At 47.3% G+C, this 69,371-nt stretch overlaps 8 protein-coding genes and 1 pseudogene across 9 annotated transcripts; 5 read left to right on the forward strand and 4 right to left on the reverse strand.

Moving 5' to 3' along the window:
* Nucleotides 1-10,129: 10,129 nt before the first annotated feature.
* Nucleotides 10,130-14,176, forward strand: LOC125511623 (calcineurin B-like protein 1). Its single transcript, XM_048677049.1, has 8 exons — nucleotides 10,130-10,603; nucleotides 10,744-10,826; nucleotides 12,284-12,340; nucleotides 12,450-12,558; nucleotides 12,639-12,691; nucleotides 12,894-12,974; nucleotides 13,092-13,204; nucleotides 13,836-14,176. Exons 1-8 carry the CDS (start codon nucleotides 10,519-10,521, stop codon nucleotides 13,897-13,899), a joined length of 645 nt encoding a protein of 214 aa, XP_048533006.1. The 5' UTR covers nucleotides 10,130-10,518; the 3' UTR covers nucleotides 13,900-14,176.
* Nucleotides 14,177-14,578: 402 nt separating this feature from the next.
* Nucleotides 14,579-16,929, forward strand: LOC125511622 (putative casein kinase II subunit beta-4). Its single transcript, XM_048677048.1, has 5 exons — nucleotides 14,579-14,812; nucleotides 14,914-15,138; nucleotides 15,261-15,370; nucleotides 15,518-15,683; nucleotides 16,380-16,929. The coding sequence occupies exons 1-5, from the start codon at nucleotides 14,683-14,685 to the stop codon at nucleotides 16,511-16,513; spliced, it is 765 nt and encodes a 254-aa protein (XP_048533005.1). The 5' UTR covers nucleotides 14,579-14,682; the 3' UTR covers nucleotides 16,514-16,929.
* Nucleotides 16,930-17,984: 1,055 nt separating this feature from the next.
* On the forward strand, nucleotides 17,985-18,993 carry LOC125511624 (probable pterin-4-alpha-carbinolamine dehydratase, chloroplastic). The gene is made up of 2 exons (XM_048677050.1): nucleotides 17,985-18,619; nucleotides 18,736-18,993. The coding sequence occupies exons 1-2, from the start codon at nucleotides 18,082-18,084 to the stop codon at nucleotides 18,828-18,830; spliced, it is 633 nt and encodes a 210-aa protein (XP_048533007.1). The 5' UTR covers nucleotides 17,985-18,081; the 3' UTR covers nucleotides 18,831-18,993.
* Nucleotides 18,994-19,121: 128 nt separating this feature from the next.
* Nucleotides 19,122-19,722, reverse strand: LOC125507636 (pectinesterase inhibitor 12-like). The gene has a single exon (XM_048672158.1). It carries the CDS (start codon nucleotides 19,674-19,676, stop codon nucleotides 19,122-19,124), a length of 555 nt encoding a protein of 184 aa, XP_048528115.1. The 5' UTR covers nucleotides 19,677-19,722.
* A 154-nt stretch (nucleotides 19,723-19,876) lies between these two features.
* LOC125511625 (phosphatidylinositol N-acetylglucosaminyltransferase subunit P-like) lies at nucleotides 19,877-20,764 on the reverse strand. The gene is made up of 2 exons (XM_048677051.1): nucleotides 20,344-20,764; nucleotides 19,877-20,222 (listed from the first exon to the last, which is right to left on the reverse strand). Exons 1-2 carry the CDS (start codon nucleotides 20,747-20,749, stop codon nucleotides 20,068-20,070), a joined length of 561 nt encoding a protein of 186 aa, XP_048533008.1. The 5' UTR covers nucleotides 20,750-20,764; the 3' UTR covers nucleotides 19,877-20,067.
* Nucleotides 20,765-20,856: 92 nt separating this feature from the next.
* On the forward strand, nucleotides 20,857-24,182 carry LOC125511620. Of its 2 annotated transcripts, none has more exons than XM_048677045.1 (9): nucleotides 20,857-21,139; nucleotides 21,272-21,399; nucleotides 21,495-21,566; nucleotides 21,642-21,787; nucleotides 21,885-21,999; nucleotides 22,071-22,151; nucleotides 23,053-23,190; nucleotides 23,498-23,585; nucleotides 23,785-24,182. In XM_048677045.1, exons 1-9 carry the CDS (start codon nucleotides 20,857-20,859, stop codon nucleotides 23,961-23,963), a joined length of 1,230 nt encoding a protein of 409 aa, XP_048533002.1. In that variant the 3' UTR covers nucleotides 23,964-24,182. The 2 variants fall into 2 exon arrangements, with proteins under 2 accessions (XP_048533002.1, XP_048533004.1); XM_048677047.1 differs by having other exon boundaries at nucleotides 21,690-21,787.
* On the reverse strand, nucleotides 24,074-25,410 carry LOC125511619 (ribose-phosphate pyrophosphokinase 1-like). The gene has a single exon (XM_048677044.1). The coding sequence runs from the start codon at nucleotides 25,350-25,352 to the stop codon at nucleotides 24,174-24,176; it is 1,179 nt and encodes a 392-aa protein (XP_048533001.1). The 5' UTR covers nucleotides 25,353-25,410; the 3' UTR covers nucleotides 24,074-24,173.
* A 2,439-nt stretch (nucleotides 25,411-27,849) lies between these two features.
* LOC125511618 (protein NRT1/ PTR FAMILY 7.3-like) lies at nucleotides 27,850-30,545 on the reverse strand. Its single transcript, XM_048677043.1, has 5 exons — nucleotides 30,479-30,545; nucleotides 30,181-30,358; nucleotides 29,595-29,812; nucleotides 28,928-29,493; nucleotides 27,850-28,821 (listed from the first exon to the last, which is right to left on the reverse strand). The coding sequence occupies exons 1-5, from the start codon at nucleotides 30,482-30,484 to the stop codon at nucleotides 27,996-27,998; spliced, it is 1,794 nt and encodes a 597-aa protein (XP_048533000.1). The 5' UTR covers nucleotides 30,485-30,545; the 3' UTR covers nucleotides 27,850-27,995.
* A 15,680-nt stretch (nucleotides 30,546-46,225) lies between these two features.
* Nucleotides 46,226-49,573, forward strand: LOC125511621 (annotated as a pseudogene).
* The last annotated feature ends 19,798 nt before the right edge of the window (nucleotides 49,574-69,371 follow it).

Below are 69,371 nucleotides of genomic sequence, written 5' to 3' on the forward strand. Positions count from 1 at the left end.
CCCTTGCCGCTAGTGCTGGGGTGTTCGGGGATAAACCTGAGGGCTCTTTTTCCCATGTTTGGGTCCTTCGAGGGAGGCGCTCAGCCCAACGAACAAGGCAATCAGACTATAATGCGTGAACACTCTCACTTAGCCATAGAATTCTGTAATTTTAAATTTCGGCGAAGCCCCTGGTATTCGGAAGACCGAGTTCGGGGCGCTATCCACGCTTTGGCCAGATAGAGCCGGCTCCTCGCCCTAAGCGGCATAAGTCTTTAAGGAATCAAAAAGACCTCTCGAACAGCGACCAGCTCTCGCCTCATCATGACAGTTAGTTTTAGCTTTCTCCACTGAGGTGCTTGACCCAGCTCAACCGGGGCACAATCGCAGTGGTTCTCCTAGTGCTACCTTAGCCGATATAGCGGAACGTAAGGCACCAAAACATAGGAGCCGGGCAAACCCAACTATTGACCCAAGACATGATTCGGAGCCGATGCATATAATGCTATAAGTTCGGGGTGCCGCACTTGTTAAAGTGTTCGGACTTCTCACACCATGTTGAGGGGTAAAGAAGCCCCTGGCGTATTTTGGCCGTACCAACGTGTACGGGTGCAACATGTCGTTAAGGAACATATATAAATATAAAAAAGGAGAGTAATGCAAAAATAGACAAAAGCTATGCATTGTTCATTAAAGAGGGCTGCGATCAAAGCAGAACGATACAATTAATGCGATAAGCAAAAGGTTGGACTATGTGACATGTCCGTTCCAGTGGTAAGCTGTGGAATAGTATGCGAAACAGGTATATTGCTCGTGATAGAGACCACCTGGGAGTTCCATAATGCGGCGTGGCTTGTCTGCTTCCCTGGTTCTTGCATCGTTTGTGCGGCAATTGAACTGCCGAACAGGCCTTCCGAAGAGTGGAGTCCTGAAAGTAAGAGAAAATTAAAAAATCGGCAGCCCCTGGTATGGTTGAAGCCGTGTTTTGGGCGTGCCGTGATGGTGCCCCTCCCCCTGTGCCCATGGTATCTCTAGAGCGTAGTTATGTACGTGAAGTACTGGCGTCGCCTTTTTGCGAGGGTTGGGGTTGGGGCCGCATTGCTGCGCCTGCTCGGATCATGCCAGGCGGTCTTGTTGTAGGTTACTCCAGGCGCGCTTGACGGTGTCCGGTCGTTTAGCGGCCGGACTGGAGAACTGCCTGGAGAGGCTGCTTTGAACTTCCGCCGCAAGGGCCGCCGTGTGCTCCTCCGTTCGGAGGGAGCGTTCGGTGTTTCCATTGACCGTAATTACTCCTCGACGGCCTGGCATCTTGAGCTTAAGGTATGCGTAATGCGGTACCGCATTGAACTTAGCGAATGCGGTTCGCCCGAGTAGTGCGTGATAGCCACTGCGAAACGGGACTATGTCGAAGATTAACTCCTCGCTTCGGAAATTAACCGGAGATCCAAAGACCACTTCAAGTGTGACTGAGCCTGTACAGTTGGCCTCTACACCTGGTATTACGCCTTTAAAGGTCATTTTGGTGGGCTTAATCCTCGAGGGATCTATGCCCATTTTCCGCACTGTATCCTGGTAAAGCAGGTTCAGGCTGTTGCCGCCATCCATAAGGACTCTAGTGAGATGAAATCCGTCAATAATTGGGTCTAGAACCAATGCGGCGAATCCGCCATGACGGGTGCTAGTGGGGTGGTCCCTTCGATCAAAGGTGATCGGGCAGGAGGACCATGGGTTGAACTTTGGGGCGACTGGCTCTATCGCGTACACGTCCCTTAACGCGCGCTTCCGCTCCCTCTTGGGGATGTGGGTTGCGTATATCATGTTCATCGTCCGCACTTGTGGGGGAAAGCCCTTCTGTCCACTGTTGTTCGGCGGCCGGGGCTCCTCGTTGTCATCGCTATGCAGCCCCTTGTCTTTGTTTTCGGCGTTTAACTTGCCTGCCTGCTTGAACACCCAACAATCCCTGTTGGTGTGATTGGCCGGCTTTTCGGGGGTGCCATGTATCTGGCATAAGCGGTCGAGTATTCGGTCCAAACTGGATGGGCCCCTAGGATTCCTTTTGAATGGCTTTTTCCGCTGACCGGATTTAGAGCATCTGAATCCGGCATTAACTGCCGTATCATCTGCATTGTCGCCGTTAATGCGGCGCTTCTGTTTGTTGCGACGCGACCTGCCACTACTGTCCCTGGTGTCCGAATTACCAGGGTTCTTGGTTATATTGTTGCTACGAGCAAGCCAGCTGTCTTCTCCCGCGCAAAAGCGGGTCATGAGTGTCGTGAATGCTGCCATAGATTTCGGCTTTTCCTGTCCAAGGTGCCGGGCCAGCCACTCGTCACGGATATTGTGCTTGAAGGCTGCTAGGGCCTCAGTGTCCGGACAGTTGACTATTTGATTTTTCTTTATTAGGAACCGTGTCCAGAATTGCCTGGCCGATTCATCTGGCTGCTGAATTACGTGACTTAGGTCATCGGCGTCTGGGGGTCGCACATAAGTGCCCTGGAAATTGTCGAGGAATGCGGCTTCCAGGTCCTCCCAACAGCTGATTGATCCTGTTGGGAAGCTGTTAAGCCAATGCCGAGCTGGTCCTTTAAGCTTGAGTGGGAGGTATTTGATGGCGTGGAAATTATCGCCGCAGGCCATGTGGATATGAAGGAGATAATCCTCGATCCATACCACAGGATCTGTTGTGCCATCATATGATTCGATGTTTACGGGTTTGAAACCCTCGGGGATTTGATGATCCATTATTTCGTCTGTAAAGCAGAGTGGGTGTGCGGCGCCTCTGTACTGGGCTATATCATGACGTAGCTCCAATGAGCTTTGTCTACTGTGTTCGGCCCTGCCGAATTTGTGGCTGGCGTGACGGTTGCCGTCTCGAGCCGTGGGGCGCCCACGCGATCCGTAGATCGATCTTGTTTGCCTTGCCTTGTCCTCCAACATATCTCATAAGTCCGGCGCATAGTCCCGTGCCTTGGTACGGGGTGCGGCTTGAGTGGAGGGCCGAGAGGCCTCTCTGTCGCGGCCACGAGGTGGCCGGTCGGCCGCATCAAGTGCTTCCTTCTCTAATTGGGGTAGCAACCTGCGCTTTGGGTAGCTCTTGGAGGGGCGTTCGAGTTTATGCTCTTCGGTCGCAAGGACTTCAGTCCATCTGTCAACTAGCAAATCTTGATCAGCTCTAAGCTGTTGCTGTTTTTTCTTGAGGCTTCTTGTCGTGGCCATAAGCCTGCTTTGAAAACGCTCTTGCTCGACGGGATCCTCTGGCACGATGAATTCGTCGTCGTCGAGGCTTGCCTCGTCTTCGGAGGGAGGCATATAATTATCGTCCTCGACCTCTCTGTCTACCGCTCTCTCATGAGGGCTGGTTTCTCCATCCTCCTGTGCTAAATCTTGCTGGTGGGGGTTTTCTTCGGCGCTTTCCAGAGTATTATTATCTCCCGTGCTGGAATCACCGTGTTTGTTTTGGCGGGATTTTGAGCGGCGCCGCTGACGCCGGCGCTTAGGCTGTTTCTTGGAGGGGTCATCCTCCGCTGTTCCATCGCCATCTCCTTCTTTTGGGGTGTCCACCATGTATATGTCATATGATGAGGTGGCTTTCCAGGGCCTGATAGGCGCTGGTTCTTCATCATCTCCTTCATCGGCGTCCATACCTTCGATGTCTTCGGAGTTGAAGTCGAGCATGTCGGTTAAGTCATCGACAGCGGCTACAAAGTGGGTGGTGGGTGGGCTTTGAATTTCTTCATCGTCCGAATCCCAACCTTGCTGGCCGTAGTCCGGCCAGGGCTCTCGTGATAAAGAGAGAGACTTCAGTGTCTTCAGAATATCGCCAAAAGGCAAGTGCTGAAAGATGTCCGCGGCAGTGAACTCCATGATCGGCGCCCAATCGGATTCGATCGGCAGGGGCGCGGAGGGTTCGGAGCCCGGAGAGGAGTCCGGCTCCTTGGAGTCACGAGTCTTGCAGAGTACGGGGCTGGTGTTCGGCTCAATCGCCGTTGAGATCGCAGCCCCCGAGGTGGCGTCCAACCGCCCATCCTCGATCGGCGCAGTTGGCTCCGAATTAAGGGTCGAAGATGATGCGGGTGCGGCCTCCTGGGCACTATTCGACGGCAGAGCTAGATCATGCTCGTTGGGGCAGTGCGGCGCGCTCGGCAGCGGCTCGAATCTGTCGAAGATCAAGTCCCCACGGATGTCGGCCGTGTAGTTTAAACTTTCAAATCTGACCTGACGGCCAGGGGCGTAGCTTTCGATCTGCTCTAGACGGCCAAGTGAATTGGGCCGCAGTGCGAAGCCGCCGAAGACGAAGATCTGTCCGGGGAGGAAGGTCTCACCCTGGACTGCATCGCTATTGATGATCGTAGGAGCTATCGAGCCTGACGGCGACGACACAGAGGAACTCTCAATGAAAGCACCAATGTCGGTGTCAAAACCGGCGGATCTCGGGTAGGGGGTCCCGAACTGTGCATCTAGGCCGGATGGTAACAGGAGGCAAGGGACACGAAGTTTTACCCAGGTTCGGGCCCTCTCGATGGAGGTAAAACCCTATGTCCTGCTTGATTAATATTGATGATATGGGTAGTACAAGAGTAGATCTACCACGAGATCGGAGAGGCTAAACCCTAGAAGCTAGCCTATGGTATGATTGTTGATGTGTATCTTGTCCTACGGACTAAAACCCTCCGGTTTATATAGACACTGGATAGGGTTAGGGTTACATAGAGTCGGTTACAATGGTAGGAGATCTAAATATTCGTATCGCCAAGCTTGCCTTCCATGCCAAGGAAAGTCCCTTTCGGACACGGGACGAAGTCTTCAATCTTGTATCTTCATAGTCCAGGAGTCCGGCTGAAGGTATAGTCCGGCCATCCGGACACCCCCTAATCCAGGACTCCCTCAATCACCATGATCTTGCGTGTGCGTAGGATTTTTTTTTGAAATTACTGTGTTCCCCAACATTAAAAGAGGGAGAAGCGAAAGCGTTACAATATTTCTCTTGTGGACAGAGATATCGACCGTTGAGATAGAGGGTAGGTACAACAATTAATAGGCCTACACAGAGTGGGCGTCAAAAGAGGGAGAAGCGGAAGTGTTACAACATTTCTCTTGTGGACAGAGATATCAACCATTAAAAGAGAGGGTTACAAGAATTTGCAGGCGGACACGGAGAGGTGGCGTCAAAAGAGGCGGAAGCAGGGGCATTACCACATTTCTCTTGTGGATAGAGATATCAACCATTCAAAGAGAGTGTTACAATAATGCATAGGCAGACAAAGAGAGTGGGCGTTAAAAGAGGGAGAAGCGGAAGCGTTACAACATTTCTCTTGTGGACAGATATATTGGCCGTTAAAAGAGAGGGTTCCAATAATTTCCTGGTGGACACAGAGAGTTGGCGTTAGAAGAGGGGGAAGTGGAAGCATTACAACATTTCGCCTGTGGACGCAAAGATCGAATGGTAAAAGAGAGTGTTGTAACAATCCACAAGCGGACATAAAGAGCGTGCATAAAAGACGGGGAAGCAGAAGGGTCACAAAAATTTGCACGTATACACGGAGAGCAATCCCTTGCAGCCTTATACAGAATCAAAAGAGAGACTTGGGAATGACATGCAACCGTCGCCTTTTCCACATTTGCAAATCCGTGAAGCCACCCACCCACGCCCTTCTCGGCTACCGGGTTTCTATCGAAGGGGCCAACATACCAACATAGAGGGAGGGAATACAACAAATCTGCCTTTGAAGATCCAACGGAGCGACCATTTGTTTTGATTACGCTACCAATAGGTTTCAAGGGGAAAAGGAGGGTACAAACAAAAATAGATCTTGCCAACCATAGTTGTATTGATCATAGCTGGTAAATTCAAAATAATTTCTTCAACTACGATGTAGCATTGGTACATGCCAGGGTGGCTCTCCAGGTTCGGCATTGCGTTGAAGCAACACCACTGATTTGGCTAGAGAACACTTCCCTATCAAGAAACCGAATGAACTCCACCTAAATCATATATTTGGCAGATCTTGCAAAAAATCAAAATCTAAATGGGTAACCATTAACTATAACATTGGTGTATTTGTAGTAGTTAATGGTCACATTGTGTGAACTATGGTACTTATGAAAAATACCTTTAAGCCAATTTTCAATACAAACTCGGATGGTTAATTAGGTGCTTCATACATTATGTTAAGCTATTTCATATGTAATGACATAACTAGTAGATCCTGCTTGTGAAGAACTCAAATCTCAATGATCGATCATTTAATTATTAATAAAATTTCATTTTCGGACCATGAATAAGCAATACAAAATCTAAAACAGAAGCAGCACAACTCCGTTTACTGGTGACATAACTAAGATCAACAATGTTATTTGAACCATGACATTGGTCATAAAATTGTGCATTAATTGAGAAGACGCCGCTAAAATGTGTACACAGGGATTGCTCATCTAACATGAAGATATAAGTTAAAGGAGATAAATATGGGAATGAGAGGCACAGTACATTCTCAAGTAATGAATGGACACAAGACATACCCCCTTATTTTTCAGTATTACTGGTTTGGTACCCGAATCTCAGAGATTCCTTGTTGCAAGCCCTCCTTAATTCTCCCCCCTCCACATCGGATGCTAATTAACGCGAGGGACGCACATACGTGGAGATGCACACCGTTTGTTGTTCTCGGTAATCTTAATACCGCAGTTGATTGGGCTTGCAGGACAAAGCCCTTGTAGAGATGGCAATGGGTCGGGTTTGGATCGGGTTGAACAATCTCAAATCCATATCCATGTCCATGAAGACAATCTTTGCCCGCCAATGAAAAAATCCATGGGTGAAAAATTGTGTTCATGTCCAAATCCGATGGATATCCATACCCATTTGATATCCATTGGTCCTCTCGAGACATATAAATAAGACATAACACAATATTAACATAAACTCTTCCATTCTTCACCTCGTGGTAGGCTAGGCTTCACTTATGATAAATCAACATCTACTAACAACCTAATATCATTTAGTATTTTTCTAACAGATGAGAATGACGAGTCATTTAAGAAGGAGGTAAAAATAAGGGAAGGGGTGTGAGTATGTTACAGAGGGGATTGAATGTCAACTAAAAAAGTTACAATGGGGATTGTGTAATTTCTTATGCATGTTTTAGATAAAAAAAGTGTAAAATTGTTGTGGGACATATGACCGTGGGGCAGGGATAGCGGATTTTCCCCCATTAAGTCATACTATCGGGTCAGGTTTGGGTATATCCATGGGTACAAGATTATATCCATGCCCTATCCACGAACAATTGGGTCGGGTTTGGGCGCCGCCCATGGACACAAAAGCATATCCAAACCCTATCTATTCGGGTCGGATATCCATGAATATCCATGTCCATGGATAAAATTGCCATCCTTAAGCCCTTGTGTAGGTGCATGGGAGGGAGGGATCATATCGTGGGGGATTTAAAGAAGAGTGGGAAACAGAGAGGGTACGCAGACACGGAGAGTGAATGCTATAAGAGGGATGGGGAGGGGAACGGAGCAATTCACACCAAGACATGAAGAGTGAGTGGTAATAGGTGGGGAGCGAGAGGGTTACACCAATGCATAGGCGGACACAGAGAGCTTGCATTAAAAGAGGGGGAAGCGGAAGCGGAAGCGTTACAACATTCCACCTTCGGGAGGGTTACAAATGGGCGGCCTTTGCCCTTTTCCAAACTTGTGAATCCGCGAAATCACCCCGCTGCGTGCCGCCTCCGGTATCGGTTGAAGAAAGATCCGTGTACACGGCGGGAGGAAGTAGAATGGATCCGCTTCCAAAAATCCATTTCACGGTTGAAAAAAGAAAGGGCACAAACAAAATTACTACAAACAAAGGAGTATTAGTATAGATAGATGTTGCCAGCCCTAGCTGCATTGATCATAGCTGGTAAATTCAAAATAATTTCTTGAGTTATGATGTAGCATTGATAGATGCCAGGGTGGCTCTCCAGGTTCGGCATTGCTTTGAAGCAACACCACTAATTTGGCTAGAGCACACTTTCTTGTCAAGAAACCGAATGAAATCCACCTTAAATCATATATTTGGCAGATCTTGCAAAAAATCAAAATCTAAATGGGTAACCATTAATATAACATTGGTGTATTTGCAGTAGTTAATGGTCACATTGTGTGAACTATGGTACTTATGAAAAATACCTTTAAGCTGATTTTCAATAAAAATTCGGATGGTTAATTAGGCGCTTCATACATTATGTCAAGCTATTTCATATGTAATGACATAACTAGTAGATCCTGCTTGTGAAGAACTCAAATCTCAATGATCGATCATTTAATTATTAATACAATTTCACTTCCGGACCTCGAATAAGCAATACAAAATCTAAAACAGAAGCAGCACAAATCCGTTTACTAGTGACATAACGGAGATCAACAATGTTATTTGAACCATGACATTGGTCACAAAATTGTGCATTAATTGGGAAGATGCTTAAATGTGTACACGGGGATTTCTATTCATCTAACATGAAGATATAAGTTAAAGGAGATAAATATGGGAATGTGAGGCACAATGCATTCTCAAGTAATGAATGGACACAATACATTCTCAAGTAATGAATGGACACAAGACATATCCCCTTCGTTTTCAGTATTACTGGGTTGGTACCCAAATCTCAGAGATTCCTTGTTGCAAGCCCTCCTTAATTCTTCCCCCTACACATCGGATGCTAATTAACGCGAGGGACGCACATACGTGGAGATGCACGCCGTTTGTTGTTCTTGGTAATCTTAATACCGCAGTTGATTGGGTTTACAGGACAAAGCCCTTGTGTATGTGCGTGGGAGGGAGTGATCAGATCGTGGGGGAGTTTAAAGAAGAGTGGGAAACGGAGAGGGTACGCAGACACAGAGAGTGAATGCTATAAGAGGGACGGGGAGGGGAACGGAACAATTCACACCAAGACATGAAGAGTGAGTGGTAATAGGTGGGGGAGCGGGACGGTTACACCAATGCATAGGCGGACACAGAGAGCGTGCATTAAAAGAGGGGGGAAGCGGAAAGCGTTACAACATTCCACCTTCAGAAGGGTTACAAATGGGCGGCCTTTGCCCGTTTCCAAACTTGCGAATCCGCGAAATCACCCCGCTGCGTGCCGCCTCTAGTATCAGGTTGAGAAAAGATCCGTGTACACGGAGGGAGGAAGTAGAACGGACCCGGTTCCAAACATCCATTTTTACTGTTGAAAAAAAAGAAAGGGTACAAACAAAATTACTAGTACAAACAAAGGAGTATCACTATAGATAGATGTTGCCGGCCCTAGCTGCATTGATCATAGCTGGTAAATTCAAAATAATTTCTTCAGTTATGATGTAGCATTGATAGATGCCAGGGTGGCTCTCCAGGTTCGGCATTGCTTTGAAGCAACACCACTGATTTGTTTGTCTAGAGCACACTTTCTTGTCAAGAAACCGAATGAACTCCACCTTAAATCATATATTTGGCAGATCTTGTGAAAAATCAAAATCTAAATGGGTAACCATTAATATAACAGAGAGAGTGCACTAAAAGAAGGCCGGGGGAAGCGGAAAGCGTTACAACATTCCACCTTCAGAAGGGTTACAAATGGGCGGCCTTTGCCCGTTTCCAAACTTGCGAATCCGCGAAATCACCCCGCTGCGTGCCGCCTCTAGTATCAGGTTGAGAAAAGATCCGTGTACACGGAGGGAGGAAGTAGAACGGACCCGGTTCCAAACATCCATTTTTACGGTTGAAAAAAAAGAAAGGGTACAAACAAAATTACTAGTACAAACAAAGGAGTATCACTATAGATAGATGTTGCCGGCCCTACCTGCATTGATCATAGCTGGTAAATTGGGGATATTTGGTTGAATTATGAGGCATTGGTGGTAGTAGACGCCAGGGTGGATCTCCTCTCATCTTGTCCACCCCCAGGTGAGGTCCAACGCGCGTGCACTGACTGCAGCACATTGACGCAGCACCGCACCACTGGTTTTGGTTTTGGTTTTGGTGGTGCACAGACACTTGGACTTGGCTGTTAAGCAACCGAATTAACTCCTCCAAATCTTCTCTTCTCTTCTCTTGTGTGGGTGGAAAAACAAACAACAAGATTCCCTTCACCAACCAACCCCCTGCATATAAAGAGCGGAACAGTGAGGAGGAGTCCACCCCACCCCGCCCCGCCCCGCCCGGCCCCAAACAATTGTAGCCAGCGGCGCCGGCGAGCGGCGGCAGCCCCTCCGGCGACCGTCTCCAGCGGTCCTCCCCCCTCCATTATATACAGCCTCCCTGCCGCCTCCAGTCCTGCCCGCCGCCCACCAACCAGCGACCTACCTAGGGTTCCCTTCCCTTCCGTCAGCGGCTAGCTCTCGCCCCTTCTGTTCCTCCAATTACCCACTCCTGCCGCCGCCGTCCGATGACCCAATCAGCGGCCTGCTCCGCCCAGACTCGCCGCGGGTTCCAGCATTAGCGGCAGCGGCCTGTGCGATTCCGCCCCCATTCCGAAAATCGCGGAGGAGGACCAGAGGGGGAAACAAACAATGGGGTGCTTCCACTCCACGGCCAGGGCCAGGCGGCGCTACCCGGGCTACGACGACCCCATGCAGCTCGCCGCCCAGACCGCATGTATGTTTGTTTGTAACCACCTACCAATTTCACTATTCCACTAGTCAAACCTTAATTAATTCACTCACCACATGTGTTCCATTGTCTTTTTTCTTCTCTCTCTCTCTCTCTCTCTCTCTCTGTTTCTTGATCTGCTGCAGTCAGCGTCAGCGAGGTGGAGGCGCTCTTCGAGCTCTTCAAGACCATCAGCGGCTCCGTCATCGACGACGGCTTCATCAACAAGGTAGTAAGCAGCAGCACACCAAATCTTCCATCTTTGTATGCATCCCCTGCTCTGCTTGCCATGTTTTATTTTCTTACCTTCCCTGGGAAACACATTAATCATAAATTACAGTGTTGCACAAAAAAACACAACTAGCCCTGTGGTCCGGTCTTTTTTTAGGGTACGATGGTCCAGTCATTTTCTAAAGCCCTGTTTAAGGAAGTTGTTGTTTTTGGTCACTGTCGGCCTCATAACTTTGTATCAACGACAGGCTGCCGTGTCCTTGTCTCTTTGATGCAGTTACAATCTTTCTAAAAATGAAGACGGCCATGTGTTCGTTTCCTCATCTACGTACAGCCATTTATATTTTTATATAATAGTTTGTTATGGTTTCGTTTTTTTGTAAGCATCACGTCCGTCTATAACCATCATACAAGCTTGTGGACTGCGCCTAATGCTTATCACATAAGATTGTCCTGTTTCCACCAGAGAGAGCAGAGTTTTGCGCCACGCTGAATATATTACACTGGGCTTAATGCCTATCACATACATGCCCTGCTTGCCATGTTTTTCTTTTGTTGGTAAAACACATAGTTTATTTCAATGTTTGAAAAATGGACCGGCTCTGTGGTCCGGGCGTTTTCTAAAACCCTGCTTAGGGAAACTGCCGTTTTCTGGTTGGTGCCGGCCTCATAACTTTGTAACAAAGACAGCCAGGCGTCTCTTTGGTGCAGTTAGAATCTTTCTAAATCAAGAGGGTGATGTGTTTGTTTCCAGATCAGCATTCATTATTTTTCAAAAGTTTGATATGGTCTCCATTTTTGTAAGCATCATGTGCATCTGTAGCCATCATACAAGTGCGTGGACCGCACCTAATGCTTATCAAATAAGATTTTCCTTTTCGACAGGACAATTTCACAGCACAGTACAGTCATTTTCTAAAACCCTGTTTTAGGAAAATTTATTCTTTTGGTTGGTGTCAGCCTCATAAATTTGTAAGACAGGCTGGCGTGTATTTTATGCAGTTTAGAATATTTCTAAATGAAGGGGGTCAGGTGTTCGTTTCCTGATCTGGATTCATTAAAAAAAGTTTGATATAGTTTCCATTTCTTGAAGCATCAATTGCCATCTGTACACAGGCCTGTGAACTGTGCCGAAAGCTCAGCTCATGAGATTGTCCTTTTGGATAAGACAATATCACGAGACAGTACAGTATATGTATCCAAATATCTAGCTCTCACCGTTAAACTCAACTGTCATGCTAGCTTACTTTCTACTCTATAATTCTGCCGCACATGAATCATGTAAGAAGAATTCCAATTTCTTCTTTATACACAAGAACAGTTATGCCGTTGTTTATTCTTCCGGAGAAAAACTGGAGTACTAAGTTTTTTTAGATTGATTAATTGAAAGTAAGTGCTGTCAGTAATCCAAATTTGCAATCAGCTTGAACAGCCTCTGTATTTTCTGCTGTGCAGGAAGAGTTCCAGCTTGCATTGTTCAAGAGCAAGATGGACAATATTTTTGCTAACCGGGTATGTTTTGACATGCCAACCTTCAATATGCTTCTGAATTCTGGTACTTGTCTACTATGAGTTGGCATGCTCTCGCCTATGAACTTGCTGAATTTAAGGAACCTTTCAGATATTTGACCTCTTCGATGTCAAGAAAAGGGGGGTAATTGACTTTGCTGACTTCGTTCAAGCTCTAAATGTATTTCACCCTAGCGTTCCAATGGAAGAGAAAATTGATTGTAAGCTACCATCATGATGTTTCTTTTTGTCCATTTCGATAACACAATTCTGCTTTCTGAACATCTCTATTGCTTGCCAGTTTCCTTCAAGCTATATGATATGGACAACACAGGGTTTATCGAACGAAAAGAGGTATTTTTTTAGACTTTATTTCTTTTCTGACTCGCCACATCTTTTACGAAAATTAATTTTTATTCAAATATGAAGATTACAATATCTTCAAGCGTTAGTAGAATTAATCTTCCCGTACTTCCGGACTCTGACATTTAATATATTATTTTGCCATTCTTCCTCCTGTCATTGATGACATAATTTTTACTCCCTTGCTGTACAGGTAAAGCAGATGCTTATTGCCCTTCTGAGTGAATCAGGAATGAGGTTATCAGATGAAACCATTGAGTCAATCATTGACAAGGTATGGACATTTGAGCCCAACACCTGAGCTGTTACTCAAGTTTTGAATAACTTCAATAGTTAAATTCGGAGCCTTCATAAGAGTTCAGATATTGACTGATATGGTTGCTGCTAGCAGACATTTTCAGATGCTGATGTGAATCAGGACGGGAAAATAGATAGAGCGGAGTGGGAGAACTTTGTCTCACGAAATCCCTCCTTGATGAAGATAATGACTCTGCCATACCTAAAGTAAGTGTTATACATATCTGCCTCTGGAGAAAAAAAACAGAGTATATATAAAGAGGAAATGACAAGCATTAGAAATACTTTTGTTTTTGTTCCTCTTCTGATGAAGCGAATTAATTATTAGGTTTAAAAACAAAATACCTCCTTAAGATCATAGAACACCACATGCCAGTGACACAAGTAGCTGATGCAATATATGCACTGAGCATGCTGTTAAAAGTAGTTACTGACCAACAGAGCAGAAATTTTTGCAGAACTGTTAGTCTGTCACTTGGTAGTTCGTTGTTGACCTGTGCGCCGCATGATTGCCACAAGCACATTCTTAATTTAATTGTAGCTGTTTATTTTTGCCTGCCCCCTTGGATAGTCAGCTATTTGGCGTATATTTAACTGCAATTATTCAAAGTTCAGTTTTAAAACATGGTTAAAGTGGCAACAAGTTCCCTCCCTTAACTGTACATCGGTAGGTAGAAATGCGCCTCGAATGCGGGTGGGCGGGCTCACGGGCGTGTGCTCTAGCCAACCGAGCACTGCTCGGTTCTCATTCAAGTCCATTTTTTAATATTCAATGAGTTGAAGCATGCAGTTGGCTGCTAATTAATGGTTGCTTATGGTTATCGAAAAATCCTTGCAGGGACATAACGACCACATTCCCTAGCTTTGTTTTCAACTCGAAGGTCGATGACATCGTGACATGAGTGGCATGGTTTCTGTGACATTTCACAAGGCCTGCGCGCAAGAGGGGAAGGACATGTACATCTAATAGTATATCAAGGAGAGTCATTTTTTCTGTTAGAGCAAAAGCAGTAATGCAAGGAGGTTAAGAGATGAGGGGAGGGTTGTAGTCTGAGAAATTGGCAAGTTACCGCGATATGAACTGCATCCATATGCTGCTGCTGTTGTTTGTTGTGAAATGCAATGTTAGTGCCAGAATGGAATTGTATCGCCTGGAAATCAATCTTTTTTATTTCTCCAGCGGCGTGTCATGTTGATCCAAATTGTGTCACGTGGCATAAATAACGTTCGTTTGTTCGTTCCTCATGGTTATGTTTGGATTGCGACCAAAATGCACCTTATTAGCCAAGAAAAAACAAGTTTGTGACGAAAAAAATTGGCCCCTGTTCGGACAGTTGCTTTTTGAGAAAATGCCTGAATTTACTCACCAAATAAACAAATCACATCGAATCTCCTCGATTTCTATCTAGGTTTTCTTGGGCCCAATTTCCAGGAAAGGCAAGTTGTTTACTTTTTTTTATTAACTGAAAGCAAGTTGTTCACTGCGTGAGTGCTAAAGCGCGCACGTCCACTACATTGCCGATTTTGTTCGTGGGCCGCTTTTGGGCCGAGCACGACGAATCTATCCTCTCCTCTGCCCACACTCTCTCTTTGGACGAGGGAGAATCTTCTTCTACTAGTCCCACTCCTCCCTCCCGTCGCCGTCGCCGCCGGCCCAAACCAAACCCTAGCCGCCGGCCGGCGCCATGGACCGCAAGCGCATCAACGACGCCCTCGACAGGCACCTCCGGGCGGCCACGGAGCGGTCGTCGCCCTCCACCTCCCGCGCCGCCGCCAAGCCCAAGCCGCCCTCCGCCGCCGCCCCCAAACCCAAAGGTATCGCCGTCGCTTTGCTTTCTCTCTCGTCAACCGGTTCTCCCTCTCCTTTCCTGTACCTTAAAATTGATGTGTTTGTGCGCGCGCGTTGGGGGCGGCAGAGCAGCTGGATTCGGACAGCAGCGAGGGGGGCAGCGCCGGCGGGTCCTCCGAGGCGGACGACACCTTCTGGATCAACTGGTTCTGCGCCATGAGGGGCAACGAGTTCTTCGCCGAGGTCGACGACGACTACATCCAGGACGACTTCAACCTCTGCGGCCTCAGCGCCCAGGTCCCCTACTACGACCACGCCCTCGATCTCATCCTCGACCTCGAGCCCGTCCAGGGTACGGTACACCTACACCTCACCTCCTTCATTTGTTGTGATAACCAGTTCATCATCGTAAGTTAGTAGGTTGCTCTGATCCTCACAAGTTCTGTTTGTTTGTCTGTGTGTGTGCATAAGCAGGCGATGTGTTTGCCGATGACCAGAATGAGCTGATTGTCGCGTCCGCGGAGATGCTTTACGGTTTGATCCATGCCCGGTACATCTTGACCACCAAGGGCTTGGCTGCCATGGTAAGCATCTTTCTACTTCCATGGTTCGTTCGATGCGGGAACTCCTATCGCCGGCATGGTTTATGCTTTTTCTATATCAATCACAGTAGTAGCAGCAGGACCCATTGTCCCGTGCTGATCTGTTCCAAAACCTGAATGTTTCTGCAGCTGGAGAAGTTCAAGAACTGCGACTTTGGAAGGTGCCCCCGCGTGTCCTGCTCTGGCCAGCCCTGTCTTCCAATGGGGCAGTCTGATATCCCTAGGTCCAGTACCGTTAAGATATATTGTCCCAAGTGCGAAGATCTCTACTACCCCAGATCGAAGCACCAAGCCAGTATCCTTTTAAACATCTTATACTTAGATAAGCACTCACAACACTGATCATTTATCTATAACCTGAAATATGCAGCCCCTCTGAATCTGGTAAGAATATGAATCATAATTTTGCAACTATTTTTCCGGTGTGTCCTTTTCAACTTCATGCCACACCTTTCAGTAAGGATTTATAAACTCAAAATGTGTCTTGCTCCATTCTCATCAATGGGATGGAAACCTTGTAAATAATGACGTTTTCTCTGCTTGCCTTTGCATCCCTAATGCTTTGAATGGACTGGCAGCATCTTTTTAAACATTATGTACTTAGATAAGCACTGCCAGGTCTATTCATTGCAAATGCTCTGATCTGGTAAGATTAGGAATAGTGATGTGCCATTATTGATATCGTGCCTTTTCAACATCACACTACCTACCTTTCGTTAATAACTTATGACTGTGAACTCTTTGTTTCGAAAATGTCTTGCTGCCTTGTGATCAATGGGGGCAGAGACATTGTAAGTAGTGGCATTTACTTTGCTTGCCTTTTGGCCTTTGCCTTGTCGCTTTTTATAGACTGATGATTCTGTTACAGTAGTTATGAGTACTATATTTTTTGCATCTGTAAGTACCGATGCAAGGTGCAATTTGTTGTGTGCTGCAAACTGCAGCGCGCCTATGTTAGTCAATCTTTGTACCGCCTTAAGTCTTCCCACAGATACAGACGGAGCATACTTTGGGACGACGTTTCCTCATATTTTCATGATGACCCACTCACAACTGAAGCCACAGAAGCCAGCACAGCAATACGTTCCTCGGATATTCGGCTTCAAAGTCCACAAGAAAACATGACGGTATCTTGGCGGCGAACTGCCCTGTGCTTGTTTTGCCCAGTCCGTCATCAGGAATGGTGATGATCCGCACTAGCTGGGCATGAGAAATGCTATAGCCGATTCAAGACGACAAGACACCAATCAACTATGCCACATTCTTTCTTCTGTATGAAGGCCTGCTCTTTGGAAAAGAAATATCGAGGAGCTGTGGTCAACCTCTGCCAGATTCATGCCATGTCATGTTGGGTATTCAGACGATATGATCCCGGCGAAATGGGAATGAGTTTGTGCATCTGCTGAATCTGTTGTGTATCCATGTATTTCACTCTTCATTCTGTGGTGGCGAGAAATCGGATGGCTGAGACTTGGAGAAAGTCGTGTTTCGGTGTATTGTTGCATGTGATTCGTGGAAAATTCAAATTACATGCACATGAATCTTTTTTTTTCTACTTCCTCCGTCCCACAATATAAGATCCCTTTGCAGCTAACATAGCTTGAAAAACGATCTTATATTGTGGGACGGAGGGAGTACATGTTAAAAAAGATGTCACGGACAGTAATGTGTGAGGATGCACATTTAGAGAGACCAAGGTGAGGGAACGGCTGGAACTTGAGAGAGAGAAGGTGACCATTGAAGCAAAGAGAGTGACAATCAAGACGAAGCAAGTTGGGCTTGCGAAGATCATCAAGGAGTCGAGGATCATGTTGGGCAACACTAGCATCATGGACGACAATGTCAAGGAGTGGTTCTGCATAATGCAGAAAGACATCAATGCGCACCATGAATATTGATTCACTCAAATTTTCAACCATGTGTTGAATTGTCGCGTTGTTTGACTTGCTGAATTGTCCTTTAATATTACGTTGATATTCCATATCTATCGCTGAATGTGTGCAATATGATAAAGATAGTGAAAAATACGCCGCCAAGTACCCGGGTTTTAGCAAACAAACCCGTGTTATCCAGGGACAGACGACATTTGGTGAATGCTGTTGGAGATGACCTGTTAACGTGCACTTCTAGAATTAGAATTATACTCACCCGCAAAAAATAAATATCACTCCCACCATCCTAATTTTTTTGTCACAGAAATTGATGTATCTAAAATTAAAAGTACATCTAGATACAATTACAGTTTTGATAAGTGTCAGTCGACTGAGACTTTGTTGTGTGTCTTAGTCAATACTATTTTTCTTTCATTTTGTATGAAGATTCGTATAAAAAAAATTCTTTTCAGTTTTTCTTTTTTCTTCTTACATACTATATCACTTGACTGAGATCTAACTACATCCATACATTTATTTTTGTGACAAGTAATTCGGACGAGTGGAGTAGTACGCAAAAGAGAGGAGACGATGAACACCAGAAAGCATTTACATTATCCTTTCTCCGGGCAGTGTATTATTAGACGTTGGATCGAGAAGAGGCGAGAAGCAAGAAACCAACAAATTGTGTGGTGATAAAAGGAAGAAGGCTTCAAGGGACGGCCAGATAAGAAGCAAGCTCCTCCGTCCATTGCTTCCCCCAGCCGCGCATCATCCATCCATCCATCCGTTCCACTCTCCTTCCTTCCTTTCCACTACACCATGGCGCTCATGCTCAGCCCGGCCGCGACCTTCCTCCCCGTCGCCGGCAAGCCCGCCGCCGCCATGCGGAACCTCCTCTTCGGCACCAGCAGCAAGGGAAGAAGCGTTCGCAAGGTGGTGGCGATGGCGGACATCCTGGGCGACTTCGGGGCGCGGGACCCGTTCCCGGAGGAGATCGCGAGCAACTTCGGGGAGAAGACGCTGGGCAACGTGGACACGCTGCACCGCATCCTCATTCCCACGCTCTCCGTGCTCTCGCTCTCCCGCGTGCCGCTCGACGCCGACCCCGCGCCGCTCTCCGAGGAGGACGCCCGCAAGCTGCTCTTCAAGGTGGTCGGATGGCGGCTCCTCTTCCCCAGCAAGGGCGACTCCGACGTGCTCAAGCTCGAGTGCGTCTGGAAGGTCCGCGACCAGGCCTGCGGCGACGAGCTCATCGCCAGGATCAACAAGACCCTCGACGGCGCCGGCCATGCCCCCGCCGCGCTCCAGTTCGAGGCGCCCAACCAAGTCAGGGCCCAGCTCTACACGCCCTCCGTAGGTCAGTTATAGTACCCTCTTCTCTCTTCTGCTCCAACGCAATGAGCTGCTGTGGTGTGCTTCTCCATGGATGATGGATTCTCATCAGTGAACTGAACTGATCTGAAATTTGTGCAGGTGGGCTGAGCGCCAACGACTTCATCATCGCCGCGAGGATCGACCAGATCAAGACCAAAGATCTTCTCCCAAAGAAGAGGGTCTGGGCATGCTAATAATCACTGCCATCTTGTTCCTCTTTGCATACATACCTGGACACAGTTTTGTTTCATGGAATGGAAGCCAACCTATCCACCATTGTAGCTCTACCCCTAGTGTTTAATGACGATGATGATGATGCCATCGCCATTTTGCCAATCAAATCAAATGATTTCTCAACTTCTTAGGTTCTTCCGAATGCGAGGCACGATTACAACAACACTTGTATAATTACAAAAATGTCAAGAAATTCATTAGCTATTTTAGATGCTACTGAACTGAACTGTACTTGCTGAAGAAGAAATATGTCACTTGATGAGGTTGGTGATGGCGCCGGCGATGATGGCGATCTGGATGCAGTCCACGGTGTGCAGTGCCAGCGGCTGAGGCAGGGTCACGCCGGCGGTCGCGAACGCGGCGTTGCACAGCTGCGTCTGCGCCAGGGCCTCGTCGAGCCTCTGCTTGGCTGCGGGGTAGGCGTGGTTGTTGATCTGGTCGTGCGCGTTGGCGAAGCACATGCCCACGTCCTTGTAGAGCGTGGCGCACTTGGCGAGCGCCGGCTTCATGCGCACATTGGGGTCGGCGGCCTCCTGGGCCTTGACGTCGGCGGCGGCGAGGTTGGCGTTGTCGACGCCGACGAGCGAGGCCACCTTGGCCAGGCCCCGGGCGTCCGCCGCCTCGAGGCTGTCGCGGTGGCTGCCGAGCTTTGACATGCACAGCTCCACGTTGACGCGCACGTCGCTGGCTGCGGCCGCCTTGCACGTGTCCGCCACCGCCGCGTCGACGGTGCGGGGGCTTAGGATCAAGGCCACCACCGCCAGCATGGTGGCGAGAGCCGTCGTCATCGTCGTCGCTGTCTTCATTGATTCAGAAGTCTTCTTGTTTGCCAAAAATAACTTGTTAAAATTATGAGGGAAGCAAAGCTAAATAAGGATGAGGCTGGCATGGCAGAGCGGAGAAGAGCCATTATCGGAGTCTTCTGCCCTGCCTGGCGATGCCCATGGCTTCTCAATATTCCGATCCCCATTTTGGGACTAATTCATTTATCCACCACTGGGCTATGTATAGACTCAAGAAGCTCAACAACTTTCTTGCTGAAAAATCACAGTATGCTTACAAGACAAACATTTCTTTAACAGAATTTGGTGAGCAAGCACTGTAAGAAGAACAGCACTACTGCACTATCAGCTACCATAGTTACAGAAAAATCATCGCAACGGTGGGGAATGGAGCTGAATTGGTGCGAGCGGGTCGTCAGTGATCACCAAACATGAGGTTGTTGATGTGATGGATGCTGATGTCCGAAATAGGCTCGATCGGCCTCTCCGCTTCTTCTTCTTCCTCCTCTTCTTGTGCCGTCGCGGCATCAACCGGCACGGCGGCGGCGGGGCGCTCGCGGCTGTACTCATCTGGATGGATGAATGGATGGAAATGATCAAATGAGCAACAACAAATTGAGCGCATCAATGTTGTAGCTAGAGAGCAGAAGTAATTTGGTTGCTGAAGTGAGGAGGGTGGTAGACGACGAACCGAAGATGGCGGAGAAGGAGGTGGGGGGAGGGGTGGCGACGAAGTTGGAGCCGAGGTAGGCGAGGAGGGAGAGCGCGAGGGCGACCATGGCGAGCGACGGCACGGCCAGCGCCCAGTACTTGGTGGGGTAGTAGGTGATGCCCAGCGACCGGAGCGCCGGCTCCGGCGTGTAGGCCCACGCCAGGTACACCGCCGTCGCGATCACCACGGTGATGGACCCCACGAACCCGTACACCTCCGACGGCTTGGGCCCCGCCGCCGGCTCCCTCCCCCGCTTCGGGTTCCGCTGCCGCTGCCGCTCCCGCTCCGGCCGCCCGAACTGCGGCCGCCGGCTCCGCAGCAGGCTCACCGTCTGCCGCGGGCTCCGCACCACCAGCGACGCCGACGCCGCCGCCGACGGATCCATCCGATCTGCTCTGTTCCCTTCCGTCGAGATGCGGCGCAAGCGAGAGACGGGCTATTTGGGCTGTGCGGTGGGCTTGTTCGTGGGCTTAAGCTCATATCAGATGGGCCATGGACCGGCCCGCCATGGAGGAAAAAGGCCGAAGGAGGAGAAGGAGAGGCTCACCGGGGAGAAGAGGGAGGACGGAGCGGAGCATGGCGCGGCGGCAGGGGAGGAGCAGGCCGGAGCCGCGGTGGTCCGAGCCGCCGCCGGGCCTCTTCCCCGCCGGCATCGACGACCTCCTCCGCCTGCTCGCCGTGCTCGCCATCGCGGCCGCCGTCGCCGCCGCCTGCAGCGTCCTCAACCGCCGCCCCGCCCCCTTCTGCGACTCCGACGACCCCTATTCCGCCTACGGTGATTCCTCGATCCCCCCTTGCTTGATTCAAGCTCACGGCAGCAGTTCAATTACTTACCATGAGAAGCAAATCACTACCTTGTTAATCTGTCCGAATGAAAATTCCTCATGTGCTGTGCTTGCCTGTGCAGATTCGTGCGAACCCTGCCCGGAGAACGGCCGGTGCGTCGACGGCGAGCTGCGGTGCGTAGAGGGGTTCAAGAAACGCGGCAGGGCATGCGTGGAGGATGGCCTGCTCACCCACACCGCCAACAAGATCGTACTGCCCTGCTGACCTGACCTGACCCCATTTTTCTTGCCTGCATCCACAGGCTTATACACATTATTATTAACATCTACACAACATACTTGCAGGCAGAGTTGCTCCAGCATAGAATCTGCGATGAGCATGCCCGTGTGCTGTGCGGCCAGCCCGGCATGATCTTGGTATTGCCTATTGAACTACTTCTGCGGAACAGCTGTAACCCTCATCATCTAGTGATTCTGTTATCTCACTTTCAGTTCCAACAACATGACATCTCAAGTATGGCTGACGATCTGTTATCCAAGGATGCCGCCCGCCTAAGTGACGATGGAATCAAAGTCGTAAAAGAGAGGGTGCTGCAGAGCGCACATGGCTTCTTGGAGACAACGTCAACTTATGACAAGTATGCGTAATCACAACCTCTTTTGTCCTCAATGCGGTACATGTTATTAGATTCCTTGACAGTTGCTGGGAACTCGCTCTAATTTTCTTCCGTTTAGTGTCCAAGCGTTTAAATGTCCAGAGCTGGCCGCGGAGCTTCATAGGCCCCTGTCTTGTCAAGCTCGTCAATGGATCTCTAGCAATATCATCTTTGTGATCACCTTCTGTCTCCTGGTACGCTTGTAACATTACTGCCTTAGACAAGCATCCATTCAAACGCAGCTCAAATGATGATAAAACCTTAGTCTGCAGCACTGCTCAGGATTCTATGGAGCATTTACCAGAGACGGGCATTATCAAAGAGAGCCGAGCAAATATATGAGCAGGTGTGACTTTCCTACTCTACTGTTTCATTCCTTCATGTGTTTATTATATGAAGTATCATTTGTTCCAGATGTCTGCATTACAATGATGCAACGCAATGTGTTACTGGTAAATGCAGTATGTTGTGCAGTGTCATGTACTGTTGGCAAACACGGTACTAACAATAGGCTGCGGGTCGTTGTTTTTAAATTATCTGATGTATCCCCACTGCCACTATATCCCTGAAATAGCGGACAAAGGACAATGACCTCTACACAACGGCTGCCTGTAGTAATTTACTGCTTGGTAGTTTGTACGGTTTTATCTCTCAGTGCTCTCATTGCCTGCTACAACCCGCAGTGCCCCAGTACTAATACATTTCAGAGTTTTATATGATTCCTTTGTTGCATATTTTGAATCATTAATCCAAGACTTGATATAAACCATTTCAATCAAATTTGATTTATTTGAATTTGGATTTCTACTGATATATCCAAGCGTATTGCTCCAACTACGTTATCGCTATCCTCAATCCGACACGGAAACACTCTGCCCCTAATGCTTCTGCAACACGCTATTTGAAACAAGGATACTTCAAGTCACCATGATGAGCAGAATATGTTATAAGCTGTATAAATTTACGTGGATTGATAAATAACAAAATAGAGAATGTACTATAAGCTGTATATGTTATTGTTTGATTGAGTGCCTATAGTGCTAGCATTCATTTTAGTGCAATTACTAGCACTTCCTCCACATGCTCCTCTAACATCACTCTCCCACATGTGACTGCGCTAGAGGGTGATGGAAGTGGAGAGACGTGTACAGTTTTTTTTTTTGTGTATCCAAAGTTTTTTTGGGGAATCATTTACTGTTCCATTTACATTTTCTCTGCTTTTATGAACTTTTGTTGTAATTTTGCAGGTATGTGAGATCCTTGAAGATAATGCCATAAGTGCAAAGGCTGGCAACTCTGAATGCGAGCCTTGGGTGGTCACCTCCTGGTTGCGTGATCATCTACTATCTACCCGAGAGAGACGGAACACTTTGTTGTGGAAGAAGGTACTTCTGTTACAGCATATCTTACTTAATTATGCAGCCCTTGATTTGTACTAATTGGTTAGTACTATCCAAATTTAATGATGGAAAGTTGGACAGAGTTACCATTTTGTGTATGATTTATTATTGTTACTGAGAAATGCAAGACATTTACATGTGAGCATATGAAGCAGCTGTAAGGACATTGACACTCTCCATATATGGCAATCAAACTCATTTTACTTTTCCTTATTGAACTTGCATGACACTCTCCGTATATGGCGATCGAACTAATTTCCTTTTTTCTTACTGAACTTCAAACTCGGCACAGGTGGAAGAATTGCTACTGGAAGATTCTCGCATCGACCAGTATCCAAAAGTGATCAAGGGAGAGGCCAAAGTTGTCTTAGAGTGGCAAGGTACAAACATCCCCCCTCCCTGCACTATTGTTCATGGATTAGAAGTATCAACCGGTAGCTATTTTACCGAATGCCTTTGTTGTTTCCTGTCACAACATTCGGTTCTGCTACTTATTATTTCTGATGAACTTTTTTTTGTGAGAATATTTTCGATGAGTGTGCATGGGTAAGATAATCAGTGGATGTTATGTTATTGCAGCTAGCGGGTCGCTGAGTGGGAAGATTAAGAAGATGCAAGGTGCAGCAGGGAAGACAAGGAGCGGCAGCGTTGGCGCCATCAAACTTGCTGAAGAAATATGTGGCAGCAGCATCATCAGCAGCAGAGACAAGGAGCATTGTTCTTCAACTAGCAAAGAAGCAACTAATCCTTTCATGTAATCAACCAATCAATCCAATCACGGTGAATACATCTTTGATGAGTGTGTGTAGATGACACGATGATCACGTAGGGATCTTATTTATGTCAGCATTATTAGTTAGCAATGTCGTCGATGAATGTTGGGTGGTTTTGCCTCTGCCCTCTGAAGAACAAAACAGAACAGATGTTGTAGTAAGATGATGTATATGTATGAATGAATGTAGTATCATTCATTGGAAGATGCTGCTGACGGAGCACTCGTCGTGGACGCGCCAGATGGTCTCGCCGAGGAGGTTGGCGACGGAGAGCACGGTGAGCTGCGGGAAGCGCTGGTCCGGCGGCACCGGGACGGTGTTGGTGATGATCACCTCCTGGAACAGGCCGCCGGAGAGCCTCTCCACGGCGGGAGGGCTGAGCACGGCGTGGGTGCTGCAGGCGTACACCGCCCTGGCCCCCTCCCTGTGGAGCAGCTCCGCGCCCTTGTGCATCGTCCCGGCGGTGTCGATCATGTCGTCCACCATGACGGCCACCTTCCCCCTCACGTCGCCGATGAGGTTCATCACCTCGGCCTGGTTGTGGCCCAGCCGCCGCTTGTCGACAATGGCGAGCGGCGCGTCGGAGAGCTTCTTGGCGAAGGCGCGCGCCCTGGCGACGCCCCCGACGTCGGGCGAGACGACGACGACGTCGTTGGGGCAGATGGTCTTGCTGGCGAGGTAGTCGAGGATGACGGGCTGGCCGTAGACGTGGTCCACGGGGATGTCGAAGTAGCCGATGGACTGGCCGGAGTGGAGGTCGCAGGCGAGCACGCGGTGCGCCCCGGCCTCCGTGATGAGGTTGGCGACGAGCTTGGCGGCGATGGACTCGCGGCCCTGCATCTTGCGGTCGGCGCGCGCGTAGCCGAAGTAGGGTACGACGGCGGTGATGGTCTTGGCGGAGGCGCGGCGGCAGGCGTCCACCATGATGAGCAGCTCCATGAGGTTCTCGTTGGCCGGCGGGCAGGTGGGCTGCACCAGGAACACGTCGCTCCCGCGCACGCTCTCCTGCAGCTGCACGTACAGCTCCCCGTCCGCGAACCGCTTGATCTTGATCCGCCCCAGCTCCAGCCCCAGGTAGCAGGCGATCTCCTCCGCCAGCGTCGGGTTCGCCGTGCCGGAGAAGATGCGGAGGCGGCTGCCGCTGCTGCCGTCCTGGACGGGGAGGCGCAGCGGGAAGTGCGGGTCCGGGGGTGGCTGCAGCAGCGGGTTGTGGTCGTACGTGCCGCCGGTGCTGCTCGCTCTGCAGCTCCACCGCCGGCGACGGCGACGGCGAGAAGGGGAGCTTGATGGGGGTGAATGGATGGCGGCGAGGTCTGGTGGAGAGAAGGAGGAGGAGGAGCAGAAGCAGGTGGCCATGGTGGCGGAGGCCATCATGGCATGGCAGAGCAGAGGAGGAGAGAGCCGAGCCGTCTGGATAAGGAAGAGAGGATTGATTAATTCCCCTTCTTTATTCGTGGGCCGCCACGCAACGAGATTGCGAAGCCCATGAGTGCGGCACATCCAGCCTGCTGGGCTCCTCATACTATTTTCTTTTTCTGAGCTCCTCCCACTGAGAGCAAGAGAGAGTAACACACGGAGAGAACGGCGAGCGGCCGGTCACCGGAGCCCGGGAAGGCTGCCGCCACCGCGTGCATTTCCGGCATGACGACTCCGGCGTCGTCCAGTAATCCTCATGCAGGTACTCTGTTGACCTTGTTGTGACTGATGCAAATTTCAAATTTACCTCAACTTAACCCTCCAAAGTTATAACCCTCTGATTTTTCCTTTTTTACAGAATGCATGTGCATAGCTCCTTCATTTCCATCTATCTATATGCAGTTTGATCTCCTTAACTAGTCTTACCATACTTACTGCAAGCAAAGCGAGCAAAGTAGAGAGCCACCACTGACATAGCCACATAGGTCCATACATAAAAGCTAGATTATCCAGGCATTCAAAATGGCCTTTAACTTTTCACCACCTGGTTTGGTTTGTTCTCTTCCAGTTCCAGGAGGCCATATATAGCAAGTTCTTGACACAAGCAAACACTAAGGGTATCTCCAGCCGTTGGCCCCCCAGGAGGCGTCTAAAAGCGCCGCCTGGGGTGAGCCGGCGAAAAAAAGGCACTGGGGGTGAGTCGGTCCCCAGCCGTCGGCCCCCAGGGCCGCCCTCAGGCGCGTATCTTAAAAAAAACAGAACCATTCGGCGAAGTTATGATAAAAACTAGTTAAATTTCGGCCAAACATTACAAATTTCGGCGAAATTCGGCCAAACATTACATGAACCTAATCTAAAAAAAAGAAAGGGGCTGAAGTCGTCGCCGCCATCGTCGTCATCGGCCTTCTCCTCCTTGACGCGGGCGCCCCTGCTGGACCCCTCCCCGGCGTCGCCATGGCGAACAGGCGGCGACGCGTAGTCGTCGTCGTCGCTGTCGCACAAGACGACGACCCCGCCTTCCTCGCGGCCGCGTCGGCGCTCCTCGAAGCGGCGTAGGGCGGCGCGCTGGCGCTCCTTCTCCTTCTCGCAGCGCGCCTTCTCCATCGCAATGGAGTCCTGGCGCGCCCATTCAAGGGCGTCGTCGTCGTCGTCGTCGAACTCGGCCTTCACCGGCGCCAGCCCCGGGTCTGTCTTCACCGGCGCCAGCCCCGGCTCCGTCTTTGGCTTGACGAAGCGCGGAGGAGCCGACGAGGGGGCGCGCCGGCCGCCCTCGTTGATGACGATGCCGGCGCTGCGAGTGCGCCGGCCGAGCGGCGTCTCCGCCGCGGGCTCGGCCTTGACGCCGAGCAGCGCCGGAGAGCCGGAGGAGTGTGAAGAAGAACGGGATGAGGAGGAAGAAGAGGAGGCGCCGAACCTCCTTGGAGCCCATGGTCCGGCGCGTCGGTGCTGCGCCGGGGCGGCCACCCTCGCCGGGGGGTACGCCAACGACGGGTCGTTGCCGCCCTCGAGGTACGTGAGCACGCCCTCGAGTGTGCGGCCGGGGACGCCCCACCAGAGGTGGCGTCCCTCGCTGTTCTGCCGGCCGCCGACCACCGGCGCGCCGTTGGTGGACGCCAAGCGCTGCTGTTGGCGGCGCTCGAAATACACCGCCCAGGCCGCGTGGTTGTCGGCGGCGTACTGGGGGAGGGAGAGCTCGGCGTCGGTGAGGGACGCGCGCACGATCTCGACCTGCTCGGCAAAGTACCTCGGCTTCGCCACGGCGTCGGGCAACGGGGGAATGGGCACTCCCCCGACGCTGAGTCTCCACCCCGTCGGCCCGGCGTGCATGTCCGGCGGCGCCGGGATGTTCGCCTGGAACAGGAGCCAGGACTCCTGTTCGCGGAGCGAACGGCGGCCGAAGCCGTTGGCCGCCACCGTATCTCCGGGGAAGCGTTCTGCCATGGCGAAGGCGGGGCTGGGCGGGCTCGGGAGAGGTAGAGGGAGGGGCTGGGCGGCGGCGCTCGGGGAGAGGTAGGGAGAGGAAGGGCTGGACGGCGGCGAGGGGCGGGGCTGGTGTGGGCGCAGGTGAGTGGAGGCCGTCGGCTTTTATAGCCGGGCCGCGCCCGTGTGTACGCGTGCGAGGGAGTGGAGGCGTCGCCGCGCCGTCCCGTGAACGCGCCGCCCGTGAGGAATCAGTGGCAAGGCTGACCGGCGGCAGCCTTGCCATTGATTCCCCGCGGGAACCGAGGCCGTTGGGGGAAGACAAGGCGCCGAGTCGCTGACGCGGCTGGCCCGCGTCTTTTTCGCGCCAAAACAGCTCGCCCCGGCGCCCCCGGGCGCCCCCCAACGTGCCGGGCTCGGCCTGGGTCCGCCGGCACTGTTTTCGGCTCAAGCCGGCGAAAATCGGGCTCCTGGAGATGCGACTGGACCGTTTTTTCGGCGCCGGCGCGAAAAAATCGTCTAGGGAGGCCTTTCTAGGGGCGCGGCTGGAGATGCCCTAAGACAGCAGCCGGATGGCCTTTATTTATCATCACCTGGTGTACTGTCCCAGGTGGAGGTTGTACATGCACTACTGTTCCAGGTGCAGGTTGTACATGTACTATGCATACACCAACAGCAAGCTCACCTGATCGACCCGATGGCCACTGCCGCCGCAGGTTTCGCCACCGCCTTGTACCTCTTGGCGAGCAGCACGAAGAGCACCAGGTCGGCCGCGTTGAGCGCGGCGATGAGGAAGAAGAACCTGTCCACATGGCCCTGGTTGAGGTTCTGCGGTATCCACCCGGCTTGGCCCCCGCTGCGGCTGCCCGCCATGACCAGCGACACGATCAGGCTGTTCGCGTAGCTCCCGGCCGACATGGACGCCCCGGACATTGCGCTGCCGAGGCTCCTCATGCCGTCCGGGAGCTGGTCGTTGAAGAACTCCGTCATGGTCACGTACATGAACACCTCCGACGCCCCGATCAGCAGGTACTGGGGGATCTGCCAGAGGACGCTCAGGCGGTACCGGTCCGCGTGCTTCAGCCTCTGCCGCTCCACCAGCGCCGCCGCGATCATCGCTGCGGTTGATATGACGAGCCCGATGCCCATTCTCTGGAGCTCGGTTGGCTCCTTTGATCTCTTCGACAGGGGTTTGGCGATGCAGAATGTGTAGATGAAGACGAATGATGTTACGCCGATGATCTCGAAGATGCCGATGCCTGCGGCGGGGATCGTGAATTTGTTGATGGTGTTGTCCATGGCCTGTGCTTGCTCGATGAACACCGAGGACATCTGCGAGTATGTGGTGGAGTAGATGATGCTGCATAGCCATATTGGAATGAGTCGAAGGATGCATTTCACTTGCTCCACTTGAGTGACTGTGTAGAGCCGCCGCGGCCTGGATGCTGGCTGCTCGCCCGGTAGAAGGATGGATGGGTCCTCGATCACCGCCGCCTTGTCCAAAAACCTGCAAAAGGTAAACACACCACATAACTATGTATACATGGCAGAAACATTTGAGCAATACATACAAGGTAGGTAGAGGTACAAGAGAATATATTGGGTTGTGTTACCTGTATCCTGGTGTGTGTGCAATCTTCTTGCCCCCATTAACACTGTGAGTTCCATCCACCTCATACAGTTTTTCCACTTGGGTTGGGACGGTGAGGTGCCTCTTCTTCGTTGCAGCAACCAAGACATTTCCCACGGTGGCGGCAGGGTTCCCGCAGGGCATGAAGTGCCTGAACCTCTTGGTCCCGGCGGCGAACAGGAGGAGGCCGAGAAGAGCCGCCGCCGCTGAGATCACGAAGGCGGCCGCCCATCTCCCCTGGTCCTCGATGTAGGTGAGAAAAGTGACGGCCACCAGGCTGCCCAGGTTGTTGGCCACGAAGAAGTAGCCGTAGAAGGCCGTCTTGGACCTCTTCTCCTTGGTGTGCTCCTCGTCGAACTGGTCGGCGCCGAACGTCGTGTTGGTGGGCTGGTAGGCTCCGTTCCCGAGTGCGATCTTGTATATGGCCACATAGAATATCGCTATCTCGGCTGCCGTTGGTGTCCTGCAGGTCTTGGTGTCACCCGATTCCGACTCGCAGCTGAAGTTGTGCAGGAAGAAATAGGAGGATATGGCGAGCTCCACCAGTCCCTGTCAACCAATCAGTATATGTGCATATCAATGCCTAAGATCGAGCTAGCTGCCATCGAAACTAAAAAAGAAAGTACAAGAAGAAGAAGAAGAGTAGTTACGGCGAGGAAGATGAGCTGGAAGATGATGCAGGACTTGTATCTTCCCCAGTAGGAGTCGGCGATGATGGCGCCGACGATGGAGAAGACGTAGGTGGTGCCGGACCAGTTGCTCACATGCTTGGCGGCGTTGGCGTTGTCCAGCTGCATCACCACCCTCATGAAGGTCACCAGGTTGATGCTCACGCCGTTCACCGCCATCGTCGCAAGCGCCTGGTTGACTGCATTGCATTTGCATCCATGAGTGACGTGCACATGTTTGTTATGCCAGGCCAAACCCACGGTGGTTCTGGTTGCAGGTCTGACTTTAGTTTTGGCTATATATATACCTCCTCCAGAGCAAACAAAAAAACTACTAACAACTAGTAATAAATATGGCAGATCCGCTTAGGATTCCACTCCTCTTGTGTGGTCATCACGTATAGTGAGTAATTAAGATACCGGCCGTATTTACAAAAGAAATCTCTGAATTATACCAGTACATTTATAGTAGGAGAAACATATACTTGGTGCTAATTCGGTGAGAGTATTTTCGGAATTGGGATAAATCTAATCTAAGCAACAAGATATATATGCTAGTACTACTTACGCAGGATGAGGAGTCCGGCAGGCCATCCACCAGATTTGGCTCTCAGGCACGGGCTGCCGTTCCAATCCACCGACCCATCCATCGTCGTCTCTTCGCCTTCTCCTTCCCCTTGATCTCCGGCGACCACGATAACATGGTCATGGTCTTGGACATGATCCCTCTCACCCTCCTGAGCAATCTGCACATACACATACACAAGTACATCTTTTAGTCATCCATGATTGATGGTGCATCACAGGTGAAGAGAGAAGAAAAGAAAAGAGGAAAAAGTAGCTAGGCCTGCATCCATTCTACATACGTCCATGATGAAAGGGAAACTGCAGTCTTGTTTGCGCTTGCGCTTCCACGCCCCTCCTCCTCTCTTCTCAAGGTCAGAGGATAGATGCACCTATATATATCTCCTGGTGTTTGTATCTATGCCTATGCGTTTGGGTGTTGATGATGTAATATGTTGGTGTGTATTATTTATGTGTTCATGTATGTATATGCATGACCAGCCAGGATGATATGCCAGGTAGGTGGCAGGTGTGTTGCAATGCAAAGAGCCGAACCGCATGGCGGAGGGCAAGCCTGGTCATGCAACGTGGTCTCACCCTCTTAATTGCACTGCCAATTGTCATATCTTTTCTCATGACTAATAGTATCAAGATATAATGTTCAAAGAAAATGTATCAAGATATCTCCTCTATCTCTTGTCATGCATTTCCATAATTTAAGCGGCGCTCGATCCTCTTGCTTTGATTTCTTTTTAATGGCCCCGCGGTGAATACTTTCCATGTTAGGCTTATTACTTTTCACATCGGCTAATTATGTCGGTGGTGAGGAACTCCTATTCTTTGGCCATCATGATCAAGTTATGGTGGCGACAAAGTGGGAGCGTCCTGGGGCCGACAACTAACCGACTTACTTTCTGAATGGTCAATGATAGGTGTTGGTTGGCCAATTGGCGGCTTGCGGTCGGGGTGCTTTGCCGAGACGTATGGGGTGGATAGTTTCGTAAAAGGAAATACATAATGCACCCACACATAATAAGAACGGTCAATCTCTCATCATCTTGTTTTGTCGAGACGTATGGGGTGGATTGTTTCGTAAAAGGAGATACATAATGCACCCCGACATAATAAGAACGGTTGATCTCTCGTCGTCTTGTTTTGTCGAGACGTCTCGGGTGGATAGTTTCGTAAAAAGAGATACTTAATGCACCCACACGTAATAAGAACATTCGATCTCTCGTCGTCTTGTTTTGTCGAGACATCTAGGGGGGGGGGTATTTTGGTAAAAGGAGACACATACTGCACCATAATATAAGAAGAATGTTTGATCTCTGGTCATCTTGTTTTGTCGAGATGTCTGGGGTGGATAGTTACGTAATAAGAGATATGTAATGCACCCACAACATAAGAAGAATATTTGATCTCTCGTCATCTTGTTTTGTCGAGACGTCTGGGGTGGATAGTTTTGTAAAAGGAGATACGTAATGCACCCACACATAATAAGAACATTCGATCTCTCGTCATCTTGTTTTGTCGAGACATCTAGCGGGGGGTAGTTTCGTAAAAGGCGATACATACTGCACCACAATATAAGAAGAATGTTCGATCTCTTGTCATCTTGTTTGGTATGTCTCGGGTGGATAGTTACGTAATAAGAGATATGTAATGCACCACATGATAAGAAGAATATTTGATCTTCCATCAACTTTGACCGACGAACTCTATGTATAAACCAAACCCGGATGTCCATCTCTCACCCACCACCATCCGCTTGTTGTGCCCACATGATATCACTCGCCGAGCCAATATTGCTCTCTCCTCTCCCCCTCTCTGAGCGAGGGCCACCCTCTTGTCTCATGTCATGCATCCAAATCCTCACAGACTATTTGGGATTGTTGCATGGAAAACAAATATTTTTTTCCTATGGATTCACCCAAGATCAATCTACTAGATGCTAGCAACGAGTGGGAGTTTGTTCACATACCCTTGTAGAGCGAAAGCGGAAACGTTCAACGAATGTGGTTAATGTAGTTGTACTTTCTTCATGATCCAATCCAATCAAGCACCGCATGAATGTCACCTCCGAGATATGCACACGTACAAACTCGGTGACGTCTCCTCCTTCTTGATCCAACAAGAAAGATGGAGAAGTAGATGGGATCTAGGCCAGCACAATGATGTGGCGGTGGAGTTCATGGTGGAGCTTCGGTAGGGCTTCGCCAAGAGACCGCAGAGAGGTGGGTGGAGTAACAGGGAGGGGAGGCGCCAAGGGATGGATGGCCTGCTGCCCCTGCGCCCCCTTTATATAGGCCGGGGAGCTGAGAGGCTTGGTCCCCAAGCCCCTAGGGCTGGAGGCCAAGGGTGGGGGAGGAAATCCCATCCTTTCCTTCCCCACCGATCGTGATCCCTTATCCCTCCATGATATGATCCTATTCCTTTTAAGAGGGATCTTGGTGCGTCTGGACCAGGGGTGTGGAGCCTTGAAGTTTTCAAGTTTTGGTTGAGATATTGATATGGGGAGAATAAGGAGTGGAAAAACCCTAATCTTGGGGATGCCCAAGGCACCCCAAGGTAATATTCAAGGAAGAATCAAGTGTCTAAGCTTAGGGATGCGCCGGATGGCAACCCCTCTTTCGTCTTCAACATTATCGGTAACTCACCTATATTTTTATTCGTCACATGATATGTGTTTTGCTTGGTGCGTATTTTCGTTTTGTTTGTTGTTTGAATAAAATACTTGGTTCTTAAATATTGAATTGGAGAGAGATCTCACATAGCTACTTAATTGTTTGACTACTCATTGATCTTCACTTATATCTTTTGGAGTAGTTTGTCATTCACATTTCTGCTTCACTTACATCCTAAGAGTAAATTGTTGAATGGATTGAATATCATAAATCTGGAATTATCTATGTTCCATATGATTAGTAATATTTTCACATTGGGTTTAGTAAGTAAAATCTATTGAACTTTGAAAATCACAATATTGGTTATAGAAGCAATTTATGAATGATTAGTATAAGGAAGAGGACTTTCACATACAAATATATTATCTTGGACATCTTTTTGTGAATACCCACTAGTTATTTTCGACGCTGATCAAATTAGTTAAAATTGGATAAGGAATACAACGTAATGAGTTATGGTTGGGTATATTTGCATAAAATATATATTTTTATGGATCCTCCAACATGTAGTGGTTGTTTATAATCTTTGCTAGCCAAAAATTTATGTACTAAGGGGGAACACTGCTTGTGCATCCAAAATCCTTGAGCCAAGCTTCTTCCATGAGTGTCCATCATACCTACCTATATATGATATTACCCTGTCGTTCCATGTAAATTTCCACGTGCCATCTCTAAAACCCTCAAATAAACATATGTTTTGTGTGCCTGTACCGCTCATGGAGCGACGGGGCGGTCCATATCTTCCAAGCTAAGTGGGTTATTCTCACGACGGGAGTTTATTCACTCGTCTTGCACAAGAGAGGTTGGTATTTTGGATGCCCAGTCCCGTTAAAAAAACAAAGAAAAATATAATACAACAAACTTCCCCTGGAAAGTTGATTGTTTGGAGGGCACCCGTGGATTCGACTACCATGGCTTGTGATTGTATGGTTGTGGGGGAGTAAATCTTTTCCTTTTTGCATGGGAACCGACAATAATGCGTTTAGCATGGAAGATATTGAAAATATTTTGTCATGACATTGACATGAAAAGCACACCGCTCAAAATGTATTCATCTCTGTTTTTAGCAGTGAGCTCTGGCACAAAAGCAAATCCATGCTTCCCTCTGCGAAGGGCATATCTTTTACTTTTTTGTTAATTTTATTTTTTTTGAGTCAAGTTCTTATTCCAATCTCAATTAGGCTCCACTTGGCAAGCATCATGCGGCGGGGAAAGATCCAAGCACATATATCCAGTCAAATATATTTGATCATGAATTATTATTGGTGACAATTATCTCTATGATAAGTAAGTTGGGAGGCAAAACGTTAAGCCCCTATCTTCCTCTATGTTCGATGGATGCTATTTGTTCTAAAAATATGCTTTGAGTACTAGCAATCATAGAAGACTATGTGATAATTGAGTATGTGGAGCTCTTACTTAGACTTTTCTGAAAGTAAGGTGCATTGAAATTGTTTGGTGACTAAGAACATAGGTTGTTAAGTTTCAAGAGAATGCATTGTTTGAACTGTAACGTGTGAATTGATTGCTAATTTATCATGATGAGTTTTATGAGAAAAAGTTGTTGTTTATGATGCTAGGAAAGGTAATTGAAATTATCATTGATCAAACTTATGCACTATGCTAGCATTCAAAATTCATAAGTTATTTCTTTTATCATTTACCTACTCGAGGATGAGCAGGAATTGAGTTTGGGGATGCTGATACGTCTTCAACATATCTATAATTTATGAAGTATTCATGCCATGTTTACAATAGTTTTATATAGTTTCGGTGCACTTTATATGATTTTCATAGACTAACATATCTAACATTCTTAAGAAGTTGATCCCGTGCCCAGTGATACTTGCTATTTTCTGCATTTTTTGGTTTTCTAGAAAATCCATACCAAATGAAGTCCAAACGTGACAAAACTTTTTGATGATTTTTTCTAGACAAAAAAGACCCTACAAGCTTCTAGAGGAGACTGGGCAAGAAGCGAGGAGGCGACAAGGCAACAGGGCGCGCCCTGGGGGGGGGGGGGGTAAGGCGCGCCCTAATGCCTTGTGGCCCCCCTTGTGGCACCTCTTCGCTTGATTCCAATGCTGAAAATTCTTATATATACAAAACCTCCGAAAGTTAACCTATCTAGATGAGTTTTTCCGCCGCCGCAAGCCTCTATTTTGGAGCGACCTCATCCAAAGCTCCATTTTGACACCCTACCGGAGGGGGAAGTCATCACCGGAGGCCATCTTTATCATCCCCATTGCTTCCATGATGAGGCGAGACTAGTTCACCCTCGGGGCTGATGGAACTCACTGATACTTGTGATGGCATTTGAGTATATATGTGACATTAGAGTTGATTGATGCGTATCATGTGGTGTTATTTTAGCACAAACTCTAGGGCTGTTTGTAACACTTATAAGGATGGCTGAATAGATTGATCGGATAGGAAAACTTGGAGGTGGTTTGCTACTTACAACAATTTCATCTTATGTTCTCCACTATTGATAAGAACTTTGGAGTGATTCTTTGTTGCACGTTGATGGATTATTATATGATTTAGTTATATTAGCACTATTGAGGGATTGCACTAGTGAAAGTTATGTTAGCCTTGTTTCTAAGAATTGAGACACCGTTTTTACTCACTATTGTTAATTGATACTTTGTTGTTTTTATTATTTTAGATCACAAAAACGTACATCTACTATCCATACTACACTTGTATCACCATCTCTTCACCGACTAGTGCACAAATACAATTTATCATTGTATTGGGTGTGTTGGGGGCGCAAGAAATTGCTTGTATTTGGTTGTAGGGTTGTTTGAGAGAGACCATCTTCATTCTATGTTTACCACGTATTGATAAACCTTAGATCATCACTTGAGGGAAATTTGTTGTTTTCCTACGAAACTCTGCGCTTGGAGGCCCAACAGAGTTGATGTCTACTACACAACCTTCTTCTTATAGACGTTGTTGGGCCTCCAAGTGCAGAGGTTTGTAGGACAGTAGAAAATTTCCTCAAGTGGATGACCTAAGGTTTATCAATCGGTGGGAGGCGTAGGATGAAGATGGTCTCTCTCAAGTAACCCTGCAACCAAATAACAAAGAGTCTCTTGCGTCCCCAACACACCCAATACAATGGCAATTGTATAGGTGCACTAGTTCGGCGAAGAGATGGTGATACAAGTGCAATATGGGGGTAGATAAAGGTTTTTGTAATCTGAAAATAAAAAAAGCAAGGTAACTAATGATAATAGTGAGCACAAACGGTATTGCAATGCTTTGAAGCAAGGCCTAGGGTTCATACTTTCACTAGTGCAAGTTCTCTCAACAATAATAACATAATTGGATCATATAACTATCCCTCAACATGAAACAAAGAGTCACTCCAAAGTCACTAATAGCGGAGAACAAACGAAGAGATTATGGTAGGGTACGAAACCACCTCAAAGTTATCCTTTCTGATCGATCTATTCAAGAGTCTTTAGTAAAATAACATGAAGCTATTCTTTCCGTTCGATCTATCATAGAGTTCGTACTAGAATAACACCTTAAGACACAAATCAACCAAAACCCTAATGTCACCTAGATACTCCATTTTCACCTCAAGTATCCGTGGGTATGATTATACGATATGCATCACACAATCTTAGATTCATCTATTCAAACCAACACAAAGCACTTCAAAGAGTGCCCCAAAGTTTCTACCGGAGAGTCAAGAAGAAAACGTGTGCCAACCCCTATGCATAAGTTCACGAGGTCACGGAACTCACGAGTTGATCACCAAAACATACATCAAGTGGAGCACATGATATCCCATTGTCACCACAGATAAGCATGTGCAAGACATACATCAAGTGTTCTCAAATCCTTAAAGGCTCAATCCGATAAGATAACTTCAAAGGGAAAACTCAATTCATCACAAGAGAGTAGAGGGGGAGAAACATCATAAGATCCAACTATAATAACAAAGCTCGCGATACATCAAGATCGCACCACCTTAAGAACACGAGAGAGGGAGATCAAACACATAGCTACTGGTACATACCCTCAGCCCCGAGGGTGAACTACTCCCTCCTTGTCATGGAGAGTGCTGGGATGATGAAGATGGCCACCGGAGAGGGATTCCCCCCTCCGGCAGGGTGCAGGAACGGGTCTAGATTGGTTTTCGGTGGCTACGGAGGCATCTGGCGGTGGAACTCCCGATCTAGGTTATTTTCTGGAGGTTTCTGTATTTATAGGAATTTTTGGCGTAGGTCTCACGTCAAGAAGGTGCCCGAGTCGTCCACGAGGTAGGCCCATGCATCCTCGTGGACGGCCCGGGACTCTTCGGGCCCAACTCTTTTACTCCGGGGTCTTCTTTTGGTCCATAAAATATCATCAAAAATTGGCATGTCAATTGGACTCCGTTTGGTATTCCTTTTCTGTAAAACTCAAAAACAAGGAAAAACAGAAACTGGCACTGGCACTGGGCTCTAGGTTAATAGGTTAGTCCCAAAAATCATATAAAATAGCATATAAATGCATATAATACATCCAAGGTTGATAATATAATAGCATGGAACAATAAAAAATTATAGATACGTTGGAGACGTATCAAGAGTCTACAAGAATAAAAGTTGCATAGTAGACATCAAGCTATTTCTCGCGCTGTTGCTAGGGAGTTGAGTGCTATAGTTGAGGATTTTGGCCCTTGGAGAGACAAATTTTAGAGACTCTTCTAGTTCTAGTTCTCCGGTTCTAGTTCTAGTTCTTGTTGATCCAATTAGAGCTAGTTCTAATCCTTGCCAGTCCTCATTATTAGAAGCCAATGTGGTTCTAATATCCTCCCTCTAATTTTCCGGCAGTGATTAGCTCTTGAGGGCGAAGCACTGCTGGATCGTGAAGACCGTACACTTGTAAATTATGGATAGGCTGTGCTTTTGGTCTTCCATTCGAGGGATCATTTATGGATGGTTTGAGGGACTTCAAGTATAATCTACAATGACTCTTCTTCCGTTGCAACTCGGAGTTGGTAATGATCCGATCCGAAATCTTTATATAACAAATCCAATGTCAATCCTTTTGTTATAAGTGAAATAAACTTAAACATGGCTGATTCCACCTATACGCAATGCTTTATGTGATCTAGGTGTTACTACTATCCTGAAATATTTATATAATAAACTCAATGTCGGTCCTTTGTTATAAAATTGAGCATGGATGATTCCACTTGCACGCAAGCAGTAGGTTTTTTTGCGGATGAGGCAGTATGATGCGGACCATCCTACGGACATCACCATGTCAAGAGTCCGTTTGGCGAGTGACACGTGCGACATCTACTCCACAGACACAAAGGTGAATCATCTACTTCACGGACACAAAGGTGAATCATCTACTTTACGCGTGTTCACTTGACCCCTTCAAGGATGGTATACTACTTGACACTCCGTTCGTGTGCAGACATAGGTATTATCGGAGCACCATGGATGATGAGGAGGAGTGCGAGCACAAGTGTACAACTACACCATCCACGAGGGAAGCATGGAAGCGACGACGGAAGAAGACGGAGATAGATCCCAGGACCCAGACATCCGGCCACAGCCCCATACATCCGGCCCCTGAAGGTGACTACAGCAGCAGCCCAGCCGACGAGCTATAGGGCTCGGACATCCGGCCCAGGCCCCAGACATCCGGCCCAGCCCCGGAAATCCAGCACTCCATCACAGAACCTCATCGAAGCCGGTCTCCCAGGCCCCGGACATCCGGCACCCCCTCGAAGGCCCGGACATCCACCCCTGTTCCCGCACAGTAAAAGGGCCGAAGGCCATGTATCCCTTCCCACTTACCCCTTTGTGGCTTAGATTATAAATAGACCACCCCTCCTCCTAGTTAGAGTTAGCATTGTGATAGCTCATTTAGAGATAGAGCTTTGCTCATCCTTGTGGTTGTCCTCCATTCGAGAGACCACGACCTCTACGGAGAAGATCCACGCTTGGATTCAAGACCCCTCATGGGAAGATCCCTCACGGACTGAAGACCTCCTCAGGGAGATGAACTAGTTACCTCTTGTAACCCCCTTTATTGGATTTGGATCGTGTATCTCTTTGTGTTCATGGATCTAGCACATGTGTGATCATTCGTGTTGATTCGAGTGTTTCCTCTTGTTTCCCCTCGTGATTTCCCTCATGTTTCCCCTCGTGACTTCCCTCATGTTTCCCCTTGTGTTCTTTGTGTTCATCGTAGGATCCCCTCCATTTTGTGAAAGATTAGCCTTAGGGTTTCCACCCTACATCATCTTGGTATCATGAGCCACGTTGATCACGAATTTGGAGCCCATACCCTTGTTTTGCTTGATTTTGTCCCAAATTTCAAAAAATCCTCACCAAAAATAGCCCCCATTTTTTTGTGATTTGTTGGTTCGATGATGTTTTGTTGATTTTGATCCATGGATTCGTTGTGTCGTGAGTAGATCTAACTAGGACGAGGGGGATATTTATATATAGTCCAAGTCATGTAGGGGTAAGTGGGAAAGGGATACATGGGCTTCGGCCCGTTACTATGCATAGACAGAGGGGGCCGGATATCCGGGCCTTCGAGGGGATCCTGGATGTCCGGGCTATGGGGGCCGAATGTACGAGTCCTGGGAGACCGGATCCGGTGAGGTTCTGTGATGGAGTGCCGGATTTCTGGGGCTGGGCCAGATGTCCGGGTGGCTCAGGCCGGATGTCCGGGGCTTGGGCCGGATGTTCGGGCCCTGTAGCTTGTTGGTTGGGCTGCTGCTGTAGTCATCTTCAGGGTCCAGATGTTTGTGGCTGTGGCTGGATGTCTGGGTCTTGGGAGCTATCTCCGTCTTCTTCCGTCGTCGCTTCCAAGCTTCCCTCGTGGATGGTGTAGTAGTACACTTGCGCTCGCACTCCTCCTTGTCGTCCATGGTGCTCTGACAATACCTATTTATGCACATGAATGGAGTGTCAAGTAGTATACCATCCTCGAAGAGGTCAAGTGAACACGCTCAAAGAAGATGATTCACCTTTGTGTATGTGAAGTAGATGTCCGTAGGATGCTCCGCGTCATCCCCCCCCCCCCCCCCCCCCGTGGGAAAGATCCGTGGGTATGATTATACGATATGCATCACACAATCTCAGATTCATCTATTCAACCAACACAAAGAACTTCAAAGAGTGCCCCAAAGTTTCTACCGGAGAGTTAAGACGAAAACGTGTGCCAACCCCTATGCATAAGTTCACGAGGTCATGGAACTCGCAAGTTGATCACCAAAACATACATCAAGTGGATCACGTGAAATCCCATTGTCACCACAGATAAGTACATGCAAGACATACATCAAGTGTTCTCAAATCCTTAAAGACTCAATCCGATAAGATAACTTCAAAGGGAAAACTCAATCCATTACAACAGAGTAGAGGGGGAGAAACATCATAAGATCCAAATATAATAGCAAAGCTCGCGATACATCAAGATCGTGCCGACTCAAGAACACGAGAGAGAGAGAGAGATAGAGAGAGAGATCAAACACATAGCTACTGGTACATGCCCTCAGCCCCGAGGGTGAACTACTCCCTCCTCGTCATGGAGAGCGCCGGGATGATGAAGATGGCCACCGAAGAGGGATTCCCCCCTCCGGTAGGGTGCCAGAACGGGTCTAGATTGGTTTTCGGTGGCTACGAAGGCTTCTGGCGGCGGAACTCCCGATCTAGGTTATTTTCTGGAGGTTTCTGTATTTATAGGAATTTTTGGCGTAGGTCTCACGTCAAGAAGGTTCCCGAGTCGTGCACGAGGTAGGCCCACGCGCCCGAGGGGGGTGGGCGCGCCCCCACCCTCGTGGACGGCCCAAGACTCTTCTGGCCCAACTCTTTTACTCTGGGGTCTTCTTTTGGTCCATAAAAATGCGTCAAAAATTGGCACGTCAATTGGACTCCGTTTGGTATTGCTTTTCTATGAAACTCAAAACAAGGAAAAAACAGAAACTGGCACTGGGCTCTAGGTTAATAGGTTAGTCCCAAAAATCATATAAAATAGCATATAAATGCATATAAAACATCCAAGGTTGATAATATAATAGCATGGAACAATCAAAAATTATAGATACGTTGGAGACATATCAAGCATCCCCAAGCTTAATTCCTGCTCGACCTCGAGTAGGTAAATGATAAAAACAGAATTTTTGATGTGGAATGCTACTTAACATATTTATCCATGTAATTTTCTTTATTGTGGAAAGAATATTCAGATCCATAAGATTCAAGACAAAAGTTTAATATTGACATAAAAATAATAATACTTCAAGCATACTAACTAAGCAATTATGTCTTCTCAAAATAGCATGGCCAAAGAAAGTTCATCCCTACAAAATCATATAGCTTGGTCATGCTCCATTTTCGTCACACAAAAATGCTCTCATCATGCACAACCCCGATGAAAAGCCAAGCAATTGTTTCATACTTTAGTAATCTCAAACTATTTTCAACTTTCACGCAATACATGAGCGTGAGCCATGGACATAGCACTATGGGTGGAATAGAATATAATGATGGACGTTGTGTGGAGAAGACAAAAAAGGAGAAAGTCTCACATCGACGCGGATAATCAATGGGCTATGGAGATTCCCATCAATTGATGTCAATGCGAGGAGTAGGGATTACCATGCAACGGATGCACTAGAGCTATAAATGTAAGAAAGCTCAACAAAAGAAACTAAGTGGGTGTGCATCCAACTTGCTTGCTCACGAAGAACTAGGGCATTTGAGGAAGCCCATCATTGGAATATACAAGCCAAGTTCTATAATGGAAAATTCCCACCAGTATATGAAAGTGACAAAACAAGAGACTCTCTATCATAAAGATCATGGTGCTACTTTGAAGCACAAGTGTGGAAAATGGGGATAGTAGCATTGTCCCTTTTTATTTTTATCTTTTTATTTCTTTTTTGGGCCTTCCCTTTTTTTATTTGGCCTTTTTTTGGGACAATGATCTATTAATGATGATCATCACACTTCTATTTATTTACAACTCAATGATTACAACTCGATACTAGAACAAAATATGACTCTATATGAATGCCTCCGGCGGTGTACCAGGATGGGCAATGAATCACGAGTGACATGTATGATAAATTATGCATGGTGGCTTTGCCACAAATATGATGTCAACTACATGATCATGCAAGGCAATATGACAATGATGAAGCGTGTCATAATAAACGGAACGGTGGAAAGTTGCATGGCAATATATCTCGGAATGGCTATGGAAATGCCATTATAGGTAGGTATGGTGGCTGTTTTGAGAAAGATATAAGGAGGTTTATGTGTGACAGAGCGTATCATATCACGGGGTTTGGATGCACCGGCGAAGTTTGCACCAACTCTCAAGGTGAGAAAGGGCAATGCACGGTACCGAAGAGGCTAGCAATGATGGAAGGGTGAGAGTGCGTATAATCCATGGACTCAACATTAGTCATAAAGAACTCACATACTTATTGCAAAAATCTACAAGTCATCAAAAACCAAGCATTACGCGCATGCTCCTAGGGGGATAGATTGGTAGGAAAAGACCATCGCTCGTCCCCGACCACCACTCATAAGGAAGACAATCAAAGAAACACCTCATGCTTCAAATTTGCCACACAACAGTTACCATACGTGCATGCTACATGACTTGCAAACCTCAACACAAGTATTTATCAAATTCACAATTACTCAACTAGCACAGCTCTAATATTATCATCTTCATATCTCAAAACAATCATCAAGTATCAAACTTCTCATAGTATTCAATGCACTCTATATGAAAGTTTTTATTATACCCATCTTGGATGACTATCATATTAGGACTAGTTTCATAACCAAAGAAAACTACCATGCTGTTCTAAAGACTCTCAAAACAATATAAGTGAAGCATGAGATTTCATCTATTTCTTCAAAATAAAACCACTGTCGTGCTCTAAAAATATATAAGTGAAACACTAGAGCAAATGACAAACTACTCCAAAAGATATAAGTGAAGATCAATGAGTAGTTGAATAATTATGTAACTATGTGAAGACTCTCTAACATTTAATAATTTCAGATATTGGTATTTTATTAAAACAGCAAGCAAAGTAAAAGAAAATAAAATGAAGCTCCAAGCAAAACACATATCGTGCGGTGAATAAAAATATAGCTCCAAGTAAAGTTACCGATGAACGAAGACGAAAGAGGGGATGCCTTCCGGAGCATCCCCAAGCTTAGGCTCTTGGTTGTCCTTGAATATTACCTCGGGGTGCCTTGGGCATCCCCAAGCTTAGGCTCTTGCCACTCCTTAATCCATAGTCCATCGGATCTTCACCCAAAACTTGAAAACTTCACAACACAAAACTTAACAGAAAACTCGTAAGCTTTGTTATAAGAAAATAAATCACCACTTAGGTACTGTTGTGAACTCATTATAAATTCATATTGGTGTAATATCTACTGTATTCCAACTCATCTATGGTTCATACCCTCCGATACAACTCATAGATTCATCAAAATAAGCAAACAACACATAGAAAACAGAATCTGTCAAAAACAGAACAGTCTGTAGTAATCTGGATCAAACGTATACTTCTGGAACCCCAATAATTCTAAAATAAATTTCTGGACGTGAGGAATTTATATATTAATCATCTGCAAAAAGAATCAACTAAGTAGCACTCTCCAGTAAAACATAGCCGAAAATCTCGTGAGCGCTAAAGTTTCTGTTTTTTAAAGCAAGATCGCAAAGACTTTCCTCAAGTCTTCCCAAAGGTTCTACTTGGCACAAACACTAATTAAAACATGAAACCACATCTAAACATAGGCTAAATGAATTATTTATTACTAAACAGGAACAAAAATCAAGGAAAAAAAAAATTAAAAATTGGGTTGCCTCCCAACAAGCACTATCGTTTAACGCCCCTAGCTAGGCATGATGATTTCAATGATGCTCACATAAAAGATAAGAATTGAAATATAAAGAAAGCATCATGAAGAATATGACTAGCACATTTAAGTCTAACCCACTTCCTATGCATAGGGATTTTGTGAGAAAACAACTTGTGGGAACAAGAACCAACTTGCATAGGAAGGTAAAACGAGGATAACTTCAAGATTTTCTACACATAGAGAGGAAACTTGATATTATTGCAATTCCTACAAGCATATGTTCCACCCTAATAATAATTTTTAGTAGCATCATGAATGAATTCAACAATATAAATATCACATAAAGCATTCTTTTCATGATCTACAAGCATGCAAAGTTGACACTCTTCCAAAACAGTGGGATTAACATTAACTAAAGTCATGACCTCTCCAAACACACTTTCATAATTATCACAATAAGATTCAACACCCTCCAAAATAGTGGGATCATTACTTCCTAAAGTTGACACTCTTCCAAACCCACTTTCATCAATATAATCGTCATAAATAGGAGGCATGCTATCATCAAAATAAATTTGAACATCAAAACTTGGGGGACAAAAAATATCATCTTCATCAAACATAGCATCCCCAAGCTTGTGGCTTTGCATATAATTAGCATCATGGATATTCAAAGAATTCATACTAACAACATTGCAATCATGCTCATCATACAAAGATTTAGTGCCAAACATTTCAATGCATTCTTCTTCTAACACTTTGGCACAATTATCGGAATCCTTATTTTCATGAATGATGTTAAAAAGATGAAGCATATGAGGTACCCTCAATTCCATTTTTTTGTAATGTTCTTTTATAGACTAAACTAGTGATAAAACAAGAAACAAAAAGATTCGATTGCAAGATCTAAAGATATACCTTCAAGATCTAATCTCCCCGGCAATGGCGCCAGAAAAGAGATTGATGTCTACTACAAAACCTTCTTCTTGTAGACGTTGTTGGGCCTCCAAGTGCAGAGGTTTGTAGGACAGTAGCAAATTTCCCTCAAGTGGATGACCTAAGGTTTATCAATCCGTGGGAGGCGTAGGATGAAGATGGTCTCTCACAAGCAACCCTGCAACCAAATAACAAAGAGTCTCTTGTGTCCCCAATACAATGGTAAATTGTATAGGTGCACTAGTTCGGCGAGAGATGGTGATACAAGTGCAATATGGATGGTAGATAAAGCTTTTTGTAACCTGAAAATACAAAAAACAGCAAGGTAACTAATGATAAAAGTGAGCACAAACGATGTTGCAATGCTTTGAAATAAGGCCTAGGGTTCATACTTTCACTAGTGCAAGTTCTCTCAACAATAATAACATAATTGGATCATATAACTATCCCTCAACATGAAACAAAGAGTCACTCCAAAGTCACTAATAGCGGAGAACAAACGAAGAGATTATGGTAGGGTACGAAACCACCTCAAAGTTATCCTTTTTGATTGATCTATTCAAGAGTCCGTAGTAAAATAACATGAAGCTATTCTTTCCGTTCAATCTATCATAGAGTTCGTACTAGAATAACACCTTAAGACACAAATCAACCAAAACCCTAATGTCACCTAGATACTCCAATGTCACCTCAAGTATCCGTGGGTATGATTATACGATATGCATCACACAATCTCAGATTCATCTATTCAACCAACACAAAGAACTTCAAAGAGTGCCCCAAAGTTTCTACCAGAGAGTCAAGACGAAAACGTGTGCCAACCGCTATGCATAAGTTCACGAGGTCACGGAACTCGCAAGTTGAACACCAAAACATACATCAAGTGGATCACGTGAAATCCCATTGTCACCACAGATAAGCACATGCAAGACATACATCAAGTGTTCTCAAATCCTTAAAGACTCAATCCGATAAGATAACTTCAAAGGGAAAACTCAATCCCTTACAAGAGAGTAGAGGGGGAGAAACATCATAAGATCCAAATATAATAGCAAAGCTTGCGATACATCAAGATCGTGCCGACTCACACCACTAGGAAAATGCTTATACATAGAAATTTACCAGTAGAGTTTGTTTGTGTCCGCACGCTACTGGTAATTACCAGTAGCGCTGGGTACAAAGCACGCTATTGGTATGGCTTAGCAGCAGCGTTGGTTTCTTTGGGGCACGCTACTGGTAAATAATTCTCGACCGTGCCCCGCGGACAAACCATAACAATAGCGTGGGTGGTAAACCTACGCCACTGCTAATGGGATAACCGTAGCGCCGGTGAGACACCCTGCGCTACCGCTAGTACAGTCCGTCAGTCCCACACCGGACCACCCCCGATCCATTACCCACCCCACCAACCGTCCCAGTTCAACCCCACACCACACACATCCCCAATCCAGATTCCCTCCACCTCCTCTCCTCTCCTCTGCCACCGGGATCCCCTCCCGGTTCTTCTTCGAAATAAGGCGACAGAGTGAGAAGGGAAAGGGTAAGGGGAAGCAGTGTGTGTCGACGCGATGGAGCAATGGCGGACAAGCCGAGCCGGGAGCTGGTGCTGTACGCTGCCGGCCATGCGGCGCTGCTCGCTGGGGGCGGAGGGGGGAAGGGCCAGCTCGACGCGTTCGCCTACATCGCCTCCTACGGCTTCCTCTCCGTCCTCACCCCCGCGGTCAACGGTACCAATCCGCCCCCACCCCCTCTCGCGCTCTGCACGGTTGCTCTGCTTTGCTTACCCCCCATTAAACTGAGAGGCTTCTGGTCTTGTCTCCCAACCCAGAGGATGGAGGGGACAGGAATAGCGACTCGATTCTCGAGCTAGCGTAGCTGCTCGATGTGTACGATGCCCTCTACCCTGCCAAGGTGCGATCCTACTCTCCGGGTTTGCGTCTAGGCGAAGTAGTTGCAGAGAGGGTTTGAGTATGCGATGCTGATTGTATTTGTTTCACGTTAGGATGGGGAAATTTCCTGGGTGGATCCGCAGGAGCTAGTAGTCCCCAAGCTATCCGAGAGGCTTGATGTGTGTGTGTGATCTTTTGCTTTGATTACTATCAGGGTATCCATTGTAAATGCTAGGGCTGACTCTGCTGCTGAACATTCAGGTTCATGGGGCTGAGAGCTGCTATGGTCAGAAATTGCCCCAATGTTAGCTCATTCGCGGCGAATCATGGCTTCCACATTTTCGGAACTGAGGATTTTGCCGTGCAGTCAGGTTCTGGCAGCAGTTCTAAGGACACTAGAATAATCGACCGGGCGTTCACTCTGCTGGGATTTGCAGAGGGGGATGTACAGGATGCATCCGAATTCGATCTGGTGTTTGTACATGCCGCAATGGAGAACACATCCAACAAGCTTGGGAAATTAGGGATGAAGACGGATCTCAACCGGCTTGACAAATTGGTGGCTTCAGTCATGGAAGCTGCGCCGGTCGGTTCAACTGTCGCTGTCTGTAGGGATCAGCTACTGGAAATAAGGAAGAGACATGCCTCATCTTGAACTCTTCAACCGAAACTGATTCCGACTTGAAGTTACTCCGTCCACGCCAGAGCTACACTATGAAAGCAGGAAAGACGTTGGAGGATGTCAGGTAAATGTTGTTCTTAGATAGCAAAAAAATTTCATAACTGATGTTTTGAAGTGCAATCTTTATTGCAGAAAAATGTTCCTTTAGATTCTGTATGTGTTTGATGTGAGTTGAACCATATCATGGCCTTTCATATAAAACCTGTTTGTCATTTCCAGTCAATTTTTTGGTGTACAAAATGACTCCGCAATGGCTCGTATCACAACCATTTAGCCATCTCATGAAAGCTAACAGCCACCTTTTGGTTTTGTGAAGTGAAGTTGAAAAATGCCATTCTAATGCATGACAGGACATGACTAAATTATTTTACAGTAGATGCTAGATCAGTCTATGTGGCATTTTGTTGTGTTACGCACTCAATGATGGAGCAATGTATTGTACAATGAAAGCACATCTGTGTACAATGACACGTCTAGACTTACACAAATAACTTTATTATGCATATCCTGCAGGAATCATCATCCAATGCTACTAGCACAGTGGTAACAAGGAGTAACACGTTCTGATTTGGCCAAGGAGTTCTCTTTTGAGGAATTTATAAAGGTCTGCTTAATGCACTTTTTAGAATGTTTGCCTGAATCATAGAAACTTTATCAAATAATACTATATATGCAAGTTTGTTCCCGGGATCCTGTTTATTACTTTGTTTCTTCAGTTGTTTATAATGGACAAACACTGCAGTTCTCCCTTTTCCTAGTGTGGGTACTGGTGCCAGCATTAGAAACATGACGGTACCTTTTTTAGGAAATAGAGTTTGTAGATTAGAATAAGCCATGTAGTATTGATATTAATTCCTTGGGTAGTGGGCAGTTTATGTGATAATATAGTAACTATGGTATTACAAATTCTCAACCTCCTCTTTTGATTCGTAACAAAATCATTTCAATAGAATGGCAGGGCTTCTCTTCTGTACAACCAACTTTACCCAATTGCTTCCACAGAGCAACACCAAACTCCACACTTAGCATCATTGTGTCAGTGCAACACCAATTCAGCACTTAGAATCATTGTATTTTGTCATTTAACTTCAGTTTTGTAGGTATGTGACAGATTTATTGCCCGTAAGCTTGTGCAACGGTTTTATGACAAAGCCCTTGTGTTTGGTCTAAAGGGCTATGCAAAGCTGTAAGTATCTGGTCCTCAGTAAGCATTTTTACATGACTCTTTTTACCGAATCTCTAGTTTTGACGTCATTCTTACTATTTCGGTTTTGGTGCTACTACTATACTCTCCTGTAAATTCCTACTATGTGTATATATGAAACCTAATTTTAGTCTTTTTTTTAATAAATTAAATTCTCACTTGAGGACAAAAGATAGACCTTGTCTATCTACCCTTGTTCAGTGATGCCATTTTTTGTAGTTCTAATTCTTCTAGGTAGTACCAACAAAGAGCAGACCAAATGATTTCTTCAGGAAAGAGGAAAAGCCCATTAACTTCAGAATTCATTTGTCAAGTCTGTGAACTGGCAGGTATATATGTTCAAGCTTCAGTTTGTATAGTCACTATGCTCTACCAATAGTAGATTCATGGACTTTGTTATCTTCAAAAACGTGAAAGATATCAAAGTATTGAAGTGACTACTTAGAAAAATGGATAGATAGAAAATTACCGAAAGAATTATGCCTCTAACTCCTTATGTGCTTCGTAGGTGCTGTTTCTTTTTAGGGCTTCCAACACAACAGAATTGCTTCTAATCTTTTGCGTTACCTTTTGTCATGGAAGTAACTATGTGCTGCTTCAGTGTGTAGTTAAGTTGTGCATTATGGCTTAAATAAGAATCTCGGAAAAAATTATAGCACATTGGCATCGACATGTACCGCATTGTTTTTCTGTGTCATTCTTCTGAAGAATCTGAAGTTTCTAAATCTCTGTTGGTAATGCTGCAGGCTTGTGGTGGCGACGTTGACGATCGTCGAGAGGTTCGTGGACTGGATGGTGTCATGGCTGCCGATGGATTCCTTCGTCCGCTGGTGGTGAGGCACGAGCACGACATCGATCGAGGCCTGCTGGAGCTGAGGGTTAGGGCGAGGGACGTGACGACGTCACAACTCAAGGCGGCGGCCGCCGTCGGTCAGGTGTGGCTCGCGAGGCTGCTCGGTGTGTTTCGTCGCAGCTGCAGGCCACGTGATCAGGCCGTGCAGGCTTTGCACATTGACTAGGCACACAACACTATGTGATAGGAATTATACATGAGTTGCCGCTAGCTACAGTGAGAAATTGTGTGATGGTAGATACGACAATTGTGTGACAAAATGGAATTGCTTCATTTTATTTTTTTAATTCCTAATAAGTTACTAGTAGCGTGGGGAGGAAACTGGGTGCTACTAGTATATAGGATACTAGTAGCATTTGTAGTTTACCAACGCTAGTACTATTTCATTATTGGTAGCGCGTGTACGTAATAGCAGTAGCGCGGGTGGAACACACTACTAGTAACTTTTTTAGCTATAGCATGGGGTAAAAAACGCGCTACTGCTAAAATTTAGCTGTAGCGCTGTAGCAGTAGCGCGGGTTCATGTGCTACTGGTATGCAAAAAACCTACGCTACTTGTAGTGTTTTTCCTAGTAGTGTCAAGAACACGAGAGAGAGAGAGAGATCAAACACATAGCTACTGGTACATACCCTCAGCCCCGAGGGTGAACTACTCCCTCCTCGTCACGGAGAGCGCCGGGATGATGAAGATGGCCACCGGAGAGGGATTCCCCCCTCCGACAGGTGCCGGAACAGGTCTAGATTGGTTTTCGGTGGCTACGGAGGCTTCTGGCGGCGGAACTCCCGATCTAGGTTATTTTCTGGAGGTTTCTGTATTTAGAGGAATTTTTGGCGTAGGTCTCACGTCAAGAAGGTGCCCGAGTCGTCCACGAGGTAGGCCCACACGCCAGGGGGGGGGGGGTGAGCGCGCCCCCCACCTTCGTGGATGGCCCGGGACTCTTCTGGCCCAACTCTTTCACTCTGGGGTCTTCTTTTGGTCCATAAAAAATCGTCAAAAATTGGCACGTCAATTGGACTCCGTTTGGTATTCCTTTTCTGTAAAACTCAAAAACAAGGAAAAACAGAAACTGGCACTGGGCTCTAGGTTAATAGGTTAGTCCCAAAAATCATATAAAATAGCATATAAATGCATATAAAACATCCAAGGTTGATAATATAATAGCATGGAACAATCAAAAATTATAGATACGTTGGAGATTGATGACCCACAAGTATAGGGGATCTATCGTAGTCCTTTCGATAAGTAAGAGTGTCGAACCCAATGAGGAGCAGAAGGAAATGATAAGCGGTTTTCAGCAATGTATTCTCTGCAAGCACTGAAATTATCGGTAACAGATAGTTTTGTGATAAGGTAATTTGTAATGAGTAGCAAGTAATAAAAGTAAATAAGGTGCAGCAAGATGGCCCAATCCTTTTTGTTGCAAAGGACAAGCCTAGACAAACTCTTATATGAAGGAACGCGCTCCCGAGGACACATGGGAATTATTGTCAAGCTAGTTTTCATCATGTTCATATGATTCGTGTTTGGTACTTTGATAATTTGATATGTGGGTGGACTGGTGCTTGGGTACTGTCCTTACTTGGACAAGCATCCTACTTATGATTAACCCCTATTGCAAGCATCCGCAACTACAACAGAAGTATTAAGGTAAACCTAACCATATCATGAAACATATGGATCCAAATCAGCCCCTTACGAAGCAACGCATAAACTAGGGTTTAAGCTTCTGTCACTCTAGCAACCCATCATCTACTTATTACTTCTCAATGCCTCCCTCTAGGCCCAAACAATGGTGAAGTGTCATGTAGTCGACGTTCACATGACACCACTAGAGGGATGACAACATACATCTCATCAAAATATCGAACGAATACCAAATTCACATGACTACTAATAGCAAGACTTCTCCCATGTCCTCAGGAACAAACGTAACTACTCACAAAGCATATTTATGTTCATAATCAGAGGGGTATTAATATGCATAATGGATCTGAACATATGATCTTCCACCAAGTAAACCAACTAGCATCAACTACGAGGAGTAATCAACACCACTAGCAACCCACAGGTACCAATCTGAGGTTTGGATACAAAGATTGGATACAAGAGATGAACTAGGGTTTGAGATGAAATGGTGCTGGTGAAGATGTTGATGGAGATTGACCCCCTCCTGATGAGAGGATCGTTGGTGATGATTTCCCCCTCCCAGAGGGAAGTTTCCCCGGCAAAACAGCTCCGCCGGAGCCCTAGATTGGTTCCACCAAGGTTCCGCCTCATGGCAGTGGAGTCTCGTCCCGAAAGCTTGCTTATGATTTTTTTCCTTGACGAAAGACTTGATATAGCAGAAGATGGGCATCAGAGGGCCACCGGGGGGCCCACGAGGCAGGGGGCCCGCCCAGGGGGATAGGGCGCGCTCCCACCCTCGTGGCTGGTGTGTGGCCCCCTCTGGTACTTCTTGTGCTCAGTATTTTTTATATATTTTGGAAATAACTTCCGTGAAGTTTCAGGACTTTTGGAGTTGTGCAGAATAGGTCTCTAATATTTTCTCATTTTCCAGCCCAGAATTCCATCTGCCAGCATTCTCCCTCTTCATGTAAACCTTGTAAAATAAGAGAGAATAGCCAGTATTGTGACATAATGTGTAATAACAGCCCATGATGCAATAAATATCGATAGAAAAGCATGATGCAAAATGGACGTATCAAATCCCCCAAGCTTAGACCTCGCTTGTCCTCAAGCGAAAGCCGAAATTGAAAAATATGTCCACTTGTTTAGAGATAGAAGTGTCGATAAAAATAAAATACGGACATGAGGGCATCATGAGCATTTTGAGAACAGTAACATATATATACATTGTCATATGATATCTTATGCTAAAGTAACAATTCAATCACAATTTCAAGTATGAATCATAAACTTCATTGAGAACCAACAAACTCTAATCTCAGTCATTGAGGCAATTGCAATTTATCATAACATAAGAAAGAGTTAATATAAGAGCTTTTCAGCAAGTCCACATACTCAACCATATTTTAGTCTTTCACAATTGCTAACACTCACGCAATACTTATGGTGATGGAGTTTTAATCGGACACAGAGAAATATAGGGGCTTATAGTTTTGCCTCCCAACATTTTACCTCAAGGGTAATGTCAACAATAATAGTTCATGAAGACTCACATCCAATTAGCTATATATATCAGGATCTTTCCAACATATTGTGCTTGCCAAAGGATAAAATGTAAAAAGGAAAGGTGAAGATCACCATGACTCTTATGTAAGGTAGAAGATAAAAGTAAAAGATAGGCCCTTCACAGAGGGAAGCAAAGGTTGTCATGCGCTTTTATGGTTGGATGCACAAAATCTTAATGCAAAAGAATGTTACTTTATACTGCCACTTGTGATATGGACCTTTATTATGCAGTCCGTCGCTTTTATTTCTTCCATATCACAAGATCGTATATGCTTATTTTCTCTGCACTAATAAGTCATACATATTTAGAGATCAATTTTTATTGCTTGCACCGATGACAACTTACTTGAAGGATCTTACTCAATCCATAGGTAGATATGCTGGACTCTCATGGAAAAATTGGGTTTAGGGATATTTGGAAGCACAAGTAGTATCTCTACTTGGTGTAAAGAAATTGGCTAGCATGAGAGGGAAAGGCAAGCTCAACATGTTGGATGATCCATGACAATATAATTTACCTCAGATGTAAGAAAACATAACCCATTACGTTGTCTTCCTTATCCAACGTCAATTCTTAGCATGTCATACTTTAATGAGTGCTCACAATCATAAAAGATTTCCAAGATAGTATATTTATATGTGAACATCTCTTTCTTTATTACTTCCTATTAATTGCAACGATGACCAAAACTATGTTTGTCAACTCTCAACAACTTTTATTCATCACACTCTTTATATGTGAAGTCATTACTCTCCATAAGATCCATATGATCTTCTTTGTTTTTTATTTCTTCTTTTATTTTATTTTATTCAATTCCCTCAAGATCATAGCAAAATAATCAAGCCCTTGACTCAACACCAATCTTTATTATATAGCTCACGGACTCGATTACATAGAAGGATCATAAAGCAAAACTCACAACTAGATCATACTAAAACTGTATTCTACTAGATCAAGATATTATCAAAAGGATCGAACTAAGAAAAAGGGTAAAGATAAAAGTGACGGCGATACGATACCGGGCACTCCCCCAAGCTTGGCAGTTGCCAAGGGGAGTGCCCATACCCATGTGTTTATATCTCCTTCTTTGTCAGTGAAGAGGGTGTTGGTGATGATGGATAGTCGCACATCGAGCGTAGGAGATCTTCCAACTTGCGGATAATGCCCTTGAGTGCGATGATATGCTCCTTCAACAAAATATTTTCACGTATGAGATACTTGTTTTGTATACGAGCTAACTCAATCATCTTGAAAGCTTCGATCTCAGTTGGGTTAAGAAGATTGTGATCAAGTTGAAGGATGTCTTCTGCTGCCGGAACTTGGTCCTCCGTGGCCTTCTTGATCCCTTCATCCTTGTTGATCTCTCCTGGCTCTTCTCTCTTTAGCTCTATCTTCATTAGCCAAGCATCGTTTCCCTCATTGTTGGAGGAGGAGGGAGATGACATGATGCTTGGCCTTGACAACTGTGACGCCCCCGATTTGACCGTACACTAATCATACACGGAAACGTGTACGATCAAGGTCAGGGACTCACGGGAAGATATCACAACACAACTCTACAAATAAAATAAGTCATACAAGCATCATATTACAAGCCAGGGGCCTCGAGGGCTCGAATACAAGAGCTCGATCATAGACGAGTCAGCGGAAGCAACAATATCTGAGTACAGACATAAGTTAAACAAGTTTGCCTTAAGAAGGCTAGCACAAACTGGGATACAGATCGAAAGAGGCGCATGCCTCCTGCCTGGGATCCTCCTAAACTACTCCTGGTCGTCGCCAGCGGGCTGCACGTAGTAGTAGGCACCTCCTGAGTAGTAGTAGTCGTCGATGGTGGCGTCTGGCTCCTGTGCTCCAATGTCTGGTCGCAACAATCAGGTATAGGAAGGGGGGAAAGGGGGGAGTAAAGCAACCGTGAGTACTCATCCAAAGTACTCGCAAGCAAGGAGCTACACTACATATGTATGCATTGGTATCAAATGGAATAAGGGTATCATATGTGGACTGAACTGCAGAATGCCGGAATAAGAGGGGGATAGCTAGTCCTATCGAAGACTACGCTTCTGGTAACCTCCATCTTGCAGTAGTAGAAGAGAGTAGATGGTAAGTTCACCAAGTAGCAATGAGGGAGTCCTGGATTAGGGGGTGTCCGGATGGCCGGACTATACCTTCAGCCGGACTCCAGGACTATGAAGATACAAGATTGAAGACTTCGTCCCGTGTCCGGAAGGGACTTTCCTTGGCGTGGAAGGCAAGCTTGGTGATACGGATATTCAGATCTCCTACCATTGTGACCGACTCTATGTAACCCTAACCCTATTCGGTGTCTATATAAACCGGAGGGTTTTAGTCCGTAGGCAACATACACATCAACAATCATACCATAGGGTAGCTTCTAGGGTTTAGCCTCTCTGATCTCGTGGTAGATCAACTCTTGTAATACCCATACCTTCAATATTAATCAAGCAGGACGTAGGGTTTTACCTCCATCGAGAGGGCCCGGACCTGGGTAAAACTTCGTGTCCCCTGCCTCCTGTTACCATCCGGCCTAGACGCACAGTTCGGGACCCCCTACCCGAGATCCGCCGATTTTGACACCGACATTGGTGCTTTCATTGAGAGTTCCTCTGTGCCGTCGCCATCTGGAAGGATGCCTCGCCCCGTCTTTAAAGACGGCACCGTTGCTAAGGGAGCTTTGGTTGTCGGCCAAACCCTCCGGCTAGGTGGTTTTCTTATGAATGCCTGTTTGGCTTCTACGCCGACGATGACCTCTCGAGCCATCGAAAGCAATCTTCATGTCAGTTCGGAACTCGTCGAGCAGTTAGATCCAATGGATCTTTCCTCCGTAAATGAGCTCTTGGATCGCTTCGCCGCCCTGGGAGTCGCTACAGATTACGACCAGATTGGGCCTAAAACCGATCTGAGAGAGATTAACTCTCCCCAAGTCACCCATCACGTTGCCGTGGTAGAGGGACAGTGCGGCGACCCCTCGTCTATCTTAAGGACTCGCTACGTCCGGATTCCCGATCCCTCCAAACCGGATACCCGTGGAGGGGAGGATATCACTCAAGACCCGAACTTAGAGTCAGGCGACGGACTGGATTCATTGGACAACACCCTGGGATCCAAATTTTCGAGTTCAGAAATTCCTCGGCCTCTGAGCCGCAGACGGGGTGAGGCTTCGGATTTAACTCCACCCACCCACCCCAACATATGCGATCTATCCAAAACCAGGCAAGAGCCCGACGAAATAGTACATCATTACTGGGCTAGATTCCTCCTGGTTAAGAACAAGCTAAGGGATGGCTGCGAGGAAGATGCAATCTTAATCTTCTGCAATAATTGCATGGACAAGGGAATACTCAACGCCATAAGTCGCCGTGATATCACACGCTTCGCTGACTTGGCGTCCATTGTACGAAAGTATTGTGCGATGGAAAGCGCCTGGAAAACCAAAATAAAATTTTGGGACAATCCGGCCCTAAATACAAACCTAGTCCGAAATAAAAGGGTGCAGCATAACCAGACACCCAGGTCAGATACCAAAAAGCAAAAACCCTCTATAGGGCATGGAACCAGACTGGAAGGATGGCTTAACGGACCCTGTAAAATTCATAGTACAGAGGACGCCACACCAACTCACAGCCTTAGAGCATGTTGGATACTCCGGCAGGTGGCCAAAATTGGAGAAAACCTCCTAATTCCGGAGGCCACAGAAAGCCACCCCAGAGACACCCATACGGTATTAACAGTCTTCGAGACTTTCGCATCAAATAATATGTGAAAAAGGACACTCCGCAGCCTTGCCGAAGTCTATCAAGTAGCAACAATAAACCCATGGAGTGACACGGCTATTACCTTTAACGCCAGTGATGAACCCAGATTCCGAACAGCCCGAGCACCAGCCGCATTGGTCCTCAGCCCAATAGTGGACGGCTTTCGTCTTACCAAGGTACTCATGGACAGCGGCAGCGGATTGAACCTCATTTATGAGGAAACTCTTCAAAAAATGGAAATAGACTGGAACCGCATTGAGCGAAGCAGCACAACCTTTAGAGGAATAATCCCCAGTCGGGAAGCGCACTGTACAGGAAAAATCACACTAGATGTGGTGTTCGGCACGCTGGATAATTACAGGTCCGAAGAGATCATGTTCCATGTGGCTCCGTTCAGTAGCGGTTATCACGCTCTTCTTGGGTGGGAAGCATTTACAATCTTCCAAGCAATACCCCATTACGGGTACATGAAGCTCAAAATGCACGGGCCTAACGGGATCATCACTCTCGCTAGTGATCCGGACACAACACTCCACGCCGTAAACAAGACAGCCGCACTGGCCCTCGAGGCACTATCCGAAGCCCTAGCGGCTGAGGAACTGACTGCGCTGCGCTCTACGGTAAATAGGGACGATGTGGTACTCGACAAAAGATCAAAGTCCACCTCCTTTAAACCGGCGGACGAAATAGTCAAATTCCAAGTCCATCCAACGGACCCAAATAAAATAGCTTCCATCGGGGCACAGTTAAACCCTGATGTAGACGCCGCACTTCGAGAGTTCCTACGAGAAAACTGGGACATTTTCGCCTGACACCCTTCAGACATGCCAGGAATCCCACGCAGGCTGGCCGAGCACAACTTAAATATCCAAACAGGATTCAAACCTGTCAAACAGGCTCTTCGGCGTTTTTTCGAACCTAAGAGATAGGCTATGGGAGAGGAGCTAGCAAAGCTATTGGAGGCCGGATTCATCAAAGATATAAAACATCCGGACTGGCTAGCAAACCTGGTGATGGTACCAAAGAAGGACAAATCCTGGCGCCTGTGCGTTGATTTTAAAGACCTTAACAAGGCTTGCCCAAAGGATCCCTTCCCCCTCCCCCACATTGATCAAATTATCGACGCTACCGCAGGACACGATTCATTGTGTTTCCTCGACGCATATTCCGGCTACCATCAAATCATGATGGCAGAATCAGACCAATCCGCAACGGCATTTATCACACCATACTGCCCATTCTGCTTCAACACAATGCCCTTCGGGCTCAAAAACGCCGGCGCAACATAACAGCGCATGATTCAGACATGTCTAGCAAGCCAGATCGGCAAAACAGTGGAGGCATATGTAGATGATGTGGTCGTCAAAACAAGACATGTCGAATCTCTAGTAGACGACTTGAGGCTCACATTTGATAACCTCCAAACATACGACATCAAGCTCACCCGGAAAAATGCGTTTTCGGCGTTCCAGCCGGAAAGCTCTTGGGCTTCATTGTATCCGGTAGAGGAATCGAAGAAAATCCAGCCAAGATCTGAGCTCTGTCGCAACTGGATATCCCAAAGGACCTCAAACAAATACAAAAGTTAACTGGATGCGTGGCGGCTCTAAGCCGCTTTATCTCCCGCTTGGGAGAAAAGGCCCTACCCCTTTACCGCCTCCTTCGGCGCACCGAACACTTCGAATGGACGGATGCAGCCACGGCCGGACTCGAGGAGATAAAAGCCATACTCGCAACAAACCCAGTCCTGGCCGCGCCAAATATTGGCGAACCAATGCTATTATACATTGCAGCAACACATCAGGTTGTAAGCGCAGTGCTCGTCATCGAACGAGAAGCGGACGGACACAGATTCCCCCTTCAAAAGCCGGTCTATTATGTGTCCACTGTCCTCACTCCTTGCAAATCACGGTACCCGCATTATCAAAAGATTGCATACGCGGTATTCATGGCATCCCGGAAGCTACGACACTACTTTCGAGAGTGTTCAATAACAGTAGCCTCGGAAGTACCACTTAACGATATTATAAACAACCGTGACGCAACGGGCCGGATTGCAAAATGGGCCATTGAGCTCCTCCCGTTCGACATAACTTATAAGCCATGGCGAGCCATTAAGTCGCAAGTCTTGGCCGACTTCATCGCAGAATGGACGGAGGCCGAACTCCCTAAAGAGTACAACACATATTCAAATTGGATCATGCACTTCGACGGCTCCAAGATGTTGGACGGACTAGGGGCTGGCGTCGTCTTGACGTCCCCCACAGGAGACACAGTTCAATACGTACTCCAGATTATGTACACGGACTCCAACAACGCAGCCAAATATGAGGCCCTTTTACATGGTCTCCGGATGGCAGTATCCATGGGTATTCAACGCCTAGAGGTGCGCAGGGACTCGAACCTCGCAATATCCCAAATAAATGGAGACTTCGATGCCAAGGATCCAAAAATGGCAGCCTACCGCAACGCCGTCCTAAAAATGTCAGCTCGGTTCGAGGGGCTTGAATTTCACCATATAGCCCGGGAAAACAATCAGGCGGCAGATGTCCTGGCACGCATCGGCGCAAAACACGATGTAGTCCCCCCAAAATCTTCTTGGAAAGGCTGTTCAAGCCATCCGTAGTATGGGAAGGGGAGCCGAACAATAACACCCCGGACCCAACCGCACTGCCCGACACCGAAAATTCTGACACAATCGGAGGCTCTGCCAATGAAATAAAACCTTCAGCCCACGTAATAATGGCCGTCATCGCCCCGTGGACAGAACCATTCCTCGCCTACCACACTAGGCAGGAACTCCCCGAGGACCAAAATGAGGCACGCTGCATAGTGCGGCGATCCAAAGCCTATAGAGTCCACGAGGGAGAGCTTTATAAGAAAAGCACTACCGGAGTGCTTCAAAGGTGCATCTCTAAAGAGGAGGGGCGGAACCTCCTGGCTGAAATTCATGCCGGACTGGGCGGTCATCACGCTGCAGCTCGGTCCCTTGTAAGCAAGGCCTTCCATACAGGCTTTTATTGGCCGACGGCCCGGGCAGACGCTCAGGACTTAGTCCAACGATGCACCGGTTGCCAGCTCTTTGCAAACCAAAGCCATATGCCACCCACCGCCCTCCGAACTATCCCCATTACTTGGCCCTTCGCGGTCTGGGGGCTTGACATGGTTGGACCCCTTAAAGGCGGAACCCACAAGCAAAAATACTTACTGGTCATGGTGGATAAATTCACCAAATGGATAGAAGCCAAGCCTGTTAAGACGGCCGAATCCGGACCGGTGATAGACTTTATATCCGGGGTCGTTCACCGTTACGGCGTTCCCCATAGCATCATCACTGATAACGACACGAACTTCATGGCCAATGAGGTAAAACTCTGGTGCAAAAACATGGGCATCAAGCTCGACTATGCTTCCGTCTATCACCCACAAACTAACGGCCAGGTCGAACGTGCAAATGGCCTCATCATGAGCGGCATTAAACCCAGGTTAGTGCGGTCCCTCAAGGAATCTAACACGTACTGGGTAGAGGAGCTCGACTCCGTACTCTGGGGGCTGCGGACCACGCCGAATCGCACCACCGGATACACACCATTCTTTATGGTGTACGGCGCAGAGGCAGTTTTGCCCTACGACATAATCCATGACTCATCTCGAGTGCGCATGTACGAAGAAAGAGAAGCCAAGCTCGATTGGCAGGACAGCTTAGACGCATTGGAGGAGGAGCGTGACATGGCAAAAGCCTGTTCCGCATTCTATCAACAGCAGGCTCGAAGATACCAAAGCAGAGAAGTACGGGCCAAAACCTACAACGTTGGCGAATTAGTTCTACGGCTACTGGACAAGAAAAAGGACAAACTCAAGCCCAAGTGGGAAGGTCCCTTCATAATTGACCAAGTCCTGACTGCTGGAGCGTACCGCCTGCGAGATGCATTGGATAACCGACTCGAGCCGAACCCATGGAACGCAACCCGTCTCCAAAGATTCTATGCCTAGCGCCGGACTCTATGTTCGTCTCCTCCCTCTGTCCATTTTTATACATTTTCTGTCTTGCATTTCTCTTCTTCTTCTTCTTCTTCTTCTCTCTCTCTTATAGCCCTTAAAGGCTCATAAAGTGACGCGCTATCTGCGCTCATTAAACCTGGGGGCTTCTTTAAACAGAAGCTTATTTATACGGGCTTCATGCCCAACACATGTGTCACACTTCCGCATGTACCTTTTCTTCACCATTATATGCATCGATATGACTTGAGTTTTGGCCAAGCTGGGTTGCCTGGCTCCTGTGCTTACCCCTACATTCCCGATTGTTCGGCTAGGTGGTAAAGGGAGCACCTCTGCGATTGTTACTGCCGGGTCAGCCGGATGTGTACCTCAGACTGGGTGAAGCCGAAAGCTAGCGTTCTTAAGGGAATATTCGGTCGGTGAACTAAAGATGGTCTTTTTTATTTTTTTATGCCCCCAGATGTTTTTCCTGCGTTTCTTTTCGCAGCATGGACATGCACTTTAGGGCATGCCTCCCAGGGAAAGGAACCCCTAACGGAACTATTCTCCCTGGAAGATGTTTCTTACTAACCATGTAATATAACATAACTAGTCGGGCACTTGTCTGTTCACGCACTAATGACCCCTATGCCTGGTCTCCATGCATTCCCCGGTTCTTATATAACCGCATGGGAATTCGGACACACTCCGGACCGTCAGGTCCCGAGGCTGAAGCGAAAAGGTCGGCCATGACAAACGATCTACAATCCGGCTAGAAGGCATCATAAACGTCAATTACATTACATAGTCATTTTGACTGATCGTATTCCTCTTCAATACCATCTAACATGATATCTAATTTACAGTCCTGCTGGGAATACTTTGCGGCCAACTCTACTTGGCCGTATACCAAGCTTACAGGGATCTCCTTCCCATCGGGCCCTATAGGACCGACCTCGGCCATGTGGTTGGGGTCAGCCTTTGCATACCGCGTCTTCACCATGGCCCCAGGCCTCCCTAGCGCCTTGATGGCAGGCTGATATCTTCCACAATCGGAAGCACCGCCGTTCTCCTTTTAGCTTCTCCGCAAGCTCTCCAAGACCTTCGGGCATGGAGACAGATGGCCATAGGGCCTGGGCGACGCCTCGCATCACCTGCCGAACTCGATCGAGCAGTTGCGAGAGCTTGGGAAGAAGGTCACCCGTAGAACCGGGCATCTCATCTGCAGGACGACCTGTCAGCACACCTACAGACATTGCTCTATTAGTCGATTTCCCCGCCGAACTTTCTTTCAAAAGGTTCGTTCAAGCACTTACTAAATATGCCGCGCCGAAGCCGCTGATTCTCCTTCACGGAGTCTGACAGCTGGGCATGAACATCTTTCAGCTCGACGCCCAGCTTGGTGTTGGCATCTCGGAGATCGTTCTTCTCCCCCATCACCTTCAACAGCACCCTCTCACCAGCCTTTAGCTGGCGTAGGAGGTGTTGCCTTTCCGGATCTAATCCGGCGCCATCTGCAATTTCATTTGTCAGATTCGCACCAAAGCCGTGCTTCGCAAAATACTTATCTTTCGAAGTGTATATTACCAGAGGGGGCCTCCTTAGGCTCCCCTGCCGCGGCTAGTGCAGCCTCAAGTTGGGCTTTGCACTCTTCCAGCTCGTTGGACAGTAGGGAATTCTTTTCTGTAAGAACCTTCATAACAAATGATCCTTAAATCAGTTATCTTAACTGTTTCAAGTCTCGGTGGCTACTGGTATATATAAGTACCAAAATTTTCTTACCCATGTGTCTTTTACGTATTGCTCCATGGCTTTGGTTAGACCATTTTGAGCGGCACGGAGGTGCGCATCTCCCGACTTAAAGGCACCTAACGCCTCTTGGGAGAAACACGCGTCGCGAAGAACTGTCCGGCGACGCCTGTGCTTCATGGCACTCTCCACCTCAGAGTTGGTGGCAGACAACCTGTCCACATCCTCCGTTGGAGGAGCGTCTAGTGCGCACCTTGTGTTCGGCCCCGCTTCCGGGCCAGGCTTTGGAGCCTGGCTGGTGGAGGCGCGATTGGCGGTCTCTCCGAATATAGTTCGGCGAGGTCTCTTTATCCTGAAGAGAGCGCAAGTGGTAAATATGCCCTGAAGGTACGACACCTGGGATAAGGGGGTACGCCATACCTTTGCGCTGACGCCCCGGTCCGGACTGCACGTCTTTTCTGCCCACGGGACCCTGCGGCCCCTCGTTGGCTTGTCGTCGCAGGTTCGGCCTCCCGTTTCTGGGAGGCCGGAATTAGCCGTGGATAATCGGCCGTAATGGCCACCAGGACATTGTCCTTGCTCAATTGATGGAACACTCCATCAATCAGATCCACCGAAAGCTCCGGATCCTCCTGCGAGTCCGAGTCGAGGGACCGTCCTGGGTCCTCGGGTTGTGGAGGAGGGCTGTTTATTTCTTTAACAGCCTGGTGCAGTTCCTGCGTAGAAATCACTAAGATTAAATATTTAAACAATGAGGACATAAAACGGATGGGCAAGATGTGATCACTCACCCAGCTTGGAGGATTGTACATGGAAAATCCACCCTTTGGGTCAACGCGGAGAAAATCCTCCTCTTCTCCCTTGTGCAGCCGAATCCGGCCCCTTACGGCCGTAATGGGTGGTGTCGTCCTCCCCGTTGAAATCCCACATGGGGTGGCCTCTATACTATAGCGGCTGCACCCCTCGCATGATGCATGCGGCCATGACCCCGATCATGGTTAATCCGGAATGAGCTAACAATCTTATCCTGCCCATCAGGTAAACGACGTCCCTGTCACTTTCCCTCTGAGGGCTACGTGCGCGCCAGCTTAGGCGCTTCTTCAAGGGAGCGTTGTTGAATTCAGGGAGGCCGATCCGGACAGGATCCGGCAGCGGGACGTCTTCTATGTAAAACCATTCCGAGGGCCAGTCTTCGGACGCCTTCTTTGGGGTTCCAGACAGATAGCCGGTCCCGGCGATGCGCCATACTTCGGCTCCGCCCACTTGATACATAGACCCCTTCTTGGAACGGGGCACGAGGAAAAATAGCTCCCTCCACAGTCCGAAATGAGCTTCAACACCCAAGAACAGCTCGCAGAGGGCTACAAAGCCCGCGATATGCAATACCGAGGCAGGCGTGAGATGATGTAGCTGGAGGCCGTAGAACTCCAGCAGCCCCCGGAGAAATGGATGGATTGGAAATATGAGCCCCCTTATTAAATAAGGGACGAGGCACACCCGCTCTCCTTTGGAGGGATTAGGGGCGCTCTCCGCTTGCTCTCGGCCGTTATAGACGGCAAGACCGGCTCGAACCGGGATCATATAGGCCGGGGGGAGGAATCCCTTGGTCTGGAGCGTCACTAGCTCGCTATGTGGGATGGAGCATCTTTCCCGATATCCAGGCTTAGGGCTGGAGGGGCGGGAGGAGGAGTCGTGACGGCTGGCCATGGTGGGATGGATCTTTGTCGAATGCGCTCTGATGAACACTCGCGAAGGGGGAAGGTGTGGTTTGGATCTAAATCCTCGTCTCCTTAAATAGGTCAGCTTGTTTACGCGGCTAGGGGTGTGAATGTAAAAACACTCAGACCTTTCATATTCGTTTGACACGTGGGGAGCGGCCATTATTGGGCGCAGAAGCCAAGGAGCGCAACATCTACAAGAAACCGGACTTTATTCAACAGGTACATGGAATTTGGAGGAGAACCCGCCTTGCAATGCCGAAGACAATCTGTGCACCGGACTCATCGTCATTGAAGCCTGGTTCGGGGGCTACTGAGGGAGTCCTAGATTAGGGGGTGTCCGGATGGCCGGACTATACCTTCAGCCGGACTCCAGGACTATGAAGATACAAGATTGAAGACTTCGTCCCGTGTCCGGAAGGGACTTTCCTTGGCGTGGAAGGCAAGCTTGGCGATACGGATATTCAGATCTCCTACCATTGTAACCGACTCTATGTAACCCTAACCCTATCCGGTGTCTATATAAACTGGAGGGTTTTAGTCCGTAGGACAACATACACATCAACAATCATACCATAGGCTAGCTTCTAGGGTTTAGCCTCTCTGATCTCGTGGTAGATCAACTCTTGTAATACCCATACCTTCAATATTAATCAAGCAGGACGTAGGGTTTTACCTCCATCGAGAGGGCCCGAACCTGGGTAAAACTTCGTGTCCCCTACCTCATGTTACCATCCGGCCTAGACGTACAGTTCGGGACCCCCTACCCGAGATCCGCCGGTTTTGACACCGACAAGCAACGTGTAGCATAATCCTACCCGACGGTCCTCTCCTCGTCGCCCTGTTACAGAGCGACCACCGGGTTGTATCTGGCACTTGGAAGGGTGTGTTTTATTAAGTATCCGGTTCTAGTTGTCATAAGGTCAAGGTACAACTCTGGGTCATCATTTTACCGAGGGACACGGCTATTCGAATAGATTAACTTCCCTGCAGGGGTGCACCACATTTCCCAACACGCTCGATCCCCTTTGTCCGGACACACCTTCCTGGGTCATGCCCGGCCTCGGAAGATCAACACGTCGCAGCCCTACCTAGGCACAACAGAGAGGTCAGCACGCTGGTCTAAATCCTATGGCGCAGGGATCTGGGCCCATCGCCCTTTGCACAACTACATGTTGCGAACGCGGCCGGTGAGCAGACCTAGCCTCCCTTATACAAGAGTAGGCGTTCCAGTCCAACCCGGCGCACGCTGCTCAGTCACTGATGTCACGAAGGCTTCGGCTGATAACACGACGTCGAGTGCCCATAACTGTCCCCGCGTAGATGGTTAGTGCGTATAGGCCAGTGGCCAGACTCAGATCAAATACCAAGATCTCGTTAAGCATGTTATGTATCCGCGAACGCCGACCAGGGCCAGGCTCACCTCTCTCCTAGGAGGTCTCAACCTGCCCTGTCGCTCCGCCACAAAGTAACAGTCGAGGGCCGTCGGGAACCCTGGCCCACCTCTACCGGGATGGAGCCACCTGCTCCTTCAGCCCCCATCTCCGAACAGTAACATAAGTAATGTAACAGTATAAGTATATATCATATGCCCATGATCACCTCCCGAAGTGGTCACGGCCCAGTAGTATAGCATGGGCCACTGATGATAATCTAGCATCCAATACTAAGCATTTAGGATTGCAGGTAAGGTATCAACAGTTGTAGCAACAATGACAGGCTGTGCATCAGAATAGGATTAACGAAAAGCAGTAACATGCTACACTACTCTAATGCAAGCAGTATAGAGGAGAGTAGGCGATATCTAGTGATCAAGGGGGGGCTTGCCTGGTTGCCCTGGCAAGACAGAGGGGTCGTCAACACCGTAGTCGTACTGGGTAGCAGCGGCGTCGGTCTCGGTGTCTAGCGAGAGAAGAGGGGAAGGAACAATAAATATAATGCAAAAAAATGCATGACGATGCATGACATGATAAAGCATGATGCTAGGTGTGCCCTAACGCGGTACGAGGTGGTACCGGTGAAGGGGGAAAACGTCCGGGAAAGTATTCCCGGTGTTTTGCGTTTTCGGACAAATGAACCAGAGGGGGAAAGTTGCGTGTTTGCTATGCTAGGGATGCGTGGCGGACGAACGGGCTGCGTATCCGGAGTCGTCTCGTCGTTTTGAGCAACTTTCATGTACAAAGTTTTTCCGTCCGAGCTACGGTTTATTTTATATTAATTTTAAAAGATTTAAATCATTTTTTGGATTAATAGAATTAATTAATTTAGAAAATACAATTATGACGTCAACATGACGTCAGCGGTCAACTCTAACCGTTGACCAGGTCAACCTGATGTGTGGGCCCCGTGGGACCCACCTGTCATTCTCTGTTTAGGATAATTATGGATTAGCTTAATTAATTACTGCTTAATTAAACTAACAGGTTAATTAGATTAATTAAATAGGTTTAATTAATTAATTAATTGTATATTTATTTTTTTAATTATTCTTCTTAAAAAACGTTCTGGGTGGGGGGCCCCACTTGTCATTGGCTTGGGGAGACCTTAGTGGGTTTCGGGCACCAACGGGTGCGTGGGTGCAGGGGGGGCAACCCGCCCAGTGCTGAGCGAGGTTGCCGGTGATGGGGGGGGGCGCCCAGGGAGGGGCAACCGTGGAGGCGGGTGCCGGCCGTCGAGACGGCGCGGGGCCGTGGGACAGTGGCAGGGGCCACCGCGGGGCGGCGACGCGGGGAGCCGAAGGCGGGCACGGCGCGCTAGCAGCGGGCGGAGTGCAGCAGCAGCAGCAGTCTGCGGGAGCGGGGAGAGGCAGGGAGGTGTGGGTGCGACACGGGGACAAAGGTGGGGCGCGGCCCCAAGCGACGTGCGCGGGCGCTAGGGAGGAGGGCGCGCACGCGGGCGGGCAAATCCGGCGGGCGCGGGTGCTAGGCAGCGAGGGTGCGGCGAGCGGGGGAAGAGGAGGCCGGCGGACGGGGTAGCGACACGAGGTGCGTAGGGACCACGGCGAGGCGCAGGGCTGATACGTCTCCAACGTATCTATAATTTTTTTATTGCTCCATGCTATATTATCTACTGTTTTGGGCAATATTGGGCTTTATTATCCATTTTTATATTATTTTTGGGACTAACCTATTAACCGGAGGCCTAGCCCAGATTTGCTGTTTTATGCCTATTTCAGTGTTTTGAAGAAAAGGAATATCAGACGGAGTCGAAACGGAACGAAATCAACTAGAGAAGTTATTTTTTGAAGGAAACACACCTGATGGACTTGGACCCCACGTCAGAAGATACGAGAGCTGCCCACGAGGGTGGGGGGCGCGCCCACCCCCCTAGGGCGTGCCCCTGCCTCGTGGGGCCCCCGTGGCTCCCCTGACGTACCTCCTGCACCCATATATACCTACGTGACCTAAAACTTCCAGAATGGAGATTAGATCGGGAGTTCCGCCGCCAGAAGCCTCCGTAGCCACCGAAAAGTAATCTAGACCCGTTCCGGCACCCTGTCGAAGGGGGAAATCCCTCTCCGGTGGCCATCTTCATCTTCCCGGTGCTCTCCATGACGAGGAGGGAGTAGTTCTCCCTCGGGGCTTAGGGTATGTACCAGTAGCTATGTGTTTGATCTCTCTATCTCGTATTCTTGAGGTGATACGATCTTGATGTATCGCGAGCTTTGCTATTATAGTTGGATCTTATGTTCTCCTCCCCCTCTTCTCTCTTGTAATGAATCGAGTTTCCCCTTTGAAGTAATCTTATCGGATTGAGTCTTTAAAGATTTGAGAACACTTTATGTATGTCTTGCCGTGGATATCTATGGTGACAATGGGATATCACGTGATTCACTTGATGTATGTTTTGGTGATCAACTTGCGGGTTCCGCCCATGAACCTATGCATAGGGGTTGGCACACGTTTTCGTCGTGATTCTTCGGTAGAACTTTGGGGCATTCTTTGAGGTCCTTTGTGTTGGTTGAATAGATGAATCTGAGATTGTGTGATGCATATCGTATAATCATACCCACGGATACTTGAGGTGACATTGGAGTATCTAGGTGACATTAGGGTTTTGGTTGATTTGTGTCTTAAGGTGTTATTCTAGTACGAACTCTAGGGCTGTTTGTGGCACTTATAGGAATAGCCCAACGGATTGATTGGAAAGAATAACCTTGAGGTGGTTTCGTACCCTACCATAATCTCTTCGTTCGTTCTGCGCTATTAGTGACTTTGGAGTGACTCTTTGTTGCATGCTGAGGGATAGTTATGTGATCCAATTATGTTAGTATTATTGAGGGAACTTACACTAGCGAAAGTATGAACCCTAGGCCTTGTTTCAACGCATTGCAATACCGTTTACGCTCACTTCTACCATCCATATTGCACTCGTATCACCATCTCTTCGCCGAACTAGTGCATCTATACAATTTACCATTGTATTGGGTGTGTTGGGGACACAAGAGACTCTCTGTTATTTCATTGCAGGGTTGCTTGAGAGAGACCATCTTCATCCTACGCCTCCTACGGATTGATAAACCTTAGGTCATCCACTTGAGGGAAATTTGCTACTGTCCTACAAACCTCTGCACTTGGAGGCCCAACAACGTCTACAAGAAGAAGGTTGTGTAGTAGACATCAAGCTCTTTTCTGGCACCGTTGCCAGGGAGGTGAGTGCTTGAAGGTATATCTTTAGATCTTGCAATCAAGTCTTTTAGTTTCTTGTTTTATCACTAGTTTAGTTTATAAAGGAAACTATAAAAAAATGGAATTGAGTTTGCCTCATACGCTTCATCTTTTTAATATCTTTCGTGAGTATGATGGAAAGGATAATTGTGCTCAAGTGCTAGAAGAAGAAATCTATAAAATGTTTGGCACTAAATATTTGAATGATGAGCATGATTGCAATGTTTTTAGTATGAATTCCTTGAATATCCATGATGCTAATGATATGCAAAGCCACAAGCTTGGGGAAGCTATGTTTGATGAAGATGATATTTTTTGTCCCTCAAGCTTTGATGAGAAAATTTATTATGATGAAAGCATGCCTCCTATCTATGATGATTATTGTGATGACATGTATGCTTTAAAAAATAATTATAACCATGAAACTTGTCATCTTGATCTTAATTTTCAATCACATGATAATTATTTTGTTGAGTTTGCTCCCACTATTATTCGTGAGAAGAATTTTGCTTATGTGGAGAGTAGTAAAATTTCTATGCTTGTAGATCATGTAAATAATGTTTTAGGTGCTGGTTATATTGTTGAATTCATTCATGATGCTACTGAAAATTATTATGAGGGAGGAACATATTCTTGTAGGAGTTGCAATAATATCAAGTTTCCTCTCTATGTGCTTAAAGTTTTGAAGTTATGCTTGTTTTACCTTACTATGCAAGTTGATTCTTGTTCCCATAAGTTGTTTGCTCACAAAATCCGTATGCATAGGAAGTATGTTCGACTTAAATGTGCTAGTCATATTCTTTATGATGCTCTCTTTATGTTTGAATTCTTATCCTTTATGTGAGCATCATTGTCATCATCATGCCTAGCTAGGGGCGTTAAACGACAGCGCTTGTAGGGAGGCAACCCAACTTTATTTTTGTTCCTTGCTTTTTGTTCCTTTTTAGTAATAAATAATTCATCTAGCCTCTGTTTAGATGTGGTTTTATGCTTTTAA

This window comes from Triticum urartu, chromosome 5 (genome assembly GCF_003073215.2).
Source record: "Triticum urartu cultivar G1812 chromosome 5, Tu2.1, whole genome shotgun sequence".
In the NCBI taxonomy this organism is placed as follows: domain Eukaryota; kingdom Viridiplantae; phylum Streptophyta; class Magnoliopsida; order Poales; family Poaceae; genus Triticum; species Triticum urartu.

Coding starts and splice junctions, on each gene's coding strand:
- LOC125511625 (XM_048677051.1), bottom strand. CDS start 20,749: ATGGATCCGTCGGCGGCGGCGTCGGCGTCGCTGGTGGTGCGGAGCCCG. Junction 20,223..20,343: donor CTCCTTCTCCGCCATCTTCG/GTTCGTCGTCTA, acceptor TCATCCATCCAG/ATGAGTACAGCCGCGAGCGC.
- LOC125511623 (XM_048677049.1), top strand. CDS start 10,519: ATGGGGTGCTTCCACTCCACGGCCAGGGCCAGGCGGCGCTACCCGGGC. Junction 10,827..12,283: donor ACGACGGCTTCATCAACAAG/GTAGTAAGCAGC, acceptor TCTGCTGTGCAG/GAAGAGTTCCAGCTTGCATT. Junction 13,205..13,835: donor ATGACTCTGCCATACCTAAA/GTAAGTGTTATA, acceptor AAATCCTTGCAG/GGACATAACGACCACATTCC.
- LOC125511624 (XM_048677050.1), top strand. CDS start 18,082: ATGGCGCTCATGCTCAGCCCGGCCGCGACCTTCCTCCCCGTCGCCGGC. Junction 18,620..18,735: donor GCTCTACACGCCCTCCGTAG/GTCAGTTATAGT, acceptor AAATTTGTGCAG/GTGGGCTGAGCGCCAACGAC.
- LOC125511622 (XM_048677048.1), top strand. CDS start 14,683: ATGGACCGCAAGCGCATCAACGACGCCCTCGACAGGCACCTCCGGGCG. Junction 15,139..15,260: donor CGACCTCGAGCCCGTCCAGG/GTACGGTACACC, acceptor GTGCATAAGCAG/GCGATGTGTTTGCCGATGAC. Junction 15,684..16,379: donor CAGATCGAAGCACCAAGCCA/GTATCCTTTTAA, acceptor GTCTTCCCACAG/ATACAGACGGAGCATACTTT.
- LOC125511619 (XM_048677044.1), bottom strand. CDS start 25,352: ATGATGGCCTCCGCCACCATGGCCACCTGCTTCTGCTCCTCCTCCTCC.
- LOC125511618 (XM_048677043.1), bottom strand. Junction 29,813..30,180: donor TGCCGGACTCCTCATCCTGC/GTAAGTAGTACT, acceptor AATGCAATGCAG/TCAACCAGGCGCTTGCGACG. Junction 29,494..29,594: donor TCCAGCTCATCTTCCTCGCC/GTAACTACTCTT, acceptor ATTGGTTGACAG/GGACTGGTGGAGCTCGCCAT.
- LOC125507636 (XM_048672158.1), bottom strand. CDS start 19,676: ATGAAGACAGCGACGACGATGACGACGGCTCTCGCCACCATGCTGGCG.
- LOC125511620 (XM_048677045.1), top strand. CDS start 20,857: ATGGACCGGCCCGCCATGGAGGAAAAAGGCCGAAGGAGGAGAAGGAGA. Junction 23,191..23,497: donor ACACTTTGTTGTGGAAGAAG/GTACTTCTGTTA, acceptor AACTCGGCACAG/GTGGAAGAATTGCTACTGGA. Junction 23,586..23,784: donor AGTTGTCTTAGAGTGGCAAG/GTACAAACATCC, acceptor ATGTTATTGCAG/CTAGCGGGTCGCTGAGTGGG.